Here is a 63,908-nt window from a genome sequence, read left to right as displayed (position 1 = left end):
CAGACGCTTGTTTCTGGTTGCTAGGATACTTAACGGCAGCGTCCCAAGCTTATCGAATGTGACGACGCTAATTGGCTAAATGACCCGTTGCTATGTGTGTTTTTGTCCCAGCAACAGTCTGCCATTGGCTGAGCCGCTGCAGCGCTACATGGAGTCTAACTGGTCCAATAACGTATTTATTTACATGTAGAAAATATTCTGAGCTGATCCAATAAATATAACGGACTGTAAGAAATACATCTGAACTCTTTGATGTTTGTTTTGTAATAAATACATGTTTTGAGCGGTCGGCTCCTTGTGACGTCACTGGCGAGTAGACGTCCCTGTTGTTCAGAGATTCAGCTGTTTTGTTTTATGATGTTTGTTTTGTTATTAGTCTGAGTGAATCTCACTTTTCTCTTGTGTTGGAGCATTTTTGTGTTGACTTCCTGTGTGTGTGTGTTTTCTGCCTCACGTTCAGATGGTGTAGTTCCCTGGTTGACCAGCAGGTGGCGCTGTGTGGCTGCAGTGATCAGAGCTCATTCACTGTCTGTGCAGATCAGTAGATGTCTGTCTGAAGCAGCTGGAGAGGTTGGATCAATACAGTGACACTGATCACATGTGTCACTTGAACTGAGCAACACATCTTTGCTTCAGCAGAAATGAGTAATGAAGCATCAGAGAGCACAGCTGACACTTTATAGAGATGTTGGCTGTGTTTGGTTTTGAGGTTATTCTGGTGCCAGTGACGCGTCTGCTGCTGCAGAAACACGTCTCTGCTCTTAGTTGTGCTCAGCTCACACTGCTCACTCATCTCTGTCTCTGCCTCTGTGGACACAGGAAGCAGCACTGTGTCGTTTTGTAGAAGAAATTCAAACTCACAATTTTAATATTTACAATAGTAATGAGGTAATAATACAAACTCAGAAATATGTATTATTTCCAAAAGTGAATAAAGAAGCTGTTCTCAGAGGAAAATAAGGTCCCAGAACACTGTATGAAGCTACAAAGGTGGCAGGGTCCGCCACATATAAACAAAGTAAAATAGTATAAACTGTTTTGTCCTTTAAGGTCAGTCTGTTTATTCAGTTATGAAAACAATTGATTGATTATTTCATTTGTTTTGGCAGAAGAAATGGTAACACTTTATAATAACGATCATTAGTAAGTCCTTTATAAGACATTAGTTAATGATGAACAAAACATTAATAAACCTTTGTAAATGAGTAGTTAATACTAAATTAACATATCACAAATATGTTGTAAGTCATCTGCAAATGACTTGTTAACCATGAAATATTCATGAACAAATCATTAGTAAATGATTACTTAATGATTTGTTGATATATTATGAATGAGTTGTGAGCCAAAGTGATTATAAGAAAGTTTTAGTGCTGTTAACATGTCACAAATATGTTGTAAGTCATCTACCCCTGATTAGTTAATTATGAAATATTCATGAACTAATCATTAGTAAATGATTACTTAATGATTTGTTATGTAATGAAAGAGGCCTGTTCTTCATCTTTTATGACTCATGTGTAAATGTATTACTGAATCATCTATAAGTCATTTACAAGGGCTTTTGCATCCCCCTAATCTAAAGTGTAAACACATCACATGAGAATGTGTTCATATCATTTGTAGTTCTTTCTTACCTGTCACAAATTATATATGTAAGTTATTTACAAACTTTTCAGCAGCCCTCGAATCTTAAATTTCAACTTTTCATGTACAAAGGAGCAGCATACCATTTTAACTGTTCCTCGCCGGTTACAAAAAACAATCTACAGTCAAATGATGCTTAAACGTGACAAAAGATTTATTGCAAAAATGGAGTAACAAAACCACAAAAAACTGACCTTACATCACAATAAAAGTTGGAACACAGCAGCACTGAGTGAACATTTGCTGCCTGGTGTAAGGTTCACACACACCCATGTCAAACAAACATCCTGTCCTGTCCCACCTTTTACTTTCTCTTCATTATGGGGAGAAGCTTTCCTTTCTTTTTTAAATGCTCAACCTCTACATTAAGTTTTTAATTGTTTAAAAATTAACCAAAACCTGCAAATTCTTGTACTACTCTTCTCAGACAGGCATTTAGATAGCATGTGGTATTTTATGTTTTAACTTGTGTTATATGTCTATTTCCCCGTGTGTGTTTTATCTGTTGTTTATCTGCCAACCTGTCGACACCTGGACAGAAAGAGTGCGTGTTCATGTCATCGCTGCTCTGTCTGTGTTCTCTCTATCGGGGCCTCCGCAATGAAACCCTGCAGGTGTCCGGTTCTCTGGGTCTTCTGGGCCTTTTCTCCCGTGAAGTCTGTGTCGGGCCTGTGTTTGCGCACAGAGTCTCTGCTTGTTGTCGGATTTCTTTCCACTTGGTGTCTGTGCGCTTTTCTGCGAGAGCATGAAGTCGCTACAGACTGGGCCAAAGCATCTGCCGCAACGAGGTCAACACTGGATCCGACAGGAGCTTTGTTGCTCTAAATAAATATCCGGGAAAAAACTTGTGTAGCGTCTCAAACCCCTCTGACATCATGTCCACAGCCCACTGACACTGGATCCAGCCTGTGTGCATGGCAGTGTATGTAGATGTCCTGCGGCACCTCCTGTCTGAGTTGTTCCTGCACCATTGTTACATCCTGACGTCACAGATGCTCCGTCGTAGCATTGAGCGACACAGCGATGTATATCAACATCACACTGACTGAGTGTGTGTTTGCTGCTGGCTGGCAGAGAGTCTGCATCCAACACATCTGCAGCAGTGAAATGCAAAAGCTCCTCCTGCACTTCCCCGGACTCTGGCTGCAAATACCGCACACAACAGAAACCTGCTCCTTTCCACTTGTGTCTTTACTCTCATCCACCAAAACAGGAAGCACTCGGCATCTCTCCCCTCATCACTCATCTTCTTTCTCATCAGTTCTGCCGTTACAGCAAATATCTCATGTGTTAAACAACATGAAAAACACTGTTCAAACACGACATTAAAGTATAAATATGAAGAAATCACAGACATTTGTACAGTTTTATTCACTAGTGCCAGTTGTAACTCAGTACATTTATTCAAACGCTGCTCAGAGTTCACATGAAGGTAAAATCAATCACACAGGTCCAGTTCATGTACACGACCGCACCGGACCCAACAATGACAAGTGACACATCATCCTGCACACTGAGGCACATCGTCGTATCGTCACTGTGCTGATGATACTTCTGTTGTTGGACTTCAGCAGGGTCTTTAAACAGGGCTTGTATTGGAGTATTTAGTTTGCATTGAGATGTTGGCTCTATTACTCAAGTCAAAGAAGTCAGTGCTTCTTCCACCACTGCTGACTCTCAACATTTTAATGTGTTTTGGTTTCTGGATGATAAATCTGACAGAAACCAGAGTTCATTCAGTTTCTGTCCGTGTGAAATATTTAAGACGTTTACAGGCAGAAATGTAAAGTGCTGGTCTGATGTCTGTCCGTCTGTTTGCCTTGAAAGGATGAAAATGAGTGAATAGATTATAAATACATGTAATAAATATGTTGGTTTTCATGTTGTCAGAGTTTTGTAAGAAGAAAGAAGCAGAGATGAGGCCAAATCACTTTGAAATGGAAACCCAGAGGAACCAAACAACAGAGAGGGTGAAGACCAACACAGCGCTGCAGGAAATGGCCTGAAAGAGTCGGGAGGGTCTGAGACGATGACCCTTCATCATCATCACAACAGGGACCAAAGCCTTTACCACACAAAAACACACTTTAACTGGCCGGAGACGTGAAGATGTTACAGATCTTAGAAACACATCCTAGAAGATTTAATGTGGTCCAGAAATGAGCTGATGGTGAAGAACATCTTCTAGTTCACCATCAGCTCAAATCTTCCATCTGATCCTCTGAGTTAGTCCCTTAAAATACTCACAAGTGATCAGCGGCTGTAAAAACACACTGGGTCCAAAAAGTATTGTGTGAATCTAAATTATTCTGTAAATATAAATTATTCTGTATAATCAGTCCTGAGAATTCACTAATGTTCCAGTTAATTATGGAGTGATTGTAACAGGTTTCTGATTTTTATAATGATTTGAAATCTGTCAACAGCAGCTGGAACTGAGAGGATGAAATGAAAGAAGATGGAAATATAAGAATCGCTTGATTACACTTGTTTCGTCTTTTAAATATAATAATATATTTATTTGGATGGTGACAGTCGAGAGAGAAAGAGGAGCCCACATGCTGCACAGGGTCAAGGCAGGAACCGAAACAGCAGCAGTTCCCTGGACCGCCGTCCCATTCCTGCCAGTACCACCATCACTCCCACCTCCATGTGCAGAACATGTGCGGTCCAGTTTATAGGACAAGGTGCAATATATTGTCACGTGTTGATTTTGAAGTAATCCCAATGTAATTAGATTACTTTGCTGTAATCCAGTTGGTCGTGTCACTGTAGAAGATCACGGTCATGTAATGTGCACTGAGTAATTGACTGCATTTGTTATTTGTGTGTGTGATATTTTGAAGCGTCTCAGCACTGAGAGACACTTCGAGCTTCAAGTCAAATATATAATGTGTTTACAGAAAGTCTGACCTGTGCTTTGAGTTTGTCCCACCTTAGTCTTCATGACTCACTGTGGCAGCTGTTTAATCAACATTACAGGTTTGTAACAACAGGAAACACTAAGTGATATTTAAACTGATGACTGGTTGTAGTTTTTGTGTTTGTAGCAGTTGTAGTAGAAATACTTAAATGTGAATGTTTGGCATCTGTAACAGGTGTCAGGTATCAAACCAAAACTCTGCTGTCGACACTATGAAGTAAAACAGCCTCCTTATTGGTTCAGATAACCGTTTTTGGCGCCACCCTCAGGCCAAACTGAACAACTGCAGTCATAAACAAGGTGCTCAAATCATTCAGAGGAGTAAAATGTGAAATACTTTGAAGAAGACCAACATCAGAAACTTGAGCTGAACAGCAGCAAAAAGGAAGAGGCAGTAAATGTGGCTAATGGTCTTTGAGTTTGGTTTATTAAAGGGGCACTCTGTGCACTGCTCACACACACTGAGGGACACTTTAATCACACATCAGGTCTTAACGAATGAATTATTCGAGCTGGAAATCTTTACTGATGTACATTGTACGACGTGACAACGGTCAGTGGAAACCAGAAGCATCAACTCATCGAGGGCTGGATCCAAAATCAAAGTCAAACATTCAAATCACAGTCTGACCCAACTTGAGTGAGTTTCATCACAGCAACTCGTAGTGTGACTCCGTAGTGTGTATGGACCCCACAAGCCTGTACGGTGCTGGGCTGTGAGCACTGGTCCCTCTAGAGGATGTCGGGCCCTCATGGAGTCAGGAACCTGCACACCAGGAGCTGCTGGAGGTCATTTTGTGGGGCTCTGGCAGTGCTCCTCAGGTTCCTCCTCCAACAGAGGAGCAGCTACCGGTCCTGCTGCTGTTACATATTTTTACATGTGTGTATATACTGTACACTATTCAACCAGTTATCAGGCTGATTATCTGATCCAACATTCAACAGAATCAGTGTTTTATTCATCTGACTGCAGATAAAATAAATATATTTAAAATGCTCCTTCAGCTCTGATGGTATAAAGTCAGTAGAAAGTAGCAGGAAATGGAAATACTCAGGTACAAGTACCAAACTCAATTCTAGTTTGCAATAACAGCCCAATCAGTTAAATGGGATATAAAGTGGCCCCAATTTTTAGAAATAATTTATTACTTGTAGGTGGTGAACCAATCATTTTCTCCTCTTGGCAAAATCAGGGAGTTCATAGTTTGTCGGATATGTATAATGAAGATTGTCTTAGATCGTTTCATGAACTTAGACAAATCTATAATTTGCCCGGCACCTCTTTCTTCTTTTATCTACAGTTGTGCACAGCAATGCTACATATGGTGTCCCATGGAATCAAACCCTATTAACTCATCCCCTAATGCATCTCTTGAACATCGCAAAGGTTAAAAAAGGTTTTGTGTCTCGAATATATAATGAGCTACAAGGAAGACTAACTGGACCCACAGGCAATGTTCTTGTCTGGAATATAGATACTAAAGATTTTGGGCTCAGTATCAACTGGCAGAGAGTGGAGTAATATTCCACTAACATCCTGTAATTATAATCAGCAGTTAATTCACTATAAGCTGATACAAAGATACTATTTATCCCCAAGACGATGCTGCCAGATCCGGATCACTCAGAGCCCACTATGTCGGTTCTGTCCTCACAAAGTGTTGGGCACATACATGCACATGATGTGGGAATGCCCTGGGGTCTGTTCCTTTTGGCTCAGCATTTCCAACATTCATTCTTGTTTAATCCAGACAAACATACCTTGTTTACCACATATATTGCTTTTAAATGATGATACTTTTCTGAATTTAACATTTCACAAGAAGAGACTACTGTTCGCGGGTTTGACTGCAGCAAAGAAAATGTTGATAAAAAGATGGAAACCACCACATGTTGTAAATGTGTATCTGTGGAAATTGTCATTTTATGAAGTCCTGTCATTAGAAATCTCCAGTGCCTGTGCTCAACAGGCAAAGACAGAAGCGATACAGAATCTGGAATCAGCATCTGAGAGAGTCAAAGGTGTTTTGTGTCTATGTGCTGCTGTTGCTGTGTGTTTTATTGTGTTTTGTTCATTTATTATTTCATGTAACCGTCCATAATCAATGTCACCCCCGGGATAAGGGTGCGGGTAATGGGTCTGGATGAATGGAGATGTAATGAAATAAAATAAAATAAAAAATTGATCACAAAAAACCCCAAAAATTTAAGTAGTGACTTCTACACAGTTTCCATCGGTTCTCCACATTAAAAACAAACCTGCACAGACGACGACATACGGTTAAATATGTTTATTAACTAGATAATTCAGGGTAAATAAATGAAATGGCGATTTAAAGGAACAACAACAGGTAACTGGAAATGTGGACACGGTAAAGTAATGCGGGTATATGAACATGTGCAGGAGGTGAGATCACGGGTTAGTTGGGTGACAGCATTTAAATATGACCAGAGTCATTTTAATACGAACAAAACTGATACTGTTACTCAATACAAGATAATAGAGCATAATATGTCACCTTTAAATTAAGTTCACTTCCTCTTAATCAGGTTACGATACTTAACTGCATAAAACAAATGAAAACAGAACTTCGTTCTGGTAGAAACTTAATGTAAGTTGAAGTACTTAAGAGATGAATCAATACAGCCATAAATATAAAAGTGAGAAAAATGAACACGTGAGCACTTTGTGCAGAGATCGCTGTCTTGAAGCGAGTCTCAAAGTAAAGAGCGGAAACATGAAAGAAGAGAAGAGTTTGGAGAGAGAAGAGAGTTAAAGTTTGGAGCGAGCAGAGAAGTGATGTCTCTGTTTTGTAGTCTCGAGTGGCGGCGGGCCTGGGGGCAGGGCGGCCGCTGTTTGTCTCAGAGGAGATAACAAGTGGGAAACTTCACAGGAACGGACTCAAACTAAACTAGAGTTTGAAACGTTGCTAAACCGCTTCACCTTCCCCAGAATGTCACCACGGCTTCATATGTGGACTTTGTCCAACACCAAATCATATGTCATTATTAAAACCACTTTAACATCCACAAAGGAATTAAAACTGGATCAGAACATCTAAACACACTTGATTATACAGTAGAAGTCACCACTCATATTTCTTTTAGTTCCAGCTTGATACTTGTTAAACAGGGCACATCAGAGACATTCACTGGTAATAATCCAAACGTATTAACGACATGATTGAACAGTTTGTCCCGATCACACCAGGACTCACCACAGGGCGTTTTTACACATTACATTCATCTCACTCAATCTTAATCGTAGGGAAGTGTAAGAAAAATCAGTTTTAATAACTTTTCTGCCTGTTTCATAATCTGTTAAAATTAAGAAGATGAGGTTCTGGTTTAATAGCTGTTCAGAACCGTGTTGAAGTCTGGAGAAGTGTAGAGAACTTCACAGTGGAGTGCAAAAGATAAGAACAACACAACTATAAATTATTAAGCTGTCAACCAAGATTACTCCAAGAAGGTGGGCGTCACCAGACCTTCACTGTGGGAATGTGTGTGTGTGTGTTTTAATTAGATCAGCAGAGAACAATTGTCAGCACTTTGTTAATCTAACACAACTGCAAAGACATGAAACTATAACACAAGATTGTCTGTTCCTCTTGATGTCTGGAGAGTGGATTCATTTGATGATGAACCTCGATCAACCTGAAGGAAAGGAGTGTTTCTGTCTTGAGGGGGAAAGAGGACAAATGGTGTGTAGAGTTGTAAATAAGGACAGATGGTCTCCTGGGAATCATCTATTCCACGGTTTTATTGTAAAGACAACAACGTCCTCCCTGCCAGGTGAAGAGGAGAGCTCATATCTGTAGAGGAGTGTTTGCCTTTCAGAAGACAAAGCCTCAATTAAAAGCAGAGGCGAGGGACATGTGTCCCTACAACATCCAGAGGAAACAGGGACGATGCTGGACTGGACAGTGGAGCTGATCTCAGAGCAGTTCACACTGCAGCACTGACATCATCTCCACGTGTTGTGATTGGTCCGTCAGTCGCTGCTGGATGAAGCTCTCCTCTCCGCCCAGTCAGAGCCTCTCCACCCACCAGCTGATGGTGCTGCTTCAACCTCTCTGGATCATCAGGACACAGCTGATCCTCTCAACACCTCCACCTTTCTCACCACTCACTCTGACAGAGATCACCTCCACCTGATGAGAGAAGCAGAGAGACAGCAGAAGTGATACATGAGTGTCTACAGAGACTCCCTCCATCAGCTGTCAGTCAGTGATATAAAGACCAGCAGGACTTCAGTCCTGTTCAGACCACAAGTGGAGCGGCTGTGTAGCGTAGCCAGCTTCCTTTCAGCTCATGTTAACGTGTTGGAGTGAAGCTCACAGACCTGCAGACACATCAAGTGTGTTTACTCTGCAGGTTTCACTCAAGCACACAGTGAAATAAACTGCTCAGAGTCCCTGAACGCATCATCACTGCAGAAACACTTTGATGATGATTCACTGCTGTTAAAAACCAGAGTCTCAGTCACACCTGAACATTTCATCTGCTTTAAATATTACAAACATGTAAATATGGAGTCTGTTGTAAAAACATCTGGATAAAACTAAAGACAGACGGACAGATAAATATTTGATGTTAAAGCTCCTACATGTTCACACAGAGACTGAACAGTCAACACCAGCTGTGGTTACTGGACTTCAGCAGAGGTTCTGGTCTGTGAGGAGACCACATGGTTACTAAATGTAACCGTGGTTCTCTGAAATAAGAGTCAGTGATGTGCAGGCTTCAGTCAGAGCGATCTGTACGGTGGCCCTGAAGGTCAAAACACAACCACACTTCAGATTATGGAAAAGGTGGGACGGCGTTCTTGTTTGTTATTGGACAGAACCAGAGTCTCTGGTGACAGTTTGATGTTTTGTGGGATGTTGTTGTGTTTTGACCTTCAGGGCCACCGTAGACCTGAGAGCTGTGACAAAGATGGACTGATCAGTTGTTCAGTGTTGAAATGAGAGAACAGAGATTTGATGCTACAACAGTTTGATGGATGAGGACACTGTCTCTACACATCCTGTGATGCTGTCAGCTGTGATCCAGCTTTACTTCCTGTACACATGAACACAACAACAACAGTCGTCTTCACTTCAACTCAAACACACGATCACAACAAGCTCCTGGCTCCTCTGATTGGCTGACTGTTCCCCCTCTATCTCTTTTTGTCCAATCCTGAAGCCTGTCACCGTTCTCCTCTCACAGCTTCACTGAGGAAAGCAGGAAATGCTGCATCTTTACTCTGATACTGACTGTGTTTATTACAATACTGCTGAAACCAGCATGGACTCACTCCAACTCTCTACTGACCTCAGAGTCTCCAGTCGACAGTTTGGACTCTCCACAAGTTCAGACAGCAGCTTCACTCCTGAATCCTGCAGCTTGTTTCCTCTCAGGTCCAGCTCTCTCAGATGGGAGGGGTTGGACTTCAGAGCTGAGGCCAGAGAAGCACAGCTGATCTCTGACAAACTGCACCACCTCAATCTGAATAAAGAATAAATGATGTCAGTTTAAAAGACTTTAATGTTCCTGCTTGAAATCATTCAGTGTGGATCAGTATAATATCAGCCTGATGTCTGCAGTTTAGTGTCAACACAACTTTCACATCATATTAATCTGAGCACAGAAGTAAAAGATGGTGTCTGACCTCAGAGTCTCCAGTCGACAGTTTGGACTCTCCAGTCCAGCAGAGAGAAGCTTCACTCCTGAATCCTGCAGCTCGTTGTCACTCAGGTCCAGCTGTCTCAGATGGGAGGGGTTGGACTTCAGAGCTGAGGCCAGAGAAGCACAGCTGATCTTTGACAAACTGCATCTCCTCAATCTGAATAAAGAATAAATGATGAAACTTCACAATTTAAATATTCAGTCAGTATAAACGTCACAAAGCTTCATTAAAATGCTGTAAAAAGACGATTCTGAATATATTTGTTATTGTCTGATAGTTAAAATAGAGATTATTTAACTTTTCATTGTAGTATGTATTTTTCTCATCACTTTAAAAAACATTTTAAAAAACATGATTTGTAATCTGAGATGAAAATCAATAGTTGAGGATGTTCAGAGTGAATTATTCATGTTGTTATATGAAGGTTTTAAATGTGCAGCTCAACATTGCTCTGCCACAGTCAATGGACTAAACCACAGAAGAAGAAAACAGACTTCAGCATTAAGATACTCAGTGTGTGTGACTGTCTGTGAGACAGATTTCATTGTGTAAATCTATGTACACATGTTACAAAGATACATAAATAGGTTTAAGTTCATGAAGTGTTTAAAAAGGTTAATAAATAGACATAAATTCATGACAATAAATAAGAGAATTAAAAAGAGTTTATGTTGTGTACAAATGTGATACTAAATGATTTCAGTTGTGATTTCAAAACCTTCAGGTGAGGACATTTTATTTTGAAAGTGCATGGTCACATGACCCTGGTCTGGTTTTGAGGGTGAACTGTGGGATTGTGGGTCAGAAGCAGAAGCGGGACCACAGACATGGAAGCAGGAGGTTATGGCACATGGTCAGAGCTGTTCACACTGTGTTCAAGAGGCGCAAACGGTAACTGTGCTTTTGTTTTATCTGTATTTCATTTCTTGGTTGTTTACAATATGCTTGAGCGTACAGTGTCCTTGTCATGTGTTTGTTTATTCACATTGTGTTAGCATTAGCTTCAGTGGACTCATATGAACTCTTATGCTTTTACTTATAGTTTTCACGGTGTTCTACGATTTTGTAACAACGTCGGTGGAGGAGGAGAAATAAAGCTGAGAATCTAGACATCAGTACGAATCGTGGCCTTTTGTTGGACCAGTGTAGCTACAGTGTGGATCAGTATAATATCAGCTGATGTCTGCAGTTTAGTGTCAACACAACTTTCACATCATATTCATCTGAGCACAGAAGTAAAAAATGGTGTCTGACCCCAGAGTCTCCAGTCGACAGTTTGGACTCTCCAGTCCAGCAGAGAGAAGCTTCACTCCTGAATCCTGCAGCTCGTTGTAACTCAGGTCCAGTTCTCTCAGATGGGAGGGGTTGGACTTCAGAGCTGAGGCCAGAGAAGCACAGCTGATCTCTGACAAACAGCAGCTCATCAATCTGAATAAAGAATAAATGATGAAACTTCACAATTTAAATATTCAGTCAGTATAAACGTCACAAAGCTTCATTAAAATGTTGTAAAAAGACGATTCTGAATATATTTGTTATTGTCTGATAGTTAAAATAGAGATTATTTAACTTTTCATTGTAGTATGTATTTTTCTCATCACTTTAAAAAACACTTTAAAAACATGATTTGTAATCTGAGATGAAAATCAATAGTTGAGGATGTTCAGAGTGAATTATTCATGTTGTTATATGAAGGTTTTAAATGTGCAGCTCAACATTGCTCTGCCACAGTCAATGGACTAAACCACAGAAGAAGAAAACAGACTTCAGCATTAAGATACTCAGTGTGGATCAGTATAATATCAGCCTGATGTCTGCAGTTTAGTGTCAACACAACTTTCACATCATATTCATCTGAGCACAGAAGTAAAAAATGGTGTCTGACCTCAGAGTCTCCAGTCGACAGTTTGGACTCTCCAGTCCAGCAGAGAGAAGCTTCACTCCTGAATCCTGCAGCTTGTTGACACTCAAGTCCAGTTCTCTCAGATGGGAGGGGTTGGACTTCAGAGCTGAGGCCAGAGAAGCACAGCTGATCTCTGACAAACTGCAGTCCCTCAATCTGAATAAAGAATAAATGATGTCAGTTTAAAAGACTTTAATGTTCCTGCTTGAAATCATTCAGTGTTTAATAATCTGTTCAGAGCTGAAGAAGGTTCAGGATGTAGACGTTTAGAAAATGAAGCTCCAAACACCTGAACCCAACAGGATGCAGGTTCAACACTGTCAAACACACAAAGTGAAACAGAGCTCTCATTAATATTAATGACAACGTGCTGCTGCTTCAATAAAGACGTAGTGATGTCACCTCTTAAACTCTGCAGCTCCACCAGAGGCTCCATCTGTACAAACTCATGTTGTGCAGCCAAATAAAAACCCACAGAAACTGATGGAACATTTGATTCTGCTATTTAAAGCTCCTGTTATTAAGATAGTTGAATTTTCAGTCTCGTTCCAACTCGTCAAATACTGACGCTTTGGGATTGTAGGTCGGGTCGGCCGCCGTCCCAAAGCGTCAGTATTTGACGGGTCGGGAACGAGACTCAAAGATCAACTCTCTCAGCAACAGGAGCTTTCAGATAAAAGTCATCCTGAGCTGAAGTTTTTCAGTCAGTACAGACGTCACATATCATCAGAAAGGTTTGGAACAAACACATGTTTGTTGTTGTCTGACAGAAGAAAACACAACGTTTGTGTTTTTACTTTCAGAAGCAAGAAGGAAAAGTGCAAATCAATGATGAAGAGGTTGATGGAGAATAAAACAGTGCTGAATGTTTGATGTTATATTAGATATGTTTTAAATATGAAGCAGAACAAGATGCTCAGTGTGAATCAGGACAGAATCTATGTGGTCAAATCCCCTTCAGAGCTGATGACATGAAAACTAAGATTTAAACAGTTTGAATAATGTTTTCAAAGTATTAACCGGTTTAAAGTAAATATTCAAATGGATTTAAACATGTGAGAACAACAACAGTATTTGTGAGATAATTGTGTCGCACTTATAATTCATCAGCAGTGTAATATTTTCATGTTATTAAAGTTTGTCTTCAGAGTTTCACACATTCAACACGTGCAGTGTGTTGAATCAGAGATTACATCACACTCATGTGTCTTTTGTCCAACGTGACTTCAACATCATCCAACCTCCTTTTTTCAAAGATTCAACACTTTCTTTTCAGAGATTTAAATCTCTGCGGGGGGCCACACCTTTCTGATGTCAGATTAGGGGGTCTGTGTCCAACAACTTCTGTCACTTTACAAAAGTGACAAACAAACATTAACACCTTCCTCACTCTGTGATTGGTGAGCTGAGTGCAGGTGAGACAGAGCCCAGGTTTCAACTTCTCTCTCAGCTCTTTATCATTTGTTACACAACTATTTCTGTCACTTTGAAATATGAACTGAGTGAAACACTACCAATGTCTTCCAGGAGAGAACATGTGAGAAGTTCCCTCCATATTTAACCCATTGTTGAGCCTCCAGCAGCTCTTGGCTCCACCTTTGGCTGTCTGAAACAGCTATGAACACGTTTAGCTTCACTGATGCACTGATCCCACGCTAAAAGGTGGAGCTAACACACTGCAGACCACTGATTGGTCAGTGGGAACAGCCAGAGTCGTCTCGTCCTCCGCGCTCTGAAGTAACATTTCACTTTCTACCTTTCAGCAGTCTTCTGTCTCGCTGCCTGCAGCCTTTCTCAAGTAAAGCTAGTTTCCTTGTTGAGATAAACAACCACTGTGTGTGGAGAGTGTGTGGTCGAGCAAGAGAGAGAGAGAGAGAGAGAGCAAAACATGTAAATTAATTTTATAGATACACAGAAACACACGAACTGACCTCAGAGTCTCCAGTCGACAGTTTGGACTCTCCAGTCCAGCAGAGAGAAGCTTCACTCCTGAATCCTGCAGCTTGTTTCCTCTCAGGTCCAGTTCTCTCAGATGGGAGGGGTTGGACTTCAGAGCTGAGGCCAGAGAAGCACAGCTGATCTCTGACAAACTGCAGCTCCTCAATCTGAATAAAGAATAAATGATGAAACTTCACAATTTAAATATTCAGTCAGTATAAACGTCACAAAGCTTCATTAAAATGTTGTAAAAAGACGATTCTGAATATATTTGTTATTGTCTGATAGTTAAAATAGAGATTATTTAACTTTTCATTGTAGTATGTATTTTTCTCATCACTTTAAAAAACATTTAAAAAACATGATTTGTAATCTGAGATGAAAATCAATAGTTGAGGATGTTCAGAGTGAATTATTCATGTTGTTATATGAAGGTTTTAAATGTGCAGCTCAACATTGCTCTGCCACAGTCAATGGACTAAACCACAGAAGAAGAAAACAGACTTCAGCATTAAGATACTCAGTGTGGATCAGTATAATATCAGCTGATGTCTGCAGTTTAGTGTCAACACAACTTTCACATCATATTAATCTGAGCACAGAAGTAAAAAATGGTGTCTGACCTCAGAACCTCCAGTCGACAGTTTGGACTCTCCAGTCCAGCAGAGAGAAGCTTCACTCCTGAATCCTGCAGCTCGTTGTTAGTCAGGTCCAGCTCTCTCAGATGGGAGGGGTTGGACTTCAGAGCTGAGGCCAGAGAAGCACAGCTGATCTCTGACAAACTGCATCTCCACAATCTGAATAAAGAATAAATGATGTCAGTGTAAAAGACTTTAATGTTCCTGCTTGAAATCATTCAGTGTTTAATAATCTGTTCAGAGCTGAAGAAGGTTCAGAATGTAGACGTTTAGAAAATGAAGCTCCAAACACCTGAACCCAACAGGATGCAGGTTCAACACTGTCAAACACACAAAGTGAAACAGAGCTCTCATTAATATTAATGACAACGTGCTGCTGCTTCAATAAAGACGTAGTGATGTCACCTCTTAAACTCTGCAGCTCCACCAGAGGCTCCATCTGTACAAACTCATGTTGTGCAGCCAAATAAAAACCCACAGAAACTGATGGAACATTTGATTCTGCTATTTAAAGCTCCTGTTATTAACACAGTTGAATTTTCTGTCTCGTTTCTGATGATTTTTCCTCGTCTGCAACCGGCCACAGTCGGCCGAGGGTCCTCCACAGTCAGCTTGCCATCAGCCGCCGCGTATCCCCTTCAGCTTGGAGCTGCACTACTAGGACTCTTGTGACTTGAGCCCTGCTACGGTGAGAACTCACCTGTTGTTTCTGCTCGGTCAAAGTGAACCGGCTTCAACTGTATCTGGCCGCCACGCTCCCCAGCTTCAACCAGGCCTGCAACGTGACGTTTGTCTCATTTCTCTGTGTTGTGCTCCCTGGTTGCCAGCTTGTGTGTGTGTGTGTGTGTGTGTGTGTGTGTGTGTGTGTGTGTGTGTGTGTGTGTGTGTGTGTGTGTGTGTGTGTGTGTGTGTGTGTGTGGGCCCACAACATAATGAAGTACCACTTAAAGGTCCTATAAGAGTTCTTCAGGTGTGTTTAATACTAATGAAGGTCTTTGGTGCTGAAGTTCATCAGCAGTGATCAATAGCAGAGCAAAGTTAAAGGAACATATTTGTGTTTGAACAAAAGTCAATTGACAGTGAATAGTAACAAAACAAGGTTAAAGGAACATTGCACTGAATTCATTGGTTTGACTTGTTAAAGTTTCATTGTGAACAAGGTCAGTAGAAAACCACATGTTGGGTTTACTGTGATTCACTGTGGATGGTTACATTTATTTTTTATGGCTGTTATAATTTTTATTCTAAGTGAATTTATTGGGACACAGTTGTCATGTGATTCTTTGTAGCAGGTTTCTACTTTAAACTCCTCAAAATGAAAAATGATGGCGTAGTCGAAAAATTATCAAGTGAAAATACCTTTTAATTTCAGCAACCTCCACAATGCAGCAGTGCAAATATTTACAAAAGTGAAAATAACAAACAAACTATACAATAAGGTGAAGACTGAATTCTGCAGTAATCCATAACTTCAAAGAAACAAAACAAAAGTTGTGCAAAACAGTTCAACTTCTGTCTCAGATGTCACCTTCTCTGTGAACACCATGGCACGACTGACACTACCCAGCCAAATGGCCTCTGCTAAACCAAAAAGCCCCTCCCCTGGGCGTATCCATTTTTACAGAATTAATCGATTTAATGATATTAATGGGCAGAGGAAACATCTACCGGCTGTTTAAACATCAGTGTGTTTTACACACTCATTTTGCCCTGTCACCTAAACATTTCCCCATAAACAAAACAAGTGATTTGGCCACACGATCACCATGAAAATAATAAAACATTTTTATTAAAGGTCACGTGACCCTGGAGGTGCGTGTCCCACTCTTTTTAGGGGCGGAAATGGTTTTGCCTCGGTTTTGCTTGCATGGCCGAGGACAAGGTGAGTGTGAAGCGTTTCATCCATCTGTGAGTGTGTACTGATTGTGTGAGTATGTGTGTATCCTGGAAATAGTAGGACGCACAAGTGATCACGCTGCTCAACATTCGGTGCAGGACCACAAGGCTCTATAGCAGCTTCCCTCATGTCATCAGACTGTTGAACTCTCAGTGAAAATTGTTTCCTATTCTTAACTCAACTATGTCACTTTCAATAATTTGCACTTTTTAGTATGTTTCTGTTTTTGATATTTATTTTCTTATTGTGGTATTTTTGATATACTTTCATTTTAACTCTGTGCTGAGCCTCTGAAACTAAATGTCGTTCTGTGTTCATTTGTTGCTCACAGAGTGACGGTAAAATCTGTCTGAGTCTAAACAGTTAAGGGAATGGATAATTATGGGATGTCTTTAACGCCGACGTAAACGGGTCGAAGAGCCGTGTGTGTGTGTGTGTGTGTGTGATATAAATATATAATCTGCAGTCAAACTATAAACTGAGTTGTTGTGATTTGAGCTCAGACAAACCCAGAAAACAAGTGAACTGAAGGAAATGTAAAACTTCTGTTCTGATTTAAATGTTACAGATACACAGAAACACATGAACTGACCTCAGAACCTCCAGTCGACAGTTTGGACTCTCCAGTCCAGCAGAGAGAAGCTTCACTCCTGAATCCTGCAGCTTGTTGTCTCTCAGGTCCAGCTGTCTCAGATGGGAGGGGTTGGACTTCAGAGCTGAGGCCAGAGAAGCACAGCTGATCTCTGACAAACTGCAGCACCTCAATCTGAATAAAGAATAAATGATGTCAGTTTAAAAGACTTTAATGTTCCTGCTTGAAATCATTCAGTGTTTAATAATCTGTTCAGAGCTGAAGAAGGTTCAGGATGTAGACGTTTAGAAAATGAAGCTCCAAACACCTGAACCCAACAGGATGCAGGTTCAACACTGTCAAACACACAAAGTGAAACAGAGCTCTCATTAATATTAATGACAACGTGCTGCTGCTTCAATAAAGACGTAGTGATGTCACCTCTTAAACTCTGCAGCTCCACCAGAGGCTCCATCTATACAAACTCATGTTGTGCAGCCAAATAAAAACCCACAGAAACTGATGTAACATTTGATTCTGCTATTTAAAGCTCCTGTTATTAAGACAGTTGAATGTTCAGTCTCGTTTCCGACGATTTTTCTCATCTGCAACCGGCCACAGTCGGCCGAGGGTCCTCCACAGTCAGCTTGCCATCAGCCGCCGCGTATCCCCTTCAGCTTGGAGCTGCACTACTGGGACTCTTGTGACTTGAGCTCTGCTACGGTGAGAACTCACCTGTTGTTTCTGCTCGGTCAAAGTGAACCGGCTTCAACTGTATCTGGCCGCCACGCTCCCCAGCTTCAACCAGGCCTGCAACGTGACGTTTGTCTCATTTCTCTGTGTTGTGTTCCCTGGTTGCCAGCTTGTGTGTGTGTGTGTGTGTGTGTGTGTGTGTGTGTGTGTGTGTGGGCCCACAACATAATGAAGTACCACTTAAAGGTCCTATAAGAGTTCTTCAGGTGTGTTTAATACTAATGAAGGTCTTTGGTGCTGAAGTTCATCAGCAGTGATCAATAGCAGAGCAAAGTTAAAGGAACATGTTTGTGTTTGAACAAAAGTCAATTGACAGTGAATAGTAACAAAACAAGGTTAAAGGAACATTGCACTGAATTCATTGGTTTGACTTGTTAAAGTTTCATTCTGAACAAGGTCAGTAGAAAACCACATGTTGGGTTTACTGTGATTCACTGTGGATGGTTACATTTATTTTTTATGGCTGTTAGAATTTTTATTCTAAGTGAATTTATTGGGACACAGTTGTCATGTGATTCATTTTAAGTGCACTTAACTTCAGTAAGAATACATGAAGAAGGTACGTAATAATCCTTTAACATTGAAATAAAGAGACACTGTTATCCAATGAAGAGCACATAAATACATGAGAGGAGGTGTCTTCTGTCCAACGTGACTTAAACATCATCCAACATCCTTTTTTCAAACATTCAACACTTTCTTTTCAGAGATTTAAATCTCTGTGTATCTGTGTGTGTGTGTGTATCTGTGTGTGTGTGTGTGTCTGTGTGTGTGTGTGTGTGTGTGTGTGTTTGTGATATAAATATATAATCTGCAGTCAAACTGTTCAGACTGTCAAACTTTAAACTGAGTTGTTGTGATTTGAGCTCAGACAAACCCAGAAAACAAGTGAACTGAAGGAAATGTAAAACTTCTGTTGTGATTTAAATGTTATAGATCTACACAGAAACACATGAACTGACCTCAGAACCTCCAGTCGACAGTTTGGACTCTCCAGTCCAGCACAGAGAAGCTTCACTCCTGAATCCTGCAGCTCGTTGATACTCAGGTCCAGTTCTGTCAGATGGGAGGGGTTGGACTTCAGAGCTGAGGCCACGACTTCACAGTGACTCTCTGAGAGTCCACAGCAAGTAAATCTGTGATTACAGATAAAAGAACATTAAAACAATAAAATGTGAGACTTTATTGTGAAAACAGATTCATACATGTTGCATCACAAAGCACAGGGGGTCAGTTGGTCGGCCTGAGCTGGTCAGTCATTGATCACAAGGTTTGTAGTTTGAAACTTGAGCTCCTTCTGCCCACGAGGCCCCAGACTTTCCCTGCCTGAGGAGATCAGAGGGGCTGAATCGCTGCCCCGTTTTATATCAGCCCCCAAAACACACTTGAATAAAGCTGCTTTTAACCCTGATGTGGATGTTTTTATCTTCATGTTTGATTTTGGTTTGTTTGATTCATTCTGTGCTCTTTATATTTATATTTGTAATTGTCGGGTAAAACTTGCTTTTTCTTGTGACTCTTTCGTTGTGTTGCTGTTTAATGTGTGTACAGCACTTTGTAACTGCTTTTAAAAGTCTTATATCAAGAAAATAAATCAATAAATGAACCTCCTGAGTGTCCTTGAGCAACATGAACCAAACTGATGTTCAGGACAAAGTGTCCAAATGACTGTAATGTAAACGTGTCAGATTTGAGTTGATTTATATTCATGAAGCTTCATGTAAATTCACTGTAGGTTGTAACTGCACTCGTATGTGTTTACCTCAGTTATGTGTTTGTGTGGATTTTGTTCTTTGATGCATTTTATTCTGTCGCTCCGTCTGCTTTTCACCTCCCATTAAATTAATTCAGCCTCTTCTACTGCATCAATAGTATAATTAGTGCTAAAGATTGAGTTATTATCATTTGATGGGTGATCATTTGTCTCAGGTGGAGTTCACCTGGCTGAAGGAAATGTTTTGGAAAGTAGACGACTACCTGTCATTTCATCTCTGAGCTTGGTGATGATCATTGATTCAATCAGCAGGTTTCATACTTGTTGAGGAAAACATGTATCGTGTTGAGGTTTTATATAATGCATGTGTGTAAAGTGTTTGTCTTTAATACTGAAGGCTTCAGCTTTACCAGGATTTTTAATGTTCATCACATCTGGACTTACCGAGCCTTTCTACAGTTCCTCACAGCTGGAATCAGTCTCTGTTTTCCTGCGTCTGATGTTTGGTATTTCTCTGTGTCCAACTCATCCAGAACCTCCTCTGACATCTGCAGCATGTAGGCCAGAGCTGAGCAGTGGATCTCAGAGAGATGCTTCTCTGATCTGTTCTCTGACTTCAGGAACTCTTGGATCTCCTGATGGACTGAGTGGTCGTTCATCTCCGTCAGACAGTGGAAGATGTTGATGCTTCTGTCAGGAGAGATCTCATCACTGTTCATCTTCTTTAGGTTCTTGATGGCTCTCTGGATGATTTCTGGCCTGTTGTCTGTCTGACCCAGCAGACCTGCTAAGAGTCTCTGGTTGGACGTCAGAGAGAGGCCATGAAGGAAGCGGACAAACAGGTCTAGGTGACCATTCTTACTTTTGAGGGATTTCTCCATGGCTCTCTTCAGGAAGTCATCCAGGGTTGAGGGACTCTGTCCTCCCAGGAAGTCCTCCAGCACCTCTGTGTTGCTGTTGGTGTAACAGTGGAACATGTAGACTGCAGCCAGAAACTCCTGAACGCTCAGATGAACAAAGCAGTAGACTGTTTTCTGGAAGATCACACTCTCTCTTCTGAAGATCTCTGTACAAACTCCTGAGTACACCGAGGCCTCTGTGACATTAAGACCACACCGCTCCAGGTCTTCTTGGTAGAACATGATGTTTCCTGTCTCCAGATGTTCAAACGCCAGCCTCCCCAGCTTCAGAAGAACTTCCCTGTCAGCCTCCGTCAGCTCCTGTGGACTCGTCTCACGTCCCTCATTGTACTTCTGCTTCTTCCTCTTTGTCTGGACCAGCAGGAAGTGTGAGTACATGTCAGTCAGGGTCTTGGGCAGCTCTCCTCTCTGGCCTGTAGTCAACATGTGGTCCAGAACTGTAGCAGTGATCCAGCAGAAGACTGGGATCAGACACATGATGTGGAGGCTCCTGGAGGTCTTGATGTGTGAGATGACTCTGCTGGACAGATCTTCATCACTGAACCTCCTCCTGAAGTACTCCTCCTTCTGGGCGTCAGTGAAGCCTCGTACTTCTGTTACCCTGTCAACACGTGAAGGAGGGATCCGATTGGCTGCTGCAGGTCGGGAAGTTATCCAGACGAGAGCCGAGGGAAGCAGCTTCCCCTCGATGAGGTTTGTCAGCAGCGCGCTGACTGATGACTCCTGTGTGACATCAGACACGACCTCATGGTTCTTGAAATCCAGTGAAAGTCTGCTTTCATCCAGGCCGTCAAAGATGAACAGAAGTTTACAGGCAGCGAGCTTCTCTGCTGTCACCTTCTGTAATGTTGGATGGAAAACATGGAGCAGCCTGAGAAGACTGTACTGCTCATCTCGGATCAGGTTCAGCTCCCTGAACGACAGCAGAACCAGCAGACTGACATCTTGGTTTTCGGAGCCCTCTGCCCAGTCCAGAGTGAACTTCAGCACTGAGAAGGTTTTTCCAACGCCAGCGACGCCGTTGGTCAGAACCACTCTGATGGGTCTCTGCTGGTCAGGTGAGGCTTTAAAGATGTCGCAGCACCTGATTGGAGTTTCACTGAAGGTCTCCTTCTTGGAAACTGTCTCCAGCTGCCTCACCTCATGTTGGGTATTAACCTCTTCACTCTGTCCCTCTGTGATGTAGAGCTCAGTGTAGGTCTTGTTGAGGAGGGTTCCACTTCCTGTTTCATCACTTCCTGTTTCATCACTTCCTTCAGTCACACGTTCACATCTCCTCCTCAGACTGATCTTATGTTCATGGAAAACCTCCTGCAGACCAGCATTCACTGAAAAAAGAGACAAAAGTGGGAGACAAAAAATACAATGTGACAATCAGCAGTCAATGGTCTTTTCATTACAAGTTAAAACCATCAGTATAAGAACATGTTTGTTGTTTTCTTTGTCTTTCTCTCCACCTTAACGTCGTGGAGAGGTTTGTGTGTCCCTGTGATCCTCGGAGCTCTGTTGTCGGGGGCATTAGCCCCTGGCAGGGTCTCACAAAGCTAATTAGCCCCAGAGGAGGAGCCGGACTGAGAGTGATTCAAAGAGCCTTTATGAATCAGCCACAAAGGTGCTGCAGCACCTGAACCAGGAAAGAGACATCAGGGCACCTTTCTGGAGCTCAACCTGGGAGTGGAGGTCGCTGGTGAATATCTGGTGTCTGGCCTTTGACTACATGGAGACGCCACCCTGTGGGCTGACTACCAGCAGGGACGGGCATTGGGGTCGGGTGTGTGCCAGTCTCATGCAAAAGAAGGCAGGTGTGCTGATTCCTGGCATCCCAGACTGGTCCTCAGGACAGGGAGTGTCTCCTCTCATGGGGGAAGGAACAGGTGCTGGTGCCGGAGGTGGGGCGGTACCAACTAGATTTAGTTGGGCTCACCTCTATGCACAGCACTGTTTCTTGAACTCAACTCCTTTGCTTGAGGGACAACATCTCAGGTTGGCCCCTGTAAATGACCACCACCTGCACATCAGCCCGTCCACTACACTCTGCTGCTGCTGACTGCTTGTTATTCCCTCACTACAAGGGAGGACCAGCTACTGCTCAACTAGATCCAGACTGTCTGATGTCCTGGATCCACAATAGTGACACAAACTCCCCAGTGACATCAGAACAGAAGAAACTCGACACAACTTCAGACTGAAAACTCTCCTGTTAGACTGAAAACTCTCCTGTTCAGACTGAAAACTCTCCTGTTCAGACTGAAAACTCTCATGTTCAGACTGAAAACTCTCCTGTTCAGACTGAAAACTCTCCTGTTCAGACTGAAAACTCTCCTGTTCAGACTGAAAACTCTCCCGTTCAGACTGAAAACTCTCCCGTTCAGACTGAAAACTCTCCTGTTCAGACTGAAAACTCTCCTGTTCAGACTGAAACTCTCCTGTTCAGACTGAAAACTCTCCTGTTCAGACTGAAACTCTCCTGTTCAGACTGAAAACTCTCCTGTTCAGACTGAAACTCTCCTGTTCAGACGGCACCTTGGTCCATAAAAACAATCTCTCTCTTGATCTCTTATTGCTTCTAGTTGTAGCTCTTGAACCATTTTAGCATAATTGATGAATATGATCTACTCATGTTGTATCCACATGGTTCAGTCAGTTATTTTCAGTCTCTTTGGATAAAAACGTCGGCTAAATGAACGTATTGTAATGAAGCAGGTTACATTTTAAGCTGTTTAATGTGCTGACACTGAGCAGCTAATTAGCATCTGCTGCAGCCTGAAAATAGATGTTAGCAGTGCACTTTTCCTCACTGGATGTTTGTTCGGTGGCTTGTTCAACAAGTGGATCTGCAGGACGAGGTGTGTGTTTGTAAGTTAGAGGAGGAGGAGATGTTAGCAGGAAAGCTAATGTGGACTGTTGTTTAAAGTGCTGTTTTGTCTCAAGCTGCTGTCTGACACTTCTCCATCTCCATCTCTGCATACAGAGAACAAGCAGCTCTCTGATTGTTTAATGTGTGACATAACAAATGTATTACAGTTTTTCTCAATTGTTTACACACAAATACTGGTACTTGAGACACAATGACCACATCATGTAACTCATGCACCAACCCCCTGAACCAATTCTTCTAAACTACAAGCACAATTCCTGCTTTACACTCAAATTGCAGTTCTAAAACACACTTTTTTCAAAACACTACACACAATTCTCTGCATTTGGCACAATTTTCATGAAGAAAATCTCTTGTTTTCACCAGGAACACACCGTCATTCAAAATTTTTGAGTTAATTGCCCATCACATGGGCAAACACCTGTCACACAGTTTTACAATTAGCAATCAGAGCTTTAGCATAAAAGGGCAACAGGTGAGCTCTTCTGTTTTGGAGCAATGGATGCCAACATTGGAAATAGAGGCAGAGCCAGAGCCAGAGGAGTGAGAGTAAGAGGAGGAGGACGAGGACGTGGAAGGCCAAGGACCGTAATCTCTGATGTAGGGCTGCCCGATAAATCGAATTTTCATCGTCATCGCGATATGAACATGTGCGATAAACACATCGCAAAAGACTGCCTGACACGCGATGAATAAGAAAAATCATTTTGTTTACATGCGCCATGAGCATGCTAACATTTAGCCTATCAGACGGAGCCCTGTTTACAAAGGCCAATCAGATGAAGCCCCAGCTAGCCGTTAGCTACCCTGACAAAATTAATCGGCATCAGTTTGGTGGTGATTGCCAGGTTATGATGGCTGAGGGAGGAGAAAAAATCGATGAAAATGGTCGACGAAGGCCTTGTGGTGAAAAGAAACAGCACTTCTGCTATATGAACTTATTTTGGATTCAGGAGAGACGACGTTGTAACGTGGGCTGGTGAAGGGGAAGGTGATGGTCCACTTTAGTGCGGTTGCTCCGGTTACTCAAGAGATGGCAGGCAACATGTGGCGGTTTTTATTCATAACACTGACCGCACCATGCCAGGTCTCTACGGCACTAATGTTACAGGCATACACGCAAATGAACACAGGCCGAGGTTCTTCTACCAACACTTCACAAAATAAAGACAAAATAAAAAGGGAAGTCTTCGCTCTGTTAGCGGTATCCTTTCTCATGAGGAGCGGAAGTACACCTGCTCTTCTTCATCGTACAGGTTACATTACCCACTAAACAAAAGGAGGCGCCACCTAGTGCCACTACATTAAATAACTGACTGTTACAACATGTTACAATGACAGGTACTGTGTGAGCACATCAGCACATCTGGGAATGTGGTAACATGTCACCGTACACGTCTGTAACCTAACAAAGTTAACATGCTGGTTTTCTTGGCCAAGAACTTGTGTTAAGGGAATAACTAAGGTTGTAACTTGCCCTAACGGGTAGATATTTTTTCCTGATTTTATTTTCTCTTGATTTAGTGGGCTGGCCCTTCTCTATTTCAGTTTTGTCCCTCATACTATAGATCTCTGCACCTTGTCAGGCAGAGTCAAGGGCCTTGATGATTGTGATGAGAGACATTACAGTTAATTTAAAGTGCCATGTTTAATTTATATTTATTTAATTATTTAAGTTGTTTCCCCCTGGATGTTTTATTTATTTCAGCTCTGCATGGTAAGAGATGTTTTGGTTGAGTTTGCAAGAAAATAGTTTAAAGGGAGCAGGGGAAATTAAACTTTAATTTCATATAGGTATAATGTCTTATTTAAATTAATGTTCTGCTTAATTGGTTGGGTATTCATGTGCAGTTTGTTCAATAAAAGCATGTTCGAAATAATTTATTTCATTCTTTATTCAGTGGACATTGGCTATTCAATGTTTGGGGTCTATGTTAGCAGTGTACCTATTAATGCGGAAACACTATTATTAACTGTATAGTTAATAATATGCAAACTTCAATATTTGTTTATTTATCGCAAGTTATATCGTCATCGCAATATTGAACAGTGTTATCGCACATCGCAGATTTTCCTCATATCGTGCAGGCCTACTCTGATGAGATACGAGCCACTTTGGTTGACCATGTGGTCAACCATGGTCTAACAATGAGGGAGGCTGGGCAAAGAGTACAGCCACATTTGAGCAGGTACACTGTAGCATCCATCATCCGGACTTTCCGAAATGAGAATAGGTAAGAAATCTACTCTCACTAGAAAATTGCAGCACTGCATATCACTGCAGTACTCAATGAGTACAGTAGTACAGTATTGCCTGTGGACTGTTCTGTAGGACTGTAAAAATAAAGTATGTTTCAAGTATTTGGGAAATGTATTCCTACTTTGTATTCCTACACAGTATTTACAGTATTTTACTATTTGTATGGCAGAACTGAAAGATTACCAACACAAGGTGGTCGGGAACGTCTTCTGTCTCCTGAACAGGAAACTGAAATCATGAACATGGTCCTAGAAAATAAGGCCATAACATTACGGCAAATACAAAGAAAAACAATAGAAAACAATGAGATATTTCAAAATATTGACAGCGTAAGCTTATCAACACTGGACCGTGTCTTGCGCAGAAATAATCTGAGGATGAAGCAGGTCTACAGGGTGCCATTTGAACACAAATCAGAAAGAGTCAAAGAATTGCGATATAACTATGTGCAAGTGAGTCCTATACAATCCCACAATTGATGCATACTCTCAACACTGTATAAATTATACATATTTCAGTATTGTAATCATAATGATTGTGCTTCACAACAGTGACCACTCCATGTCTATTTCTGATATTGTCATGTGTGTCTCAGAGAGTCCTTGAGCTGGAGGTGGCTGCAGTGGAGCACCAGTTCATCTTCATTGATGAGGTTGGATTCAACCGCACAAAAAGACGAAGGAGGGGAAGGAATATCATCGGCCAGCGTGCCATTGTTGAAGTCCCTGGCCAGCGCGGAGGGAACATCACCATGTGTGCAGCGATTACCCACCACGGCGTCATCCATCACCATGCTGCCCTTGGCCCCTACAACACTGCCCATCTGATCACATTCCTGGACACCCTACACAACACACTCATTCCACCAGATCAGATAGACGGCCCAGAGCAGCTCAGGTACGTTGTCATTTGGGACAACGTAAGTTTCCACCGGGCTGCTCTGGTTCACTGCCCACCCACGCTTTTTAGTTGTTTATCTCCCTCCATATTCTCCATTTCTCAATCCTATTGAGGAATTTTTTTCTGCCTGGAGATGGAAAGTGTATGACTGAAATCCACAAACGCGTACACCCCTTCTCCAAGCTATGGAAGATGCATGTGGAGATATAGCAGTTGATGCTTTTCATGGCTGGATGCGCCATGCTAGGCGATATTTCCCCCGCTGCTTGGCCAGGGAAAACATTGCTTGTGATGTGGATGAGGTGCTGTGGCCAGACCGAAACAGAAGAGAGGATGCAGCATAGTTGTTTTTTACTGTAACTGTATACAGTAAATTCTTCTGTTGTTTTGTATTTAGACCACTGTATGTGCAACTTTGTGTTGGTTGGGATGTACACTGTGTACATAGTTTTTGTGGGAAAAATAAAATATATTTGTTACCGTGTATTTGTGTGTTCTGAGTATAAAAACAATATTCTCAAATACTTTACAACACACTTATGTATGTACTGTCTGTAGTACGAACAAAGGCCTAAGTTATTATAATGAATGGAGAAGAAGTGTTTTCCATTCATCAGTGTTTTACATTGAGCACATCAGTGTTCAACTGGTTCTTATAAATGTCTATTCATATGATGGTTTGTGTGTGTCATTTGAAAACAAAATACCATTTTGAGAAGAAATAACATTGTTTTGAATGTAAAGTTTCATTTTGCAGGAGAATTGAGGGGTTTGCCCATTGTGTGTGTGTGTGTTTTGATTTGTGTGTAGAGTTCTGAGAGTATGAGGCATGCTTTCAGAAAATGTGTGTAAACAATCGAGAAAAACTGTGAAACAACAAGTAGTGTGTTCAGACATGAAGACATCAGCAGACAGATATATAGTCTTACTTTGTACAGTGCTGGTCAGACTGGCTGTCTGCAGTCCAGCTCCTGTTCTGGATCGTTTCCCACACTGGGGACAGGAGGAGTGTCCTGGTGAAGCAGACTGGTCCCAGTATGATGTGATGCACTGTCTGCAGAACCAGTGTCCACAGCTGGTAGAGACTGGATCCTTCAGGACGTCCTGACAGGAAACACAGCAGGACGGTTGCTCCTCCACAGAAACATGCCTCCTCTTCTTCTCTCTGTGAAGACATTTCTTTAGGACTGAAACCATTTGTTGATTGTTTCTAAAAATATCAAGATTTGGTCGACACTGTTGAAGCTCAGATCAGCTGACAGAGGACAGTAAAACTGTCTTTACTTTTCTGATGAATTCAGCTTCAGTCTGGAATAAAAATGTCTGCTTGTGTTATTTCAACTCTTCTGTTTAGTCAGTTTGAACCTGGAGTTAAAAGTGTTCTCAATAACTGAGGTCGACCACGATGACATGACTTTAACTATGACGTGACTTTTAACTATGACGTGACTTTTAACTGTGAGATTACTTTTTTTAAAAAAGTCTAATTACAAATTCATAGAGGGAGCAAACTCCTCCTGTCCATAAATAAGAAGTTTAACAATTTCTATTTGTCCTCTTTGATTAGATTACAGCTTTTTACGTGACTGACAGCACTAAGACGACGATGGGACGAATGATCTCTCTGTCATGAGTCCCAAAAGGTTTGTTAAAGTTAGTTAGCAAATACATTGTTGTTGAAATATACAAACACAACATGAACAAAACACGTTAGTGAGAGAGGGAACAGAACAAAGTCACATAAATGAGTTAGTATCAGGTGTCTTACTTTGAGTCTGATGGTCCAGGTTCATTACTGAAGTCTATAGAAAGACCTTTGGACCAGTCACTCTTCATAGACAGACAGCTGGATACTGGAGACTCTGCTCTCTGTCTGTTGGACTGAACTCTGCAAACACCAACATGTTTGTATTGATATCTCATGAATCTTTGAGAAATTCTCTGATGACAAAGTCATTTAAGAAGCTCTAAACACACAAACTACTGCTACTGTTGATGAAAAGGAGCTTTCAAAGTTTCTGTTTGTCCTCTTAGATCAGATTACAGCTTTTTAGGAGACTGACAGCTGCCACAGATAGTAAGAGGAACATGAGCCGTGAAAAGTCTGTTAGATTTAGGTAGAAAATACATTTTACATGAATTTTGAATATAAAAATACAAAATCAACAAAGCAAAGCACGGCAGTGAGAGAGGGAACTGAACAAAGTCACATAAATGAGTTAGTATCAGGTGTCTTACTCTGAGTCTGATGGTCCAGGTTCATTACTGAAGTCTGGAGGATGACCTTTGGACCAGTCACTCTTCATAGACAGACAGCTGACAGCTGTGTCCTCCTCCTCCTTCACACAAACACTCATCTTCTGCTCTGAAGTCAGTCTGAGAGGTGAAACAGTAGCTGTGAGCTCAGGACACAAGAATCAGGAAACAAGTTTGTTCAAGAGTCGCACAAGACCGAGAGAGCAGGAAGTAACACACACTCTCTCTCCCCTTCACACACACATTATACAGTATAATAAAAGCAGCCAGAAGTCCACCTGGTCACTTTTCTTCACACCTGTGCTTGTTTTCTTGGGTTACTGGAGGTTTAAAGAGGATTATTCAGCCAATCAGGACTTTGTGTCCACAGATGAATTAAAGTGTTGAGTTCACTCCAACATTTCTTTCCTCCACAGTCCACAGGGAGAAAACTGACTCACAGTAAGTAAAGTCACAGTAAATAATCACAATGTGTTGTTAACACTCACCCTGCCTCAGACTCCAGCTGCTCTCCTTCTGCTCTTCGTCTGAAAATGGAGTCTGACTGACCTTTTGCCCCCCCTCCTTATAGGAAGTCAGGTGAGTTTATCTGTGTGTGTGTGTGTGTGTGTGTGTGTGTGTGTGTGTGTGTGTGTGTGTGTGTGTCTGATAGCAGCCGCACCCTCGTTATCTTGAATCTGCAGCTCTCTGAAGGAAAAACAACACACCTCAGTTAGAAATCACTCTCTGTCACAAACTCTGGAAATCCACAGAGGAAATTCAACAAATAGGCTTTTTTTTTACAGCAACATGTAGATATAAATGTACAGACAATACATACAGATGTGTTACTACCACACAACATCTGGGCCTGTGGCTGACTGACATTTTAATATTAATCAATGACCCAAACAGGTAAAACTCCTGCGTTCCTGAGTGAAAACAAAGAGGGTTTCTTTTATAAGAGCTGAAATCTAAGAGGTCAAAGACTAACTAAACCACCACAGCCACACAAACACTATCAACATGAAATAATAAACTCTATATTGATTAACTTATATTACACGTGTTGCAACTGCAGGGAAAGTGATTCTCCCTCTGGTGGTACATTTGAGTAGTAACTGTCAGTTACATCAGCAGCCCAGTCTGCGTCACTGTGCTCGTAGCCCAAGTTTCTCATCGTCACATTTCCTGTAACACAATTCATTTTCAACTGAGCCTTTCAGATATCTGAGCAGATGTTTCACAGAAGTCCACTGCTCTTCTGTTGGCTCAGAAAAATACTGCGACAGTTTGCTGACAACAAAACTCAGGTGGGGTCTTGTACATGTAGTTAGATAGATCAGGCTGCCAGCTGCCTCTCTGGACTTTCTGACGTCACTCATCTTACTAAAGTGACTTCTCTAGCTTATACACCAACTTTCCGTCTGTGCTAGAGTCCACTTCATATCCTCTGGTTGCTCCATGAACATCTCATAGTCTATTGGGGCGTTCTGACGTCCATCTGATGCTAAATCAGGTTTTCCTGTGCTGCTTTTTGCATTAACACTCTGACACTCGTCAGGTCAGCAGTAGGAGAAAATGTCTCATCGTAGTCCAGGCCACTTTGTGACTCTACCCTTTAGCCACACTGATAGACAACATATTTACTAATGTCACAGACAACAATGCAATAAGTGGATTACTGATCAGTGATGTCAGTGAGCAGCTACCAGTGTTTACAGTGTGTGACAGTGACGACAAGAAGGAAAAGCAGGACATTAAACTGGAGCACAGACGAGTCAGGACAGAGGAGTCAATGAACGCTTTAAAACATGAATTACTAAACCAAAACTGGGAAATATTATAGAAAGAAGAAAACCTTGACAAAGCACATGAAGAGTATTCACATTGTTATCTGATAAAAACTGTCCAATAAAAGAAATCAATAAAAAACAGACATATTCAGACAGTCATGCAGTGGCGGCTGGTGAAAAATATTCTAGGCTGGGCTGTGTGTGCCAGAAGCTTTCGGTGACTGTCCCAATGAACCAAAAGACACCATTGTTTTAGGGATAAACAGTAATTATTTAATGGCCCTTTAGAAATCAACAGTTTGACAGATAATGACAATGATATGAGATGTATATTAGTGAATACTCTTAATACAAAATTAAAGTTCTTGTGTGTGTGTGTGTGTGTGTGTGTGTGTGTGTGTGTGTGTGTGTGCAGACCTTGGTGATGTGGGATGTTGCTGCTGCATCATCAGGTTCAGCTGATGAGGTAACAGTGTAGTAGTGGACTCTCCCGTAAACGTGTTGAACCTCGCGCTGCCGCCACCTGTGGCTCCTCTCATCACGGCAGCTCCGTCACAGACCTGGGCGATTAGTTTCCCCCGTTGTCCCTCAGGAAGAGTAGTTTTCTGTCGGAGGATGCTGTCTCATCGTGGCCTCGCAATGCCAGCTCACAAGCTCCACACAATTTCACACAATCAATGATCTTGGATAAAATGTGTGTGTTCATGTCCACCTCTTCATTGTGTTTTCTCACCGCAGTCCTGTGTCCTTCATCCAGCTAGCAGCTATGCTAGTCCCGCCTAGCACGGCTAGCTTGACAGCGTTGTTCATGTGAACCTTCGAGCATTCATGTTTTTTAATCGGCTCTGACAAAAGTTGTAGGTCTCTAGCTCCTGTTACAGTCCATGTAGTATCTGTCCCCGGCACTTTAAGAAGTAAACACGGGAAGCAGAATACTGCATTTGCAAAGCTACATCCAGTTAGCCGAGCCTTCCTGTCGCACCGATTCAGAGAGAGGCTCCTCTGGGACACTTTACCTTTCTCATGCGTCTGCTGTGTTAAACTCAGACCGGGCTTCTCAGGTCCAAGTTCTTTAACACGAAGTTTCCCCCTAAAGTTCTCCTTTCGAAAGGGTTCAGCAAGAGACACTTTACAGAGTCTGTGGGCAGCTGAAGCCCTGTGTGCTCTTGTTCTTGTCGACTTGACGCCGCCATCTCGATTTCAGACGCTTGTTTCTGGTTGCTAGGATACTTAACGGCAGCGTCCCAAGCTTATCGAATGTGACGACGCTAATTGGCTAAATGACCCGTTGCTATGTGTGTTTTTGTCCCAGCAACAGTCTGCCATTGGCTGAGCCGCTGCAGCGCTACATGGAGTCTAACTGGTCCAATAACGTATTTATTTACATGTAGAAAATATTCTGAGCTGATCCAATAAATATAACGGACTGTAAGAAATACATCTGAACTCTTTGATGTTTGTTCTGTAATAAATACATGTTTTGAGCGGTCGGCTCGTTGTCACTGGCGAGTAGACGTCCCTGTTGTTCAGAGATTCAGCTGTTTTGTTTTATGATGTTTGTTTTGTTATTAGTCTGAGTGAATCTCACTTTTCTCTTGTGTTGGAGCATTTTTGTGTTGACTTCCTGTGTGTGTGTGTTTTCTGCCTCACGTTCAGATGGTGTAGTTCCCTGGTTGACCAGCAGGTGGCGCTGTGTGGCTGCAGTGATCAGAGCTCATTCACTGTCTGTGCAGATCAGTAGATGTCTGTCTGAAGCAGCTGGAGAGGTTGGATCAATACAGTGACACTGATCACATGTGTCACTTGAACTGAGCAACACATCTTTGCTTCAGCAGAAATGAGTAATGAAGCATCAGAGAGCACAGCTGACACTTTATAGAGATGTTGGCTGTGTTTGGTTTTGAGGTTATTCTGGTGCCAGTGACGCGTCTGCTGCTGCAGAAACACGTCTCTGCTCTTAGTTGTGCTCAGCTCACACTGCTCACTCATCTCTGTCTCTGCCTCTGTTGACACAGGAAGCAGCACTGTGTCGTTTTGTAGAAGAAATTCAAACTCACAATTTTAATATTTACAATATTAATGAGGTAATAATACAAACTCAGAAATATGTATTATTTCCAAAAGTGAATAAAGAAGCTGTTCTCAGAGGAAAATAAGGTCCCAGAACACTGTATGAAGCTACAAAGGTGGCAGGGTCCGCCACATATAAACAAAGTAAAATAGTATAAACTGTTTTGTCCTTTAAGGTCAGTCTGTTTATTCAGTTATGAAAACAATTGATTGATTATTTCATTTGTTTTGGCAGAAGAAATGGTAACACTTTATAATAACGATCATTAGTAAGTCCTTTATAAGACATTAGTTAATGATGAACAAAACATTAATAAACCTTTGTAAATGAGTAGTTAATACTAAATTAACATATCACAAATATGTTGTAAGTCATCTGCAAATGACTTGTTAACCATGAAATATTCATGAACAAATCATTAGTAAATGATTACTTAATGATTTGTTGATATATTATGAATGAGTTGTGAGCCAAAGTGATTATAAGAAATTGTTAGTGCTGTTAACATGTCACAAATATGTTGTAAGTCATCTACCCCTGATTAGTTAATTATGAAATATTCATGAACTAATCATTAGTAAATGTTTACCTAATGATTTGTTATGTAATGAAAGAGGCCTGTTCTTCATCTTTTATGACTCGTGTAAATGTATTACTGAATCATCTATAAGTCATTTACAAGGGCTTTTGCATCCCCCTAATCTAAAGTGTAAACACATCACATGAGAATGTGTTCATATCATTTGTAGTTCTTTCTTACCTGTCACAAATTATATATGTAAGTTATTTACAAACTTTTCAGCAGCCCTCTAATCTTAAATTTCAACTTTTCATGTACAAAGGAGTAGCATACCATTTTAACTGTTCCTCGCCGGTTACAAAAAACAATCTACAGTCAAATGATGCTTAAACGTGACAAAAGATTTATTGCAAAAATGGAGTAACAAAACCACAAAAAACTGACCTTACATCACAATAAAAGTTGGAACACAGCAGCACTGAGTGAACACTTGCTGCCTGGTGTAAGGTTCACACACACCCATGTCAAACAAACATCCTGTCCTGTCCCACCTTTACTTTCTCTTCATTATGGGGAGAAGCTTTCCTTTCTTTTTTAAATGCTCAACCTCTGACAACAGCGCTGGGTCATTGCTTAAAGCATCTGAACACTTCATGATACAGATCTTTTGCCCTCTGGAGTGGCTGTGCAGGACTTCTTCATGCTTTGCCCGGGACACAACAGCTCTGCAATCACAGCACCACTGTGTTCCGGTCCACTCCGACAGCCGAGGAGGATCTCAAGCTCTTCCCTCTTCTGAACTCACGTAAGACCGTCTTGTATCTTTTCACAGCTGTGGAGTTAAAGCTACAATCGAAAAGAAAAACAAAACAATACATTAAGTTTTTAATTGTTTAAAAATGAACCAAAACCTGCAAATTCTTGTACTACTCTTCTCAGACAGGCATTTAGATAGCATGTGGTATTTTATGTTTTAACTTGTGTTATATGTCTATTTCCCCTTGTGTGTTTTATCTGTTGTTTATCTGCCAACCTGTCGACAACTGGACAGAAAGAGTGCGTGTTCATGTCCTCGCTGCTCTGTCTGTGTTCTCTCTATCGGGGCCTCCGCAATGAAACCCTGCAGGTGTCCGGTTCTCTGGGTCTTCTGGGCCTTTTCTCCCGTGAAGTCTGTGTCGGGCCTGTGTTTGCGCACAGAGTCTCTGCTTGTTGTCGGATTTCTTTCCACTTGGTGTCTGTGCGCTTTTCTGCGAGAGCATGAAGTCGCTACAGACTGGGCCAAAGCATCTGCCGCAACGAGGTCAACATTGGATCCGACATGAGCTTTGTTGCTCTAAATAAATATCCGGGAAACAACTTCTGTAGCGTCTCAAAACCCTCTGACATCATGTCCACAGCCCACTGACACTGGATCCAGCCTGTGTGCATGGCAGTGTATGTAGATGTCCTCGGCACCTCCTGTCTGAATTGTTCCTGCACCATTGTTACATCCTGACGTCACAGATGCTCCGTCGTAGCATTGACCGACACAGCGATGTATATCAACATCACACTGACTGAGTGTGTGTTTGCTGCTGGCTGGCAGAGAGTCTGCATCCAACACATCTGCAGCAGTGAAATGCAAAAGCTCCTCCTGCACTTCCCCGGACTCTGGCTGCAAATACCGCACACAACAGAAACCTGCTCCTTTCCACTTGTGTCTTTACTCTCATCCACCAAAACAGCGAAGCACTCGGCATCTCTCCCCTCATCACTCATCTTCTTTCTCATCAGTTCTGCCGTGACAGCAAATATCTCATTTGTTAAACAACATGAAAAACACTGTTCAAACACGACATTAAAGTATAAATATGAAGAAATCACAGACATTTGTACAGTTTTATTCACTAGTGCCAGTTGTAACTCAGTACATTTATTCAAACGCTGCTCAGAGTTCACATGAAGGTAAAATCAATCACACAGGTCCAGTTCATGTACACGACCGCACCGGACCCAACAATGACAAGTGACACATCATCCTGCACACTGAGGCGCATCGTCGTATCGTCCCACTGTGCTGATAATACTTCTGTTGTTGGACTTCAGCAGGGTCTTTAAACAGGGCTTGTATTGGAGTATTTAGTTTGCATTGAGATGTTGGCTCTATTACTCAAGTCAAAGAAGTCAGTGCTTCTTCCACCACTGCTGACTCTCAACATTTTAATGTGTTTTGGTTTCTGGATGATAAATCTGACAGAAACCAGAGTTCATTCAGTTTCTGTCCGTGTGATATATTTAAGACGTTTACAGGCAGAAATGTAAAGTGCTGGTCTGATGTCTGTCCGTCTGTTTGCCTTGAAAGGATGAAAATGAGTGAATAGATTATAAATACATGTAATAAATATGTTGGTTTTCATGTTGTCAGAGTTTTGTAAGAAGAAAGAAGCAGAGATGAGGCCAAATCACTTTGAAATGGAAACCCAGAGGAACCAAACAACAGAGAGGGTGAAGACCAACACAGCGCTGCAGGAAATGGCCTGAAAGAGTCGGGAGGGTCTGAGACGATGACCCTTCATCATCATCACAACAGGGACCAAAGCCTTTACCACACAAAAACACACTTTAACTGGCCGGAGACGTGAAGATGTTACAGATCTTAGAAACACATCCTAGAAGATGTAATGTGGTCCAGAAATGAGCTGATGGTGAAGAACATCTTCTAGTTCACCATCAGCTCAAATCTTCCATCTGATCCTCTGAGTTAGTCCCTTAAAATACTCACAAGTGATCAGCGGCTGTAAAAACACACTGGGTCCAAAAAGTATTGTGTGAATCTAAATTATTCTGTAAATATAAATTATTCTGTATAATCAGTCCTGAGAATTCACTAATGTTCCAGTTAATTATGGAGTGATTGTAACAGGTTTCTGATTTTTATAATGATTTGAAATCTGTCAACAGCAGCTGGAACTGAGAGGATGAAATGAAAAGAAGATGGAAATATAAGAATCGCTTGATTACACTTGTTTCGTCTTTTAAATATAATAATGAGAGACACTTCGAGCTTCAAGTCAAATATATAATGTGTTTACAGAAAGTCTGACCTGTGCTTTGAGTTTGTCCCACCTTAGTCTTCATGACTCACTGTGGCAGCTGTTTAATCAACATTACAGGTTTGTAACAACAGGAAACACTAAGTGATATTTAAACTGATGACTGGCTGTAGTTTTTGTGTTTGTAGCAGTTGTAGTAGAAATACTTAAATGTGAATGTTTGGCATCTGTAACAGGTGTCAGGTATCAAACCAAAACTCTGCTGTCGACACTATGAAGTAAAACAGCCTCCTTATTGGTTCAGATAACTGTTTTTGGCGCCACCCTCAGGCCAAACTGAACAACTGCAGTCATAAACAAGGGGCTCAAATCATTCAGAGGAGTAAAATGTGAAATACTTTGAAGACCAACATCAGAAACTTGAGCTGAACAGCAGCAAAAAGGAAGAGGCAGTAAATGTGGCTAATGGTCTTTGAGTTTGGTTTATTAAAGGGGCACTCTGTGCACTGCTCACACACACTGAGGGACACTTTAATCACACATCAGGTCTTAACGAATGAATTATTCGAGCTGGAAATCTTTACTGATGAACATTGTACGACGTGACAACGGTCAGTGGAAACCAGAAGCATCAACTCATCGAGGGCTGGATCCAAAATCAAAGTCAAACATTCAAATCACAGTCTGACCCAACTTGAGTGAGTTTCATCACAGCAACTCGTAGTGTGACTCCGTAGTGTGTATGGACCCCACAAGCCTGTACGGTGCTGGGCTGTGAGCACTGGTCCCTCTAGAGGACGTCGGGCCCTCATGGAGTCAGGAACCTGCACACCAGGAGCTGCTGGAGGTCATTTTGTGGGGCTCTGGCAGTGCTCCTCAGGTTCCTCCTCCAACAGAGGAGCAGCTACCGGTCCTGCTGCTGTTACATATTTTTACATGTGTGTATATACTGTACACTATTCAACCAGTTATCAGGCTGATTATCTGATCCAACATTCAACAGAATCAGTGTTTTATTCATCTGACTGCAGATAAAATAAATATATTTAAAATGCTCCTTCAGCTCTGATGGTATAAAGTCAGTATGAAGTAGCAGGAAATGGAAATACTCAAGTACAAGTACCTCAGAAGTAACAGTCCTGCATTCAGAAAGTTACTGCAGTAAAAGTACAAACAGAAAAACCATCAGGAGTAAATGTTCTCATGCAGGATGGTAACTTTCACAGTATTATGATTCTAATTATGATGTTATGAGAACTTAAAGTACTTTTAATTCATGAAGCCTGTTTTTCTGATGGTAAGTCCATAAAGTCTGACTCTGAATGCAGGACTTTGACTTTTAAATGAATATGTTTACATTATATTTCTTCTTTTACTTTAAAGGATTTGAATAATTCCTCCACAGTCGAGTTAATGTAGGAAAAACTTAACATCACCACTAAATTCACTTCCTTGTCTTTTAGTTGTGGATATCTCAGGAACATGAACAAATACATTTTCTACATAGAAAGATCTTTTTAGAGGGACAAATAAACATTGTAACTGTGGTGTGATGCTTTATAAATGAAGGAAAAACACTTTATTTATTGATCAGTTTTACACTGAAACATTGTACAAACTTCCAAACACATGATGCTGATATTCAGCCGACAGACGCTGGATGAGGCTGATAAACAGCTTCATCACATCAGTGCAGATTCAAACATCTGGACCAAAGAAAGTCATTACTGCTGTTGTGTCTGAGCGTGTAAGACAAAGACACTGTGAGTTCAAGTTGTCACTTTCAATAACCGCGTGTCTTTTTCAGCTAAAATCTTGTCTGGGGCACCAAAGTGGTCAGAACCGGCACCGTCAGTGAGACTTAGTGTCCCAGTTTGAGAAAAGGTGAGGACCCAAACACAGAAACACAAGGGAGGCAGGAGGATGAGGAACAAAAGCAAGCGTCATTAAACCAAAGCTGAACAATCCAAAAACAAGAGAAACCCCAAAAACCAAGAAGAGGAAATTCCAAAAATACAAAGTAGAAACTAAGAAAAAGCAAAAGTACAACTCAGGAAAAACAGGAGGAATAAAGCAGAGAAATAACAGCGGGAACAAAAAGCAGGAAACACACCACGGGGAGAAACGGGGAGACGCTGGAGGAAACAGGCTCAGGTGAAACACGGGAGGAAACGGACCATCTGACAAAGACCAGAGGAGCACAAAGACTACACACACACACTAACGAGGGGAGGAGCTGCAGGTGGAGGGAGGCGGGGAAAGGACAGGTGAGGGGAAGGAACGGAAAAACACCTGAAGGAGGGAAACCAGAACACTGGAGAACGGGCCGAAGACAACACAAGAGCAGAAAACACCTATAAAACACACATAATGACACAGAAACCACAGGACCGAGACACTTGGTATAAGAAAGGCAGGAAAAAAGAACAATACGCAGAAATATGATCCAGCAGTGATGAGAAAGATCCTTAAAGTGCAGACTTCAGCACTCTGACATCAACCTCCAAGATTCAGGATGAAGTGAAGATGAACAACAGTTGTGTCATTCAACAGTGAGCAGGTGAGACACAAAGAGAAACAGAGAGCCACAGACTTTACACTCGTTCACACTAGTTTAACCTGTGCACACTTTAAATGACTGTAGATTTACACAACGGATCAACAATATTGGATTTTGGCCTTTTAGGCGACGCTGATATATGCACATATTTTCCCACCTGACTGCAGAGAACATCAAGTCTCTGTTAACGAGTAATTAACTCATTATTGTGTCTGCTCCTGACGTGACGGCTGCTTGGCAGATGCAGCAGAGCAGTCCAGAGACACTGATGACACTCTGTCACATCCAGAGGAAATAGGGACGATGCTGGACTGGACAGTGGAGCTGATCTCAGAGCAGTTCACACTGCAGCACTGACATCATCTCCACGTGTTGTGATTGGTCCGTCAGTCACTGCTGGATGAAGCTCTCCTCTCCGCCCAGTCAGAGCCTCTCCACCCACCAGCTGATGGTGCTGCTTCAACCTCTCTGGATCATCAGGACACAGCTGATCCTCTCAACACCTCCACCTTTCTCTCACTCACTCTGACAGAGATCACGACCTCCAGCTGATGAGAGAAGCAGAGAGACAGCAGAAGTGATACATGAGTGTCTACAGAGACTCCCTCCATCAGCTGTCAGTCAGTGATATAAAGACCAGCAGGACTTCAGTCCTGTTCAGACCACAAGTGGAGCGGCTGTGTAGCGTAGCCAGCTTCCTTTCAGCTCATGTTAACGTGTTGGAGTGAAGCTCACAGACCTGCAGACACATCAAGTGTGTTTACTCTGCAGGTTTCACTCAAGCACACAGTGAAATAAACTGCTCAGAGTCCCTGAACGCATCATCACTGCAGAAACACTCTGATGATGATTCACTGCTGTTAAAAACCAGAGTCTCAGTCACACCTGAACATTTCATCTGCTTTAAATATTACAAACATGTAAATATGGAGTCTGTTGTAAAAACATCTGGATAAAACTAAAGACAGACGGACAGATAAATATTTGATGTTAAAGCTCCTACATGTTCACACAGAGACTGAACAGTCAACACCAGCTGTGGTTACTGGACTTCAGCAGAGGTTCTGGTCTGTGAGGAGACCACATGGTTACTAAATGTAACCGCGGTTCTCTGAAATAAGAGTCAGTGATGTGCAGGCTTCAGTCAGAGCGATCTGTACGGTGGCCCTGAAGGTCAAAACACAACCACACTTCAGATTATGGAAAAGGTGGGGCGGCGTTCTTGTTTGTTATTGGACAGAACCAGAGTCTCTGGTGACAGTTTGATGTTTTGTGGGATGTTGTTGTGTTTTGACCTTCAGGGCCACCGTAGACCTGAGAGCTGTGACAAAGATGGACTGATCAGTTGTTCAGTGTTGAAATGAGAGAACAAAGATTTGATGCTACAACAGTTTGATGGATGAGGACCGCTGTCTCTACACATCCTGTGATGCTGTCAGCTGTGATCCAGCTTTACTTCCTGTACACATGAACACAACAACAACAGTCGTCTTCACTTCAACTCAAACACACGATCACAACAAGCTTCTGGCTCCTCTGATTGGCTGACTGTTCCCCCTCTATCTCTTTCTGTCCAATCCTGAAGCCTGTCACCGTTCTCCTCTCATAGCTTCACTGAGGAAAGCAGGAAATGCTGGATCTTTACTTTGATACTGACTGTGTTTATTACAATACTGCTGAAACCAGCATGGACTGACTCCAACTCTCTACTGACCTCAGAGTCTCCAGTCGACAGTTTGGACTCTCCACAAGTTCAGACAGCAGCTTCACGTCTGAATCCTGCAGCTTGTTGAAGCTCAGCTCCAGCTCTCTCAGTTGGGAGGGGTTGGACTTCAGAGCTGAGGCCAGAGAAGCACAGCTGATCTCTGACAAACTGCATCTGTCCAATCTGAATAAAGAATAAATGATGAAACTTCACAATTTAAATATTCAGTCAGTATAAACGTCACAAAGCTTCATTAAAATGTTGTAAAAAGACGATTCTGAATATATTTGTTATTGTCTGATAGTTAAAATAGAGATTATTTCACTTTTCATTGTAGTACGTATTTTTCTCATCACTTTAAAAAACATCCTTGAACCGACACCTTACCGTGGTGGAGGGGTTTGAGTACCTGAATGATCCTAGGAGCTATGTTGTCCGGGGCTTAATGCCCCTGGTAGGGTCTCCCAAGGCAGACAGGTCCTAGGTGACAGGTCAGACTAAGAGCGGTTCCAGCCCCCTATGACTGAAATTACATCAAGGAAGTGTATGTCGCCCGGAATGGCATCACCGGGGCCCCACCCTGGAGCCAGGCCCGGGGTTGGGGCTCGCAGGCGAGCGCCTGGTGGCCGGGTCTTTGCCCACGGGACCCGGCCAGGCACAGCCCGAAGGAGCGACATGGGCCCGCCCTCCAGTAGGCCCACCACCCGCAGGAGGGTTCAGAAGGGGCCGGTGCGGTGCGATTTGGGTGGCTGTCCTGGGCGGGTGCCCCGGCGACCCAATCCCCGGACGGTGACTCTAGCCATGGGGACATGGAATGTCACCTCGCTGAGGGGGAAAGAGCCTGAACTGGTGCGGGAGGTTGAGCGCTACCGGCTAGAGATAGTCGGGCTCTCCTCCACGCACGGTCTGGGCTCTGGAACCCAACTCCTTGAGAGAGGCTGGACTCTCTTCTACTCTGGAGTTGCCCGCGGTGAGAGGCGGCGAGCTGGTGTGGGCTTGCTCATAGCTCCCCAGCTCAGCCGCCATGTGTTGGAGTTTTCCCCGGTGAACGAGAGGGTCGTTTCCCTGCGCCTCCGGGTCGGGGATAGGTCTCTCACTGTTGTTTCGGCCTATGGGCCAAACGGCAGTGCAGAGTACCCGGCCTTCTTGGAGTCCCTGGGAGGGGTACTGGAGAGTGCTCCAACTGGGGACTCCATCGTTCTGCTGGGGGACTTCAACGCTCACGTAGGCAGCGACAGTGTTGCCTGGAGGGGTGTGATTGGGAGGAACGGCCTCCCTGATCTGAACCCGAGTGGTGTTCTGTTGTTGGACTTCTGTGCCAGTCACAGTTTGTCCATAACGAACACCATGTTCAAGCATAAGGGTGTTCATCAGTGCACATGGCACCAGGACACCCTAGGCCGGAGGTCGATGATCGACTTTGTGGTCGTGTCATCTGACCTCCGGCCGTATGTCTTGGACACTCGGGTAAAGAGAGGGGCTGAGCTGTCAACTGATCACCACCTGGTGGTGAGTTGGTTTCGCTGGCAGGGGAGGAAGCTGGACAGACTTGGCAGACCCAAACGTACTGTGAGGGTCTGCTGGGAACGTCTGGTGGAACCCTCTGTCGGGGAGGTCTACAACTCCCACCTCTGGGAGAGCTTTGACCAGATCCCGAGGGAGGCTGGGGACATTGAGTCCGAATGGGCCTTGTTCTCCGCCTCCATTGTTGACGCGGCTGTTCGGAGCAGGTCTCCGGTGCCTGTCGTGGCGGCAATCCCCGAACTCGGTGGTGGACACCGACAGTAAGGGATGCTGTCAAGCTGAAGAAGGAGTCCTGTCGAGCCTGGCTGGCTCGGGGGACTCCTGAGGCAGCTGACGGGTACCGGCAGGCCAAGCGTGCTGCAGCACGGGCGGTCGCGGAAGCAAAGACTCGGGTCTGGGAAAAGTTCGGGGAGGCCATGGAGAAGGACTACCGGTCGGCCTCGAGGAAATTCTGGCAAACCATCCGGCGCCTTAGGAAGGGGAAGCAGCACCCCGCCAACACTGTTTACGGTGGAGGCGGGGAGCTGTTGACCTCGACTGGGGATATCGTTGGGCGGTGGAAGGAGTACTTCGAGGATCTCCTCAATCCCACTGACACGTCTTCCACAGAGGAAGCAGTGGCTGGGGACTCGGAGGTTGATCCATTCATCACCAAAGCCGAAGTCACCGAGGTAGTCCGGAAGCTGCCCGGTGGCAAAGCACCGGGGGTGGATGAGATCCGCCCTGAGTACCTCAAGTCTTTGGATGTTGTGGGGCTGTCTTGGCTGACACGTCTCTGCAACATCGCGTGGCAGTCGGGGACAGTGCCTCTGGACTGGCAGACCGGGGTGGTGGTCCCTCTATTCAAAAAGGGGGACCGGAGGGTGTGTTCCAACTACCGGGGGATCACACTCCTCAGCCTCCCTGGTAAAGTCTATTCCAGGGTACTGGAGAGGAGAATTCGGCCGATAGTCAAACCTCGGATTCAGGAGGAACAATGCGGTTTTCGTCCTGGCCGTGGAACACTGGACCAGCTCTATACCCTCAGCAGGGTGCTGGAGGGTTCATGGGAGTTTGCCCAACCAGTCCACATGTGTTTTGTGGACTTGGAGAAGGCATTCGACCATGTCCCTCGTGGCATTCTGTGGGGGGTGCTTCGGGAGTACGGGGTCGAGGGCCCTCTACTAAGGGCTGTACGGTCCCTGTACGACCGGAGCAGGAGCTTGGTTCGCATTGCCGGCAGTAAGTCAGACCTGTTTCCAGTACATGTTGGACTCCGGCAGGGCTGCCCTTTGTCACCGGTTCTGTTCATTATTTTTATGGACAGAATTTCTAGGCGCAGTCATAGGCCGGAGGGGATCTGGTTCGGGAGCCACCGGATTTCATCCCTGCTTTTCGCAGATGATGTTGTCTTGTTGGCTCCTTCGAGCCGGGACCTCCAGCATGTCCTGGGGCGGTTTGCAGTCGAGTGTGAAGCAGCTGGGATGAGAATCAGCACCTCCAAGTCTGAGGCCATGGTTCTCGACCGGAAAAAGGTGGCTTGTTCCCTCCAGGTTGGGGGAGAGTTCCTGCCTCAAGGGGAGGAGTTTAAGTATCTCGGGGTCTTGGTTCACGAGTGAGGGAAGGATGGAGCGTGAGATTGACAGGCGGATCGGTGCGGCGGCCGCAGCAATGCGGTCGTTGTATCGGTCTGTCGTGGTGAAGAGAGAGCTGAGCCGAAAGGCGAAGCTCTCGATTTACCGGTCAGTCTACGTTCCTACCCTCACCTATGGTCATGAACTTTGGGTCATGACCGAAAGAATAAGATCCCGGATACAAGCGGCCGAAATGAGTTTCCTCCGCAGGGTGGCAGGGCGCTCCCTTAGAGATAGGGTGAGGAGCTCTGTCACACGGGAGGAGCTCGGAGTAGAACCGCTGCTCCTCCACATCGAGAGGAGTCAGCTGAGGTGGCTCGGGCATCTGTATCGGATGCCCCCTGGACGCCTCCCTCAGGAGGTGTTCCAGGCATGCCCCACCGGGAGGAGGAGACCCCGAGGAAGACCCAGGACACGCTGGAGTGACTATGTCGCCCGGCTGGCCTGGGAACGCCTTGGGATCCTCCCGGAGGAGCTGGAGGAAGTGTCCGGGGAGAGGGAAGTCTGGGTGTCCCTGCTCAGGCAGCTGCCCCCGCGACCCGGCCCCGGATAAGCGGCAGATAATGGATGGATGGATGGATGGACTTTAAAAAACATTTTAAAAAACATGATTTGTAATCCGAGATGAAAATCAATAGTTGAGGATGTTCAGAGTGAATTATTCATGTTGTTATATGAAGGTTTTAAATGTGCAGCTCAACATTGCTCTGCCACAGTCAATGGACTAAACCACAGAAGAAGAAAACAGACTTCAGCATTAAGATACTCAGTGTGGATCAGTATAATATCAGCCTGATGTCTGCAGTTTAGTGTCAACACAACTTTCACATCATATTGATCTGAGCACAGAAGTAAAAAATGGTGTCTGACCCCAGAGTCTCCAGTCGACAGTTTGGACTCTCCAGTCCAGCAGAGAGAAGCTTCACTCCTGAATCCTGCAGCTTGTTTTCACTCAGGTCCAGCTCTCTCAGATGGGAGGGGTTGGACTTCAGAGCTGAGGCCAGAGAAGCACAGCTGATCTCTGACAAACTGCAGCTCCACAATCTGAGTAAAGAATAAATGATGAAACTTCACAATTTAAATATTCAGTCAGTATAAACGTCACAAAGCTTCATTAAAATGTTGTAAAAAGACGATTCTGAATATATTTGTTATTGTCTGATAGTTAAAATAGAGATTATTTAACTTTTCATTGTAGTATGTATTTTTCTCATCACTTTAAAAAATCATTTAAAAAACATGATTTGTAATCTGAGATGAAAATCAATAGTTGAGGATGTTCAGAGTGAATTATTCATGTTGTTATATGAAGGTTTTAAATGTGCAGCTCAACATTGCTCTGCCACAGTCAATGGACTAAACCACAGAAGAAGAAAACAGACTTCAGCATTAAGATACTCAGTGTGGATCAGTATAATATCAGCCTGATGTCTGCAGTTTAGTGTCAACACAACTTTCACATCATATTAATCTGAGCACAGAAGTAAAAAATGGTGTCTGACCCCAGAGTCTCCAGTCGACAGTTTGGACTCTCCAGTCCAGCACAGAGAAGCTTCACTCCTGAATCCTGCAGCTTGTTTTCACTCAGGTCCAGTTCTGTCAGATGGGAGGGGTTGGACTTCAGAGCTGAGGCCAGAGAAGCACAGCTGATCTCTGACAAACTGCAGTCCCTCAATCTGAATAAAGAATAAATGATGATACTTCACAATTTAAATATTCAGTCAGTATAACGTCACAAAGCTTCATTAAAATGTTGTAAAAAGACGATTCTGAATATATTTGTTATTGTCTGATAGTTAAAATAGAGATTATTTAACTTTTCATTGTAGTATGTATTTTTCTCATCACTTTAAAAAATCATTTAAAAAACATGATTTGTAATCTGAGATGAAAATCAATAGTTGAGGATGTTCAGAGTGAATTATTCATGTTGTTATATGAAGGTTTTAAATGTGCAGCTCAACATTGCTCTGCCACAGTCAATGGACTAAACCACAGAAGAAGAAAACAGACTTCAGCATTAAGATACTCAGTGTGGATCAGTATAATATCAGCCTGATGTCTGCAGTTTAGTGTCAACACAACTTTCACATCATATTGATCTGAGCACAGAAGTAAAAAATGGTGTCTGACCCCAGAGTCTCCAGTCGACAGTTTGGACTCTCCAGTCCAGCAGAGAGAAGCTTCACTCCTGAATCCTGCAGCTTGTTGTTAGTCAGCTCCAGCTCTCTCAGATGGGAGGGGTTGGACTTCAGAGCTGAGGCCAGAGAAGCACAGCTGATCTCTGACAAACTGCAGTTGAACAATCTGAATAAAGAATAAATGATGTCAGTTTAAAAGACTTTAATGTTCCTGCTTGAAATCATTCAGTGTTTAATAATCTGTTCAGAGCTGAAGAAGGTTCAGAACGTAGACGTTTAGAAAATGAAGCTCCAAACACCTGAACCCAACAGGATGCAGGTTCAACACTGTCAAACACACAAAGTGAAACAGAGCTCTCATTAATATTAATGACAACGTGCTGCTGCTTCAATAAAGACGTAGTGATGTCACCTCTTAAACTCTGCAGCTCCACCAGAGGCTCCATCTATACAAACTCATGTTGTGCAGCCAAATAAAAACCCACAGAAACTGATGTAACATTTGATTCTGCTATTTAAAGCTCCTGTTATTAAGATAGTTGAATTTTCAGTCTCGTCCCAACTCGTCAAATACTGACGCTTTGGGATTGTAGGTCGGGTCGGCCGCCGTCCCAAAGCGTCAGTATTTGACGGGTCGGGAACGAGACTCAAAGATCAACTCTCTCAGCAACAGGAGCTTTCAGATAAAAGTCATCCTGAGCTGAAGTGTTTCAGTCAGTACAGACGTCACATATCATCAGAAAGGTTTGGAACAAACACACGTTTGTTGTTGTCTGACAGAAGAAAACACAACGTTTGTGTTTTTACTTTCAGAAGCAAGAAGGAAAAGTGCAAATCAATGATGAAGAGGTTGATGGAGAATAAAACAGTGCTGAATGTTTGATGTTATATTAGATATGTTTTAAATATGAAGCAGAACAAGATGCTCAGTGTGAATCAGGACAGAATCTATGTGGTCAAATCCCCTTCAGAGCTGATGACATGAAAACTAAGATTTAAACAGTTTGAATAATGTTTTTAAAGTATTAACCGGTTTAAAGTAAATATTCAAATGGATTTAAACATGTGAGAACAACAACAGTATGTGTGAGATAATTGTGTCGCACTTATAATTCATCAGCAGTGTAATATTTTCATGTTATTAAAGTTTGTCTTCAGAGTTTCACACATTCAACACGTGCAGTGTGTTGAATCAGAGATTACATCACACTCGTGTGTCTTTTGTCCAACGTGACTTCAACATCATCCAACCTCCTTTTTTCAAAGATTCAACACTTTCTTTTCAGAGATTTAAATCTCTGCGGGGGGCCACACCTTTCTGATGTCAGATTAGGGGGTCTGTGTCCAACAACTTCTGTCACTTTACAAAAGTGACAAACAAACATTAACACCTTCCTCACTCTGTGATTGGTGAGCTGAGTGCAGGTGAGATAGAGCCCAGGTTTCAACTTCTCTCTCAGCTCTTTTTCATTTGTTACACAACTATTTCTGTCACTTTGAAATATGAACTGAGTGAAACACTACCAATGTCTTCCAGGAGAGAACATGTGAGAAGTTACCTCCATATTTAAACCATTGTTGAGCCTCCAGCAGCTCTTGGCTCCACCTTTGGCTGTCTGAAACAGCTATGAACACGTTTAGCTTCACTGATGCACTGATCCCACGCTAAAAGGTGGAGCTAACACACTGCAGACCACTGATTGGTCAGTGGGAACAGCCAGAGTCGTCTCGTCCTCCACGCTCTGAAGTAACATTTCACTTTCTACCTTTCAGCAGTCTTCTGTCTCGCTGCCTGCAGCCTTTCTCAAGTAAAGCTAGTTTCCTTGTTGAGATAAACAACCACACGTGTGCTGTGTGTGGAGAGTGTGTGGTCGAGCAAGAGAGAGAGAGAGAGCAAAACATGTAAATTAATGACATTTTATAGATACACAGAAACACATGAACTGACCTCAGAGTCTCCAGTCGACAGTTTGGACTCTCCAGTCCAGCAGAGAGAAGCTTCACTCCTGAATCCTGCAGCTTGTTGTACCTCAGGTCCAGCTGTCTCAGATGGGAGGGGTTGGACTTCAGAGCTGAGGCCAGAGAAGCACAGCTGATCTCTGACAAACTGCAGTTCTCCAATCTGAATAAAGAATAAATGATGTCAGTTTAAAAGACTTTAATGTTCCTGCTTGAAATCATTCAGTGTTTAATAATCTGTTCAGAGCTGAAGAAGGTTCAGGATGTAGACGTTTAGAAAATGAAGCTCCAAACACCTGAACCCAACAGGATGCAGGTTCAACACTGTCAAACACACAAAGTGAAACAGAGCTCTCATTAATATTAATGACAACGTGCTGCTGCTTCAATAAAGACGTAGTGATGTCACCTCTTAAACTCTGCAGCTCCACCAGAGGCTCCATCTGTACAAACTCATGTTGTGCAGCCAAATAAAAACCCACAGAAACTGATGTAACATTTGATTCTGCTATTTAAAGCTCCTGTTATTAAGATAGTTGAACTTTCAGTCTCGTTCCAACTCGTCAAATACTGATGCTTTGGGATTGTAGGTCGGGTCGGCCACCGTCCCAAAGCGTCAGAATTTGACGGGTCGGGTACGAGACTCAAAGATCAACTCTCTCACCAACAGGAACTTTAAGATAAAAGTCATCCTGAGCTGAAGTTTTTCAGTCAGTACAGACGTCACATATCATCAGAAAGGTTTGGAACAAACACACATGTCTGTTGTTGTCTGACAGAAGAAAACACAACGTTTGTGTTTTTACTTTCAGAAGCAAGAAGGAAAAGTGCAAATCAATGATGAAGAGGTTGATGGAGAATAAAACAGTGCTGAATGTTTGATGTTATATTAGATATGTTTTAAATATGAAGCAGAACAAGATGCTCAGTGTGAATCAGGACAGAATCTATGTGGTCAAATCCCCTTCAGAGCTGATGACATGAAAACTAAGATTTAAACAGTTTGAATAATGTTTTCAAAGTATTAACCGGTTTAAAGTAAATATTCAAATGGGAGACAAGGGTGGAGCCGCGGACCAAGATGGCAGCTTAGAGTGGGGTCTCCTCTCAGCTCTGCTAAAAGTTTGCAAAGTCCTGGTTATTAACGCTTCTAATTACTTCTAAAAGATGTCTAAACAAACGACGCTTAAAGACTGTGAGAGCAGCTCCAGATCCCGTGGCTCTCAGAAACCCAAAGCTACTCCGGTAGCCGATGTTGCTGACGTGCCGAGCAGCCCACGGAGTGAGCTAGCTGAGGTGCTAAAAGAGCTACAGTCACTCCGCACTACTGTCACCGCGATTAACAGCAAGATAAGCACCCTTGATGGCTTCGGGGCAAAACTCGATAACGTGGAGAGACGCATAGCTGTGATGAGTAGCTCTGTCGATGCTGTGCAAAAGAGTTTTGCGGACCTCCAACAAGATATCACCGCCAATGCTAAGCGGCTCGCGGAGGCCGAAGGGCGCATAGGAGACACCGAAGACGGCCTGCAGAGTGTGAAAACGGAGATGACTGACGCCGAAAAACGCATCGCCTATTTGGAGTCCAAGACGGAAGATCTGGAAAATCGTGCCCGGAGGAAGAACTTAAGGCTGGTAGGGCTCCCCGAAAACGCTGAAAAGACCCAGCCCATGATTGATTACATCCAGCACATGTTGCCGGTGTGGTTGGGACTCGACGGCGCCAAGTCGCTCACCTTGGAAAGAGCGCACCGCACTCTGGCAAGACCAAGACCGGATCAGAACAGAGCTGTAATCATTCGCTTCCTACGATTCCAAGACCGTGAGTTTGTCTTCAACACATCCAAACAACGCTCGCTCATTCACGAAGGTCACAAAATCTTCTTTGCCCAAGATGTATCAGCGGAAACCATGAAAGCACGGAGCCCATTTAATGCAGTGAGGAAAAAGTTCATTGAAGCTGGAACTTTTCGGGGATTCACCCTACGTCCTTGCAAAATGAGGGCTCTACATAATGGGAAGATAATCCATTTCTCCACACCAGAAGAAGCTGAGAACTTTTCCCCAAACTTCTAAACGCCGAGGAGTATAGGTAACTACAAAAGGACTGATATGGACAATATAGGTGCACTGTAGCTTATTACAGGTTCTGTTAAGTTATTTTTTATATACATTTTGTATTTTCTAATTTATTTTAATTATTTGCAGAGCTACTACTACCATATTTGGTGGACACTTTATTTTATGCACCTACTATAGGCTGATGCACTCGTCTATTTGATTCAGGCTGCTGAGGCAGTCAAACCAAGAAGCGTTTATAATATTATGCTTCATATTTATTATTCTAGGACAGTAAGTATTTGAATGTTCGAGATGCAGAGCTGGGGGGGGAATATGTGGGCTGTCTGAGGGAAGCGCCTACAGTTAAACCACTCCTCATTAGTGTGGATTGGTTCTTGCCCTTACATCGTTTAGTTTAAGTAAGGGGAGGGGGGGCGGGATTTCAAAGGTTAAGTGTTTTTATATGTCTAGTTCAGTTGTTATTGTTTTCATTTATTCTATTCCTTTGTTTTTTGTCACACTCAACATGGTCATGTATCTCACTGTACTAGTTGTAACAACATGGAAAGTTCAAAACTGTCTGATTTAAGGTTTACAAGCTGGAATGTCAGGGGACTCAATAAGCTAACTAAATTGAAACAGGTAATGAATAGACTTAAAAACCTTCATTCTAAAATAATTTTTCTTCAGGAAATTCATATAACAGTTACTGAAATTAAACAAGTACAACGTAGGTGGCCTGGTCAAGTTATACATGCCACATATAACAATTGCGCTAGGGGGGTACTAATTCTTATCCACAAAACAACTCCTTTTCAACTTACTAATACAATCCAGGACCCCCAAGGGAGGTTTGTAATCGCCCAGGGTAGGATCATGTCTCTCGCATTGAATTTGGTCAGCATATATGGTCCTAATGAGGACAACCCTAAATTTTTTGATAATTTTTTCTTAACCTTGTCTTCATTGTATGGTCTAAACATTATTGGTGGGGATTTCAATTGCACTTTGAACCCGTCGGTAGACCGCTCTACAAAAAGTGATCCCCACAAAAAACAATCTAGAAAAACAATTTTACAATATATCACGGACTTAAACCTATCTGAAATCTGGAGAAAACTTAACCCAGATAAATTGGAATACTCATGCTATTCAGGAATACATAAGTCCAGGTCTCGCATTGACTATTTTTTAGTATCACAAGAACTTGTATCCAAAATTAAGAATTGTTGGTATGACTGTATAGTCATTAGCGATCACTCCCCCATTTCCATGTCTGTTCAATTGGAGAAACTTCAACAGTCTCCCCCTAATTGGCGTCTACAAGTGAGGTGGCTTAAAAATCCTGAATTTATTAAATATTTAGAAGATAAGATTGACGTCTATTTTCAGACTAACACTAACCAAACTAACGCATGCATAAGATGGGAAGCCTTCAAGGCGTATATTAGAGGGCAAATAATTAGTTTTATTAGTACTAAAAATAAGAAACAAAAAGCAGACCTTAATGAATTAGAGAAGCAAATAAAATCTTTGGAAATGGATATAAATAATAAAGATGATCCTGAAAAACAAAAACGGTTACTAATTTTAAGAACGGAATACAATAAATCAACATCTGATAAAGCAGCAAAAAGCTTACTCTGGTTGAACCAAGCCTTTTATGACCAGGGGGAAAAGGCTGGCAAACTGTTAGCCTGGAGAATTAAAAAAATACAATCTGAAAGAGCCATTAATGGCATAACTACTCAATCAGGGGAGATATCAAACGATCTTCAAGATATTAATAATACATTTAAGGAATTTTATCAATCACTGTACAGGTCAGAATGCTCCCCCACGCCCGCCTATAGAGATACTTTTCTTAATCAGCTCCAGTTTAAAACGCTCTCAGAAGAGGTTAAAGAGGACCTGGATAAGGACATAACAATGGAAGAGATATTGCAGGCCACTAAAAATATTAACTCAGGCAAAGCTCCAGGGCCTGATGGCCTACCAATAGAGTTCTATAAAACCTTCCAGAAGCAGTTGTTGACCCCACTTTTGGATATGTTTAACGAGTCATTTAATAATGGTATATTACCACCAACTTTAAGACTCGCTACAATAATCCTTATTTTGAAACCTGGGAAAATACCGACTGATTGTTCCTCATACAGGCCTATTAGTCTTATGGGAGTAGACATCAAAATATTGTGTAAAGTTCTGGCTAAAAGGCTAGATCCACATATCCCTTTTTTGGTGCACAGTGATCAGAATGGGTTCGTACAGACTCGTCAGGGATTTCATAACATAAGAAGGGTTCTCAACATAATCCACTCTAAAAATAATACCAGGGATACAGCGCTGTTATCTCTAGATGCTAGACAAGCGTTTGATAGAATTGAGTGGCCTTATTTGTTCAATTTGTTACCAAGATATGGACTTGGGGGAAAGTTTTTGAAATGGATAGAATTATTATATACCAACCCTACAGCACGAGTAATGACGAATAACAACTTATCAAGCCCGTTAACCCTAGAGAGGTCAACTCGTCAGGGCTGTCCTCTCTCCCCACTATTGTTCATTTTGGCCATTGAGCCTTTAGCCATGTCCATTAGAGCCGAAGCCAATTTGTCAGGAATAACAATCGGTGATCATGAACATAGGATATCGTTATATGCAGATGATGTGATTCTCTTTCTGTCAAACTTATCAAACAGTGTCCAGACATTATTACACCTAATTAATAGATTCGGTCAGTTCTCTGGATACAGTATCAATAATGCAAAATCTTCTATACTTTTCCTGAATAAAGATGAAAGAACTAATCCAGTTATAACTACACCTTTTTCTAATGCGAAAGAAGGCTTTACCTATCTTGGAATTAAGATTACCCCCCAAATTAATACAGTTGTTCAAGCAAACTATGACCCGTTGATGAGAGAGGTACAAGATTTACTTGAAAAATGGACAACAATGCCAATATCATTGATTGGCCGGATCAACATAATTAAGATGACTATCTTACCGAAATTCTTATATTTGTTTCAATCACTTCCAATGCCACTGCCAAAATCCTTTTTTAAAGAAATTAATAATGCATTCTGTAGGTTTATCTGGAACAACCGAAAACCTAGATTAAGACTCAGATTATTGTATTTGCCATATGATAGGGGTGGATTACAGATGCCCAGTTTACAGTGGTATTACTGGGCCGCTCAGCTGCGCAGTGTCATGTTTTATTTTGTCACACATTCCCCTCCAGCATGGGTTCATATTGAGCAAGCATCAATATCTAAGCTGCCACTAAGCCTATATTTATACTCAGCAGATTTTAAAACTTTAAAGAAAAAAACTACAAATCCCTTCCTTAAAAACTCTATTGATATATGGTTCAAAGCTCATAGACATGTTGGTGATACACCTCCCATCTCTCAATTTTCACCTATTTGGAGTAATGCGCAGTTCACTCCTGGCCGGGCAGATGGTGGTTTTCAGGTTTGGGCCGACAGGGGGGTGAAAAAAATTGGAGACTTATATGTTCAGGGCACTTTACTAACATTTAACGACCTTTGTTTAAAATATTCAATTCCAAAAAAACACTTTTTTAAATACTTACAATTGAAGCACTTCATTTCATCAAAGTGTCATCAGGATACACAAGAACCGCCGCTGTCCTGCCTTGAGGATATTGTGTTGAAACACATGAATGGGAAACGCCAAATTTCTATATTATATACAGTACTTGTCTCACATGATGAGGAATCTAGTCATGACAAAAGGAGGGCATGGAGTTTAGATATTAAGGAAGATATTGAAGAAGCTGAGTGGGCGACAGCTTGTATAAAAGCTCAAACACAGACCATTAATACTCGCATGAAACTTCTACAACACAAGTGGTTAATGAGGACATACATAACCCCTGAGAAACTTAATAAATGGTCCCCTGGCACTCCAGATACTTGTGTGAAATGTTCAACTGAGAAAGGTACTTTGATCCATTGTGTATGGGAGTGTCCTAAACTGGTAGCTTTTTGGAAAATGGTTGTTCAAACTCTAAGTAAAATCACAGGTATTCGGATACCCTGCGTAGCAAAACTTTGTATTTTAGGGATATACCCAGATTGCTTTTCTGTCAACTCTAAGTGTAAGACTCTGATCAACTTTGGCCTCCTGCAGGCCAGGAGGATGGTTGCTTTATCTTGGAGAGAGACTGAAGTATCGTCTACACAATCTTGGATTAGAGAGATGGCAATGTATGTTACATTAGAAAAACTAACCTATGTAATCAGGGGTAAAGCACAGGAATTTGAAGAGGTGTGGACACCCTTAATGGACTTTCTCAGACAACAGTAGATTATATCTATCTGTAGGGATATCGAGTGTGACATTTTTATTTTTTTATTTTATTTATTATTGTTATTATTTTACGTAGTTATGTATGTTTGTGTGCGTGTTTATCTTTATTTTTTATTTTATTTTTGTATGTATGTGTATGCAGTCAAGTTCGCCTGCATTTCATTGTGCAACTTGTGTGGTATGTGTCAATGTGTTTTGTAGGCTCTTATTGAAAATTAATAAAAAACATTGTTCAAAAAAAAAAAATATTCAAATGGATTTAAACATGTGAGAACAACAACAGTATGTGTGAGATAATTGTGTCGCACTTATAATTCATCAGCAGTGTAATATTTTCATGTTATTAAAGTTTGTCTTCAGAGTTTCACACATTCAACACGTGCAGTGTGTTGAATCAGAGATTACATCACACTCATGTGTCTTTTGTCCAACGTGACTTCAACATCATCCAACCTCCTTTTTTCAAAGATTCAACACTTTCTTTTCAGAGATTTAAATCTCTGCGGAGGGCCACACCTTTCTGATGTCAGATTAGGGGGTCTGTGTCCAACAATTTCTGTCACTTTACAAAAGTGACAAACAAACATTAACACCTTCCTCACTCTGTGATTGGTGAGCTGAGTGCAGGTGAGACAGAGCCCAGGTTTCAACTTCTCTCTCAGCTCTTTTTCATTTGTTACACAACTATTTCTGTCACTTTGAAATATGAACTAAGTGAAACACTACCAATGTCTTCCAGGAGAGAACATGTGAGAAGTTACCTCCATATTTAAACCATTGTTGAGCCTCCAGCAGCTCTTGGCTCCACCTTTGGCTGTCTGAAACAGCTATGAACACGTTTAGCTTCACTGATGCACTGATCCCACGCTAAAAGGTGGAGCTAACACACTGCAGACCACTGATTGGTCAGTGGGAACAGCCAGAGTCGTCTCGTCCTCCACGCTCTGAAGTAACATTTCACTTTCTACCTTTCAGCAGTCTTCTGTCTCGCTGCCTGCAGCCTTTCTCAAGTAAAGCTAGTTTCCTTGTTGAGATAAACAACCACACGTGTGCTGTGTGTGGAGAGTGTGTGGTCGAGCAAGAGAGAGAGAGAGAGCAAAACATGTAAATTAATGACATTTTATAGATACACAGAAACACATGAACTGACCCCAGAACCTCCAGTCGACAGTTTGGACTCTCCAGTCCAGCAGAGAGAAGCTTTACTCCTGAATCCTGCAGCTTGTTGTTACTCAGCTCCAGCTCTCTCAGATGGGAGGGGTTGGACTTCAGAGCTGAGGCCAGAGAAGCACAGCTGATCTCTGACAAACTGCAGCCCCACAATCTGAATAAAGAATAAATGATGTCAGTTTAAAAGACTTTAATGTTCCTGCTTGAAATCATTCAGTGTCTAATAATCTGTTCAGAGCTGAAGAAGGTTCAGGATGTAGACGTTTAGAAAATGAAGCTCCAAACACCTGAACCCAACAGGATGCAGGTTCAACACTGTCAAACACACAAAGTGAAACAGAGCTCTCATTAATATTAATGACAACGTGCTGCTGCTTCAATAAAGACGTAGTGATGTCACCTCTTAAACTCTGCAGCTCCACCAGAGGCTCCATCTGTACAAACTCATGTTGTGCAGCCAAATAAAAACCCACAGAAACTGATGTAACATTTGATTCTGCTATTTAAAGCTCCTGTTATTAAGATAGTTGAACTTTCAGTCTCGTTCCAACTCGTCAAATACTGACGCTTTGGGATTGTAGGTCGGGTCGGCCGCCGTCCCAAAGCGTCAGTATTTGACGGGTCGGGAACGAGACTCAAAGATCAACTCTCTCAGCAACAGGAGCTTTCAGATAAAAGTCATCCTGAGCTGAAGTGTTTCAGTCAGTACAGACGTCACATATCATCAGAAAGGTTTGGAACAAACACACAAGTTTGTTGTTGTCTGACAGAAGAAAACACGACGTTTGTGTTTTTACTTTCAGAAGCAAGAAGGAAAAGTGCAAATCAATGTTTTCAAAGTATTAACCGGTTTAAAGTAAATATTCAAATGGATTTAAACATGTGAGAACAACAATTTTATTATTGTATATTTTTTAATAATTATATATTATTATAATTCATTGGGACATAGTTGTCATGTGATTCATTTTAAGTGCACTTAACTACAGTAAGAATACATGAAGAAGGTACGTAATAATCCTTTAACATTGAAATAAAGAGACACTGTTATCCAATGAAGAGCACATAAATACATGAGAGGAGGTGTCTTCTGTCCAACGTGACTTAAACATCATCCAACATCCTTTTTTCAAACATTCAACACTTTCTTTTCAGAGATTTAAATCTCTGTATCTGTGTGTGTGTGTGTGTGTGTGTGTGTGTGTGTGTGTGTGTGTGTGTGTGATATAAATATATAATCTGCAGTCAAACTGTTCAGACTGTCAAACTTTAAACTGAGTTGTTGTGATTTGAGCTCAGACAAACCCAGAAAACAAGTGAACTGAAGGAAATGTAAAACTTCTGTTCTGATTTAAATGTTATAGATCTACACAGAAACACATGAACTGACCTCAGAACCTCCAGTCGACAGTTTGGACTCTCCAGTCCAGCACAGAGAAGCTTCTCTCCTGAACCCTGCAGCAGCTCGTAGTTGTGACTCAGGTCCAGTTCTGTCAGATGGGAGGGGTTGGACTTCAGAGCTGAGGCCACGACTTCACAGTGACTCTCTGAGAGTCGACAGAGAATAAATCTGTGATTACAGATAAAAGAACATTAAAACAATAAAATGTGAGACTTTATTGTGAAAACAGATTCATACATGTTGCATCACAAAGTTCACCTGGCTGAAGGAAATGTTTTGGAAAGTAGACGACTACATGTCATTTCATCTCTGAGCTTGGTGACGATCATTGATTCAATCAGCAGGTTTCATACTTGTTGAGGAAAACATGTATCGTGTTGAGGTTTTATATAACGCATGTGTGTAAAGTGTTTGTCTTTAATACTGAAGGCTTCAGCTTTACCAGGATTTTTAATGTTCATCACATCTGGACTTACCGAGCCTTTCTACAGTTCCTCACAGCTGGAATCAGTCTCTGTTTTCCTGCCCGTGATGTGTTGTATTTATCTGTGTCCAACTCATCCAGAACCTCCTCTGACATCAGCAGCATGTAGGCCAGAGCTGAGCAGTGGATCACAGAGAGTTTCTTCTCTGATCTGTTCTCTGACTTCAGGAACTCTTGGATCTCCTGATGGACTGAGTGGTCGTTCATCTCCATCAGACAGTGGAAGATGTTGATGCTTCTGTCAGGAGAGATCTTATCACTCCTCATCTCCTTCAGGTTGTTGATGGCTCTCTGGATGATTTCTGGCCTGTTGTCTGTCTGACCCAGCAGGCCTGCTAAGAGTCTCTGGTTGGACGTCAGAGAGAGTCCATGAAGGAAGCGGACAAACAGGTCCAGGTGACCATTCTTACTTTCGAGGGATTTCTGCATGGCTCTCTTCAGGAAGTCATCCAGGGTTGAGGGACTCTGTCCTCCCAGGAAGTCCTTCAGGACCTCTGTGTTCCTGTTGGTGTAACAGTGGGACATGTAGACTGCAGCCAGAAACTCCTGAACGCTCAGATGAACAAAGCAGTAGACTGTTTTCTGGAAGATCACACTCTCTCTTCTGAAGATCTCTGTACAAACTCCTGAGTACACCGAGGCCTCTGTGACATTAAGACCACACCGCTCCAGGTCTTCTTGGTAGAACATGATGTTTCCTGTCTCCAGATGTTCAAACGCCAGCCTCCCCAGCTTCAGAAGAACTTCCCTGTCAGCCTCCGTCAGCTCCTGTGGACTCGTCTCACGTCCCTCATCGTACTTCTGCTTCTTCCTCTTTGTCTGGACCAGCAGGAAGTGTGAGTACATGTCAGTCAGGGTCTTGGGCAGCTCTCCTCTCTGGCCTGTAGTCAACATGTGCTCCAGAACTGTAGCAGTGATCCAGCAGAAGACTGGGATCAGACACATGATGTGGAGGCTCCTGGAGCTCTTGATGTGTGAGATGACTCTGCTGGACAGATCTTCATCACTGACCCTCCTCCTGAAGTACTCCTCCTTCTGGACGTCAGTGAAGCCTCGTACTTCTGTTACCCTGTCAACACGTGAAGGAGGGATCCGATTGGCTGCTGCAGGTCGGGAAGTTATCCAGACGAGAGCCGAGGGAAGCAGCTTCCCCTCGATGACGTTTGTCAGCAGCGCGCTGACTGATGACTCGTGTGTGACATCAGACACGACCTCATGGTTCTTGAAATCCAGTGAAAGTCTGCTTTCATCCAGGCCGTCAAAGATGAACAGAAGTTTACAGACAGCGAGCTTCTCTGCTGTCACCTTCTGTAATGTTGGATGGAAAACATGGAGCAGCCTGAGAAGACTGTACTGCTCATCTCTGATCAGGTTCAGCTCCCTGAACGAGAGCACAACCAGCAGACTGACATCTTGGTTTTCGGAGCCCTCTGCCCAGTCCAGAGTGAACTTCAGCACTGAGAAGGTTTTTCCAACGCCAGCAACGCCGTTGGTCAGAACCACTCTGATGGGTCTCTGTTGGTCAGGTGAGGCTTTAAAGATGTCGCAGCACCTGATTGGAGTTTCACTGAAGGTCTCCTTCTTGGAAACTGTCTCCAGCTGCCTCACCTCATGTTGGGTATTAACCTCTTCACTCTGTCCCTCTGTGATGTAGAGCTCAGTGTAGATCTTGTTAAGGAGGGTTCCACTTCCTGTTTCATCACTTCCTTCAGTCACACGTTCACATCTCCTCCTCAGACTGATCTTATGTTCATGGAAAACCTCCTGCAGACCAACATTCACTGAAAAAAGAGACAAAAGTGGGAGACAAAAAATACAATGTGACAATCAGCAGTCAATGGTCTTTTCATTACAAGTAAAAAACATCAGTATAAGAACATGTTTGTTGTTTTCTTTGTCTTTCTCTCCACCTTAACGTCGTGGAGAGGTTTGTGTGTCCCTGTGATCCTCGGAGCTCTGTTGTCGGGGGCATTAGCCCCTGGCAGGGTCTCGCAAAGCTAATTAGCCCCAGAGGAGGAGCCGGACTGACAGTGATTCAAAGAGCCTATATGAATCAGCCACAAAGGTGCTGCAGCACCTGAACCAGGAAAGAGACATCAGGGCACCTTTCTGGAGCTCAACCTGGGAGTGGAGGTCGCTGGTGGATATCTGGTGTCTGGCCTTTGACTACATGGAGACGCCACCCTGTGGGCTGACTACCAGCAGGGACGGGCATTGGGGTCGGGTGTGTGCCAGTCTCATGCAAAAGAAGGCAGGTGTGCTGATTCCTGGCATCCCAGACTGGTCCTCAGGACAGGGAGTGTCTCCTCTCATGGGGGAAGGAACAGGTGCTGGTGCCGGAGGTGGGGCGGTACCAACTAGATTTAGTTGGGCTCACCTCTATGCACAGCACTGTTTCTTGAACTCAACTCCTTTGCTTGAGGGACAACATCTCAGGTTGGCCCCTGTAAATGACCACCACCTGCACCTCAGCCCGTCCACTACACTCTGCTGCTGCTGACTGCTTGTTATTCCCTCACTACAAGGGAGGACCAGCTACTGCTCAACTAGATCCAGACTGTCTGATGTCCTGGATCCACAATAGTGACACAAACTCCCCAGTGACATCAGAACAGAAGAAACTCGACACAACTTCAGACTGAAACTCTCCCGTTCAGACTGAAACTCTCCTGTTCAGACGGCACCTTGGTCCATAAAAACAATCTCTCTCTTGATCTCTTATTGCTCCTAGTTGTAGCTCTTGAACCATTTTAGCATAATTGATGAATGTGATCTACTCATGTTGTATCCACATGGTTCAGTCAGTTATTTTCAGTCTCTTTGGATAAAAACGTCAGCTAAATGAACGTATTGTAATGAAGCAGGTTACATTTTAAGCTGTTTAATGTGCCGACACTGAGCAGCTAATTAGCATCTGCTGCAGCCTGAAAATAGATGTTAGCAGTGCACTTTTCCTCACTGGATGTTTGTTCGGTGGCTTGTTCAACAAGTGGATCTGCAGGACGAGGTGTGTGTTTGTAAGTTAGAGGAGGAGGAGATGTTAGCAGGAAAGCTAATGTGGACTGTTGTTTAAAGTGCTGTTTTGTCTCAAGCTGCTGTCTGACACTTCTCCATCTCCATCTCTGCATACAGAGAACAAACAGCTCTCTGATTGGTTAATGTGTGACATAACAAATGTATTAAAACAACAAGTAGTGTGTTCAGACATGAAGACATCAGCAGACAGATATATAGTCTTACTTTCTCCACACTGGGGACAGGAGGAGTGTCCTGGTGAAGCAGACTGGTCCCAGTATGATGTGATACACTGTCTGCAGAACCAGTGTCCACAGCTGGTAGAGACTGGATCCTTCAGGACGTCCTGACAGGAAACACAGCAGGACGGCTGCTCCTCCACAGAAACATGCCTCCTCTTCTTCTCTCTGTGAAGACATTTCTTTAGGACTGAAACCAGTTGTTGATTGTTTCTAAAAATATCAAGATTTGGTCGACACTGTTGAAGCTCAGATCAGCTGACAGAGGACAGTAAAACTGTCTTTACTTTTCTGATGAATTCAGCTTCAGTCTGGAATAAAAATGGCTGCTTGTGTTATTTCAACTCTTCTGTTTAGTCAGTTTGAACCTGGAGTTAAAAGTGTTCTCAATAACTGAGGTCGACCACGATGACATGACTTTAACTGTGACATGACTTTAACTATGAGATTACTTTTTAAAAAAAAGTCTAATTACAAATTCATAGAGGGAGCAAACTCCTCCTGTCCATAAATAAGAAGTTTAACCATTTCTATTTGTCCTCTTTGATCAGATTACAGCTTTTTACGTGACTGACAGCACTAAGAGGACGATGGGACGAATGATCTCTCTGTCATGAGTCCCAAAAGGTTTGTTAAAGTTAGTTAGCAAATACATTGTTGTTGAAATATACAAACACAACATGAACAAAACACGTCATTGTGAGAGGGAACTGAAAAAGTCACATAAATGAGTCAGTATCAGGTGTCTTACTCTGAGTCTGATGGTCCAGGTTCATTACTGAAGTATAGAGGAGGATCGTTGGACCAGTCACTCTTCATAGACAGACAGCTGGATACTGGAGACTCTGCTCTCTGTCTGTTGGACTGAACTCTGCAAACACCAACATGTTTGTATTGATATCTCATGAATCTTTGAGAAATTCTCTGATGACAAAGTCATTTAAGAAGCTCTAAACACACAAACTACTGCTACTGTTGATGAAAAGGAGCTTTCAAAGTTTCTATTTGTCCTCTTAGATCAGATTACAGCTTTTTAGGAGACTGACAGCTGCCACAGATAGTAAGAGGAACATGAGCCGTGAAAAGTCTGTTAGATTTAGGTAGAAAATACATTTTACTTTTTTTTTTTCTTATATTTTATTTTTATTTGGAAAGAGCAAATGTGAGCAGTTATACACATAATACAAATACAGATACAAGATTCTTTTCTCTTTTTTTTTTTTACTCACTTCAACATCGTCTCTATTACCATTATTTTCTGTTTAACTTCTTTCCCCAAAAAACTTTAAGCCAGTTCCCTTCACTCACCAGCCCATATATACAAAAACAAAAGATAAAAAAACAACAACTATGAACTAAGAGCCAGAACATAGAGAATCTGACACTCCAAACTATTTACACTAATGGGGAGCCTACAGTAAGGAAAGAAAAAAAAAAAAAAAAAAAAAGGCCTTATACTTTAGAAAACATTTAAACAATTCAGAGAAGTCATAAAAATTCTGCTCTCGTTGGGGTAATATAATTAATCCATTTATTCCAAATACAATAAAATTAGTTTTTTCTTATATTTATTATGTAGGTTAACTTTTCCATTTTAAAGATTTCAAAAATAATGTCAATCCAACCATTCAAAGAAGGTGGAGCTGAAGTTAGCCACTTTTTAGTAATATTTTTCTTGCTTGCCGCCAGAAGGGCCTGCAGCAGTTTTTTATCACTTCTCAGTTTCAAATTATTGACATTTCCCAAATAAATACCTTCAAAAGTAAATGGTATATCAATTCCAAATACAGGGGTTAGAGTCCTATGAACCTCTTTCCAATATGTATTCAGTTTGGGACAGGCCCAAAATATGTGGTAATGGTTGGCTTCATCTGAGCCACACTGTCTCCAGCATATTGGCGTATTTGCATATTTACCCTCGACAGGGGTCTTGAAGTATCTTACGACATTCTTCCAACAGTGCTCTCGCCAAAATAAGGAATTAGTTGAAGACCACTGAAATGTCCAAATTTCTCCCCAATGTTCCTCAGAAATAGCAATAGCTGCCTCCTTTTCCCATTTCTGTTTTATATACAGTGTTTTACATTTGTCTGTGGTAAAAAGAGCATTATATATTCTGGAAATCATTTTTCGGGTCAATAAAGTGTACGCTGATTTCAGTATTTCATAAAATGCAATGTCAGTCTGTGAGAAATTGGAGGTTTTGCATTTTGAGGTAAAGCTGTTTCTTACTTGAAGATATCTGTAAAAATCGTTTGTTCCCAAGTCATATTTGTTCTGAAGATCCTGGAAACTGAGAAGGACATTATTTTTGGCAAATGACTGTCAGGCCTGGACGAAAATGAGGACTCAGATGCAGTGGATATCACTTTAAGCACACTTTATTGAATTCGGCTTTTTCTTTGAAGAGTGACAAATGAATAAGCTATGAAACTCTGACTATCTCTTTGAAGCCTGGCTAGAAAATCGGGGAAGAATAAAACTTCCAAAAGGAGGGAAAACACACATAAAAAGGGAAGGACAATAACACTAAAAACAAGGAAAACAGAAGACTAGACTAGAAGTTAAAACTCTCACAAGGAGGAAAACAAAAAGGCTAGATAAACAACACAAAACGCTCCCGAAGGAGGAAAACCAAATCTAAGATAAACGGAACAAAAGAAAAACGGCTCACCAAAACAGGAGGCTCAACAACAAACTAATAAAAAACAACAGGGCAAAAGAAAAGGCTCACCTAAACAGGGTAGCTCAGTAGCTCTACTACTATCTAAAAGTATCTAACAAAAAATCACTCCGCAAGCGGGAGGACAAAAGGCAGTAACAACAAAATACAAAATTATCACTAAACTAGAAAAGATTATCAACAAAAAATCACTCTTAAAGAGGAAGCAGAAAACAACTTACGTGGCAAATAAATTCTCTTTGGCAAAACTGACTATGACTATGACTCAGGGCTTGAGTGCACGGACTAGGACGAAACACTTTGGCACAAGACAAAGGGAAGACGCCGACTAAATACACATGAGGGAAATGGGGAACAGGTGGAAACGATCAGGGATCAGGTGAGACAATGGCTGTGTCCAAATTCAGGGGCTGCATCCTTCAAGGATGCAGCCTTTGCGGCCCACGGAGGCCGGGTCTTTCGGAGAGACCTTGAAGGCCGCGTCCACTGCTGTTAAATGGGACGGTCCAGCCTTCGGAGTATTTCCTGGTTGCGTCACCAGGTGTTCATGCATTAAAGTCTGTTTTGGTTCAAATCTATCAAACGTGTACATTTATTTGTGTGTGTACAATGTGTCAAATCTGAATTGAATTATCAACATTACAAAATAAACATTAACCCATTGGTGAATAACAGCTATGTTTACCATAGCAGTACCAGCGTCACGTATTTTAACTGAAAGTTAAACTTTGGAGGTTTTAT

At 42.4% G+C, this 63,908-nt stretch overlaps 2 protein-coding genes and 1 long non-coding RNA gene across 3 annotated transcripts; all 3 read right to left on the bottom strand.

Annotated features, from left to right (window-relative positions):
• Window positions 1-11,298: 11,298 nt before the first annotated feature.
• Window positions 11,299-28,498, bottom strand: LOC140991966 (protein NLRC3-like). The gene is made up of 7 exons (XM_073462177.1): window positions 28,385-28,498; window positions 27,546-27,781; window positions 20,103-21,906; window positions 18,907-19,080; window positions 17,213-17,386; window positions 14,709-14,882; window positions 11,299-11,672 (listed from the first exon to the last, which is right to left on the bottom strand). The coding sequence occupies exons 1-7, from the start codon at window positions 28,450-28,452 to the stop codon at window positions 11,453-11,455; spliced, it is 2,850 nt and encodes a 949-aa protein (XP_073318278.1). The 5' UTR covers window positions 28,453-28,498; the 3' UTR covers window positions 11,299-11,452.
• A 9,215-nt stretch (window positions 28,499-37,713) lies between these two features.
• On the bottom strand, window positions 37,714-41,038 carry LOC140992150 (uncharacterized). Its single transcript, XR_012178007.1, has 2 exons — window positions 40,545-41,038; window positions 37,714-39,378 (listed from the first exon to the last, which is right to left on the bottom strand). It is a non-coding gene; the product is annotated as an uncharacterized lncRNA (long non-coding RNA).
• Window positions 41,039-41,099: 61 nt separating this feature from the next.
• On the bottom strand, window positions 41,100-60,703 carry LOC141001207 (NLR family CARD domain-containing protein 3-like). Its single transcript, XM_073472214.1, has 6 exons — window positions 60,471-60,703; window positions 57,223-59,011; window positions 56,735-56,914; window positions 55,325-55,498; window positions 47,762-47,935; window positions 41,100-41,328 (listed from the first exon to the last, which is right to left on the bottom strand). Coding segments are annotated over exons 1-6 (2,547 nt in total). The 5' UTR covers window positions 60,472-60,703.
• Between the last annotated feature and the right edge of the window lie 3,205 nt (window positions 60,704-63,908).

The sequence above is a fragment of the Pagrus major genome, chromosome 1, assembly GCF_040436345.1.
Source record: "Pagrus major chromosome 1, Pma_NU_1.0".
Classification (NCBI taxonomy): Eukaryota; Metazoa; Chordata; class Actinopteri; order Spariformes; family Sparidae; genus Pagrus; species Pagrus major.
Note: the sequence above shows the minus strand (reverse complement) of the source record. Positions and strands in the feature narration are given on the sequence as shown.

Excerpts from the sequence above, each read along its gene's own strand:
- LOC140991966 (XM_073462177.1), bottom strand. The coding sequence starts at position 28,452 with ATGAAGAGTGACTGGTCCAAAGGTCTTTCTATAGACTTCAGTAATGAA. Across the intron at positions 17,387-18,906 it reads TGTCGACTGGAGGTTCTGAG|ATTGAGGTGCTGCAGTTTGT; the intron begins GTCAGTTCATGT and ends TTCTTTATTCAG. Across the intron at positions 11,673-14,708 it reads TGTCGACTGGAGGTTCTGAG|ATTGATGAGCTGCTGTTTGT; the intron begins GTCAGACACCAT and ends TTCTTTATTCAG.
- LOC141001207 (XM_073472214.1), bottom strand. Across the intron at positions 56,915-57,222 it reads AGGAACTGTAGAAAGGCTCG|ATTTATTCTCTGTCGACTCT; the intron begins GTAAGTCCAGAT and ends CTGTAATCACAG. Across the intron at positions 55,499-56,734 it reads TGTCGACTGGAGGTTCTGAG|ATTGTGGGGCTGCAGTTTGT; the intron begins GTCAGTTCATGT and ends TTCTTTATTCAG.